The following is a 72,089-nucleotide window of genomic DNA, read 5'->3' as shown; positions in this document are numbered from 1 at the left end:
CTACTTTTACTGCTCTGTTAGCCTAAATGTAAGGGAGGTGGGTAGGGTCACTTACCAAAAGTCTGACAATAGTGAATCAGTAAAGTGGGTGACATGACCCACCTCAGAGGAAAATCAAGATAGAGGGGAGTGAAGAGGATGTCAATAATCACAGAAATTTACTGTTTTTCTTTTTTTTTTTAATGGAAGTGCCATTGTTTAGCTCTAAGTTCATCCCCTGTTTATCTTCAAAACCCACAATGTTTCTACCACATATGCCTTCTCTGAATAAAACCAGCACCAAAGCACTCCATGGTGGGGACCTTGAGAATCACCCTTCTTCAAGGTAAGAGCACTCCTCTCTTTCCACCGTAAGCATCAGCCAGAGTGCCATTGGCCACATTGGTGGTAAAGGCCTTCTGAGATAGAGGCTGTGCCCTTTTTCCAACCCAGAATGATAACTGTATATTACATATTTTTTCAGGCATTTTGAAGGTAATTAAAGAGACCAGCTCATCTTATCTTTGGATAACACTGACACACATGCACACAAAAACCCAAATTTTAGAAAACAGAATGTTGTTCATGGCTAACTGTTGCATTACAAATCTGCATATTTTAGAATTTGAGAATTGAACAGAGGAAGGAACACTGATACATCACATGCCAGAAGAGCCTTCTGGAAAAAAGCTAGAGGCCAGGAGCTGGTTGCCTTCAAACTGGAATATTTCTAAATTGCCTGTGTTTCAAGAGAATGGATAGCCATTTTTAGTGAAGCTTAGAATATGCTTAAGAAAGCTGGTATAACATGGTCACATAATAGAAGTTAAAAAAAAAAAACAAAACTCCCATATATTTGCTCAGTATAGCACACTTTCAGTCTCAACAAATCTCCTTGGTAAACATATGTTCATGAGTGAGTAATAGTAACAATATTCAGACACCAAGCATGGGCCCCGCCAGACCCTAAGTAAGTTCTTTACAAGGGAAGTCTCCTGTCCAGTCACTTCCTCTCAAGAGCCCCTGGCCCTATTCCACCTCTCCTGGTGGCCTATCTTCTTCTAACCTCATCCACACTTCCAGTTCCTATCTTTGAACTTGTGCCTTCTAACCCCAACCTACAATGCTTTCTTACACATATTTATTTACATTTTTGAATCCCTCTATTAGACTGAAAATCTTCTTAGAGCAAATAAGGCTTTGATTCAACTTTATAACCCCATTCACTAATATGTGTCTGATGAATAAATTAATGTTTTTTTTTTTTTTTTCAAATTAGTTTTGCTTTCTGTGAAAATTTGAGTTCTGTGAAAGGAAAGTCATTACAGGGATTTAGCAAGAACACCTAGCGCCCAGAAGGCTGTGTGAGATATGAAAGCTCACGTCTCCGTCTCCGAGGAGTTTCTGTGCCTACGTGTGATAGATCACTCATGGAGTCACACTGCAGGAAGTTTAATATGAGGGCTGGATAGAACAAGCATTCAAAGGATGAAAAATCTGGTTTATGATCAAAAAAAAAAAAAACTCCTAAGGGGTGTTCAAGGGGCTTGTTATAAAGAAAGAAAAGTTTAAAAGGCAGAGAAATAAATGAGGACATAGTATCTTAAGGGAGAGAGCAGAAACAGGTCTTTCTTTATACAAAAGGAGAACACCAGAGTCTTAGAAAATGCATAGTAATTCCATTGAAGATATTTAAGCTTCTACATTCCAAGATAAAATTTTTCAGATGAAAAGTGCCATAAAGGAACTAGGAAATAAAATCCCTGTGAGCAAAGTAATCTGTGAGCTTCATTTGTTTCCCCCGACCCTTTTTGATGTCTTACGGCACAGAGCACTTGATTATACAAAGTCTGGGCTCTGCTGCACCTGACAATGGAAAGAAGCAGTAGGAGTCTGGAGCCGGTGGGCACCGCAGCTACAAACCCCAGTGGGCATCCCCACTGGTAGGCACTGAAGGAGGTGCTGCAGGGTCTGTGTCTGGCTTGTGCTTGGATGCTTGTCATTACAGTGCAGCCTGAGATGAGTGACAGTTCACTGCTGCTCTGTGGAGAAAAACCTGGATGCTCTGCAGAGAATGCTCACGAGCAACTTCCCTGAACACATGGAAGGGCTATTGCAAGAGATTTTCTGTCTGGGGTGCATGTTAGTTTGCTAGGACCGCCGTGACAAAATATCACAGATTGGGTGCCTTAAACAACAGAAACTTGTTCTTTCACAGTTCTGGAAGCTAGAAATCCATGATCAACATATTGGAAGGGTTGGTGTTTCCAAAGCCTTTCTTCTTGACTTGCAGGTGGCTGAATTCTCTCTGTGTCCTCAGAGAGCTTTTCCCCTGTGCACACGTGTCTCTGTGTCCAAATCTCTGCTTGTAAGGACACTGGTTTTATTAGACAATTGACTGCATTTTAACTTAAGTTTAAAGGTCCTCTTTAAAGGTCCTATCTTTAATACAGTAACATTCTGAGGTACTAGAGGTTAAGAACTCAACACTGAATTTTGGGAGATCACAATTCAACCTAAAACATGGAAGAGTAGCTACCCCTCAACTGCCATCTGCAAAACGTATTCAGAAAGTCCCTTCTGTATTCTTCTCGGAGTACCTTCTTTCAATGATCCAATAATAGAAAACAAAGGCTAATATTTTTAGACAGCTTACTATTGCCAGGAATGACTGCAAGCACCCTGAAGGAGTTATTTCATAATTACAATAATCTTTTGAAGGGTGTGTGGTTATTGGTCTCATTTTACTTGGGGGGTTCCAAAGTAGATTTTTTTTAATATTGCCCACTTTTTAAAAAAGGTTTTGAAGTATAATTGATATAAACTGGTCCATGGTTAGAGTATATAATTTGATAGTTTTTGTGATATGTTCACACCTGTGAATTCATTATGCAGTGAAAAATTTCTTCTTGCCCTTTGTAATCCTCCCCCACTGCCTCTTTCCACAATCCAGACACCTCAACTCTAGGAAACCAGGGTTCACTTTCTATCACTATAGTGTTGCTTGCATTTCACAGCATTTTATAAGGATGGAATTTACAGTGTGTACTCTTTTCTATCTGACTTCTTTCTCTCAACATAACTGCTTATAGAGTCATCCATATTGTTGGGTATATCAATAGTGTATTCCTTTTATTGCTGAATCATTACAACCAGAATCACCATCTTGCTAATATAATACAACAGATTGGCCATGCTCTTGTCTTAATGTTGAGAAACCATTCTTTATTGTGTTTGGAATCTCTTCTATGTTATCTTCAAGTTTTATCTCATTGTTCCTTAGAAATTCTAAACAGCTAATCTTATTTCCAATAATATCACCACAAATCTAAAAGTGTTAGATCTACACCTATTAGTAAATATAGTAACCAGGAACCAAGAGTACTTATAATATTACTGGGAAAAAGTGTGCTTTCAGTTTTCAAATACCATGCATGAGCTATGGAGTTAAAGGATTTGGTGTAGGGTTTTTATATCTGTATGTTCTTATTAATGACATAAAATCCTCTTCCTCTTCCCCGACTCTGTTTAAAATCACTGTATTTTTCTTTTTCTGTCTGCAGTGTAATTTAACCTCCTACTTGAATACAGAACATAATTCAATTGAGAGATGTGTTTATATCACATGAAACACAATAAAGCATGATGAAGTATTTCTTAAATCGTTAGCAAATGAATGGCTGCAATATTCCCAGGGTGCTCTCTACTCTCCTGCAAACTCAAAGCAACTGTGGCTATTTATTAATATATGGATCCCCAATGCCTTTTTGAGACATTTAAAAGCTGGTTGATGTGAGAGGGATCTAATGGAAAATTCACAGAGAAAGATGGAATGGAAGATGTGTCCTGAGACTGGGAGAGAATTTTCTGATGGAGAATAACAGAGGCACAAACTATTATCTAATGCCATGATACAAGCTAGATAGCAGCCAGATAAAATAAGAAGAAATGACCCAGGAACCTCAGAGAGAGTCAATGTCATGGCCAAAGTCAGGGCCAAGATAATACCCAAGTCTCCTGACTCTTAAGTCTATGCTGCATGGAGAGTGGGACCAATAGAAAAATCAACTGAAGCTGGGCATCTGGTCTCTTGATTTTTTTTTTTTTTGGGGGGGGTGGTTTGTTATACATTGATATGAATCAGCCATAGAGTTACACGTATTCCCCATCCCGATCCCCCCTCCCACCTCCCTCTCCACCCGACTCCTCTGGGTCCTCCCAGTGCACCAGGCCCGAGCACTTGTCTCATGCATCCCACCTGGGCTGGTGATCTGTTTCACCCTAGATAATATACATGCTGTTCTTTCGAAACATCCCACCCTTACCTTCTCCCACAGAGTTCAAAAGTCTGTTCTGTACTTCTGTGTCTCTTTTTCTGTTTTGCATATAGGGTTATCGTTACCATCTTTCTAAATTCCATATATATGTCTTAGTATGCTGTAATGTTCTTTATCTTTCTGGCTTACTTCACTCTGTAAAATGAGCTCCAGTTTCATCCATCTCATTAGAACTGATTCAAATGAATTCTTTTTAATGGCTGAGTAATATTCCATGGTGTATATGTACCACAGCTTCCTTATCCATTCGTCTGCTGATGGGCATCTAGGTTGCTTCCATGTCCTGGCTATTATAAACAGTGCTGCGATGAACACTGGGGTGCACGTGTCTCTTGATTGAGCTACAATTAGGAACCAACCAGTCTTAGTTCCTTGTTATAAGAAACTATTGTTCTGCCACATTAACTCTCTCAGTACTTCAAGTATTGTATTTTTCCCTTAGAAACTGGTTTTTTAAATCAAAATACATTTTTCTGTTATTTCATTTTTCAATGCAAAGTTATTCATATTACTAATAATGGTAAAATATTGTTTCAAAACTTCCATATAAGTGACTCTTTAATAAATAATCTTAATTGCAGGAAAGGACTGAAAAGACAGTAAGAAACTATAAGGCCAAACTGTAGGAGAAACAGCAACCCTGAGTGGTAACAAAGAATTGCTGCTCTGGCCTCCACCAATCAACTACATAAACACCCTCCCATTTCACTAGCAAATTAAGGGTAAAGATAATTTTATAACCTCATGTGGCACAGGAAAAAGTATTTGACAAAATTCAGCATCCATTCATAATAAAAATAAAGTCTTTAAGCAAGCTAGGAAAGGAAGGGAACTTATAAATCTATTAATGTTGTTAGTCGCTCAGTTATGTCAGACTCTGTGCGGCACCATGGACTGTACCCCGCCAGGTTCCTCTGTCCATGGGATTCTCCAGGCAAGCATACTGGAGTGGGTTGCCATCCCCTTCTCCAGGGGATCTTCCCAACCCAGGGATCGAACCCCCATGGTCTCCTGCATTACAGGCAGATTCTTTACCATCCGAGCCACCTGGGAAGCCCTATTACCTGGAAATCTATCAAAAATAATGTCAATACACAAAAAACTTGCAGCAATATCAGAAACAAAACAAGGCTTTACTCTTTCCCACCTTCTATCCATATACAGGACAAGAAGTCAGGAAACAAAAAAGTAGAGGGTAAAAAAGGAAGAAACAAAATTATCTTAATTCGCAGATGGTTTGATCTTGTTAAATTTCCTGAGTTTATCAAGTTTTATATATATGAAATCAATATACAAAAATCATTTTTACTTCAGTGAACCAATAATAATTAAAAGTAATTAAAACAGTATATATAGTATTACTAAAAATGTAAAACAGAAAGTAATAATTACCTGACCAACATGCAATATTCCTACAAATCAAATAATAGAGTTTTACTACTACACCTTAATGAGAGTTAAATAAAGAAGATACATGTTGACAGGCAGGAAGATTCCATATTTAAAGCTGTCAGCTCTTTCCTAATAAATCAATCTATTAATAATAATATCATTTAAAATCCAGGAAGTCTGTCCAAGTATATAACTTGACAAGTCAGCTGAACAATTTCTATGAAAATGAAAAGAAACAGCCAAGATCTACTTAAAGAGGAACAAAGTGGGAAGACTTGCTTTCCAGATATCATGTCATATTATAAAGCTTTGATGATAAGAAAAGGCAAAAAGACAAAAGGCAAAGAACAGAGAACCTAGAAGGGGATCTATCCACACATGAACACTTGATTTATACAGGGTGAAATTGCAGAACTGCAGGTCAGGGACAGATTTTCAATAAGTGTTTCTGAGATAATTGAATAATCTATAAGGAAAATAAAATAAAATTAGAATCTGCTTCATATCATATAGAAGATATTAATTTCAGGTAGACCATAAACCTAAATAAATGGAAAAGGAAAAGCAGTATAATTTCTTGTCAATAGAGAAGAATATCTTTATAAATTTGGGTATAAATTGATTTCTTAAATAAAACAAAAATATATTAACTATAAATAATGACAAGTACCATTAAAATTAAAATGATCTGTTCCTTAAAAGATGCAATAAAAACAAGCCACAGACTATATTTTTCACGCATATAAACAAAGGACTGTTATTCAAAATACATAAAGATTTCCTACAAAGACAAGAAAAATAGGCAAGGGTTCTAAAAAGACATATTATTAAAGAGGAAAGTTAAATGGCCAATAAAGATATGAAAGTGTGTTCAGCCTTATTAATCACTAAAGAAATTAAAACTAAAATGTGGCGCCACTTTATAGACAGTAGGTCAGCTAAAATGTAAACTGCCGATAATACCAAGTATTGGTGATGATGGGAGCAAATGGAACCTGTACACAGCTGATGGGAATGTCAACTCTTTTAACCAGTTTGGAAAACTGACAGTATTTCTATGGTTAAGTCTGCACATCCCCTGAGATCCTGTAATTATATCCTTAAGTACATCACCAACAATCTTACATATACATGTTCCCCAAAGAACATAGACAACAATTTTACAGCAGAATTATGTGCCAGACCAATGACCAGAATACAAAAAGATCATAGGGTTTTCATTAAAAGAACACAAAATATGAATGAAAATGAAAGGATCATAGTTACACATAATCAGCATGGATAAATCTCATGAACATAACATTAAATGAAGGAATAAAGATAGAAAATAGCATGCACAGTATAATTGCACTTATATAAAACCAAAAAACAGACTATATTTTTTAGTGATACATGGGCAAGAAAATGCCATTCTTACTCTAAATGAGGGGGGAGGAGGAATACTGACTGTGAAGGGGCATGAGGGCTTGAGGGGAGCTGATCTTGTTCTATTTCTTGAAGACATAGTGCTCAAAAGTGAGTATACTCTGTGACTTGTTTGTATAATATTAAGCAACATTTTCAAGTTTAAGAAATCCTTTTAAATTCCAATCAACAACTACTTTTGACACTTACATATTGAATTTAACAGCCACACAACTTGTTTTGGGCTATCTACTTTGAAAAATCTGAGTCCTCTGACATTCTGCATGATGTGTCTTATAATTCATGTCGGTATGATATTTATTTCTGTGAGTTCTTGGGTGGAACTGCTAATTAAACTTCATGTTTCATTCATTCATGCAGTTAAATTCCACCCAATGGGATGCAAGTTTTTGTTTATATTACATGGAACATAGACTCTTTTGATCTGCATTCTCAAGTGGTTTATCTTACTTTTTAGCTCAGGAAATAATCTCTTTCTTAATCTTTTGATTTGTTCCAATTGTTTTGACTTCTTCCTTAGAAGAAATCATCATATTAATCTTAGGTCTGGGATCACTCCTTTCTCTTCTATCTTCTCTCATAGTATTATCCTTTATTTATAAATTTCTACCTAGTAGATCCATCTAATAGGGTTTCTCAAATATATACTGCACATTATTATATCTGTTTCCATAGTATCAGTTCTTTACTGCCTCTGTAGTGAATTTTGTTTCTATTTTCCTTCTAATTTTCTCATAATCATTCCTTACTCTCTCACCTGTTTTTTCTTCAAATCTCCTTTCTCATCATTTTCTGTCCATATGTTAACTCTTGACTGTTTTCAAATATAGGAGCACAAATGCCAGGTTTTGTTGCATTTGATTTAAATATTTTAAATGATTTCCTTCTGTATCTTCTAATTAACAATCTTTATAAGGACTTCTTTTCAATCTAAGGATGGTCTTTCCTTCCTGACTCTGTAGTCCATTGTCATAGACTTCATGCAGGTTTTCTTCTGTGCCCTCCTTGGGTGAAGAACTATCTTCCTAGGTTTAACATTCCCTAAAAATCATGATATGAGAAATTTCTCTCACTATTGAACGGCTGGATGTACAATTATATGAAAGTCTTATGTAAACATCTCAAGATTTTTCTTAATCCCACTGGTTTGGTATATTTATCAACATGTTGCTATGCTATATATTGATTCTATATGTAGTAAACTGAACTTCCCATGATGCACTGCCATCAATGTTTTCCTAACTCAATCCTGTAAATAGCACTTTTCTTGAAGGTTCATGACTCCCAAACTACAACATACTTTCCCTTCTTCACATACTTCATATTATACAGTTGTATTTTAAAAATTTCAGTGTTTTACTAGATGTTAAAAGTGAACAATACAGGTATGGGTTGGAGATAAAGTTGGGATATAAAGAGAAAGTGGGAAGAAAGAAGGAATAGCTTCTTACCTATCTCAACATACGCTACACACGCACATAGATATCATGCAGTGGAGAGAGATTTCCAGTCAGTAAAGAGCTTGTGCTTCTAATCAGGAGGACAGAGAATACAAGAAGGAGGGAGGGAATCGGAATGGGCAGATTTCTCATGAGCCTAGACAATGGACCATCGGTTACACTTTTTAATCCTGTTCAATCAACCTAATGGTAGAAATTCCTTCTAGACTTGGCAATAGACGTACTGTCAATCTTTATTTATCTTGTTGTGAGTTAGTAGCAATTCAAATAGAAACGAGAAGTCTCTTGCCTTAAATATTGTTTTTTGGGTTTTTTAAAAAATATTTATTTATTTGGCTGTGCCAGGTCTTAATTGTGGCACATGGGATTTTCAGTTGCAGCATGTGAACTCTTAACTGTGGCATGTTAAGATCTAGTTAATATGTGGGATCTAGTTCCCTGACCAGGGGTTGAACCCCAGCCCTCTGTATGGGGAGCATGGAGTCTTAGTCATTGGACCACCAGGGAAGTACCTTAAATATTGCTGTTTTTTTTTTTTTTTTTTAAGAAAACATTCATTTTCTTTAAAAATGTCAATTGAATTTATAGATTATGACATTCTAGGAACATGGTGGATTCAGTCAACAAAGCAAGAGTTCTGCTTACAGGAAAATGAAGGTCTGACTATATACATTGTATAACATAATATACACTTGAACTCAAAGGAAAGAAAAGGGAATTTCTAAGTATCATAAAAAAGAGGAAACTTAAAGAAAGAATAGTCATCAAGAAATCAAAACAACAGTGGCCCAACCGCATGGTATAATAGATTACTGGATTTAGGAGTTATAGGGCTGGGCAGCTCAGCTCATAATGGACTGCTGGATGTAGGAGTTACAGGGCTGGGCTTTAGAGCCCCTAAAGGTGGTATTTCACACATGTGAAGTAGGATGTTAAATCTAAGAAACCTCAGTGATAATGAAAGTAGAAGTACACCCACTAGCCTAGACACCAAAGAGAGAAAATGTGTCTTGGGAATGGTGTGTGAAAATATAAAGGATGGAAAAGACACACAAGCCAAGCAATAATTTTACAATATCATAATTAAAAGGTTGATTTTTGTTAAGCAACATAACCTGTGTGGGGTAAAGTTGTAAAGCTTACATTTTTTTTCTATCAATATAAAATTCATAGCTCAGAGTGATAAGTGAATCAAAAAATTGGTGTAGCCCTATAAAATTCCTGCATAACCTGGATATTAAAACAAAAATAAATAAACATAAAAACCCTTAAAGGCAATATGTCTATAACCAACAAGGGTTTATGGGACCAGATACCCTGAGAATAAAACAATGCATACGAACAGAAGAGTATAGCTACACACACACACACACACACACACACAAGGAAATGATCACAAGGGAAATACTGATAAACAGATATACTCAATCCCAAAGAATTATAGATAGTAGAAAAACTAGACTCTAAAATAATATGATCAAAGTAAACACAGAGACTAAAAGAAAAAAGGTATAAGGGAAAACTGTGTCTTATAGGACGTTATGGAAAAGAACTAGCAGCTTTGAAAGTAAAGGTTAAATATTACGTCTAGGAATTAAACACACAAACATATACACAATGTTTTTTCAAAGAAATTAAACATTCAGTAAGTAAGCAGAGCTGAAAACTGAATTAGGGAGCTAGAAGTTCCCCATGCTGATTAAAATATGGAAAATATTAAGTAAAGCTTAAGAAATACAGATAATAGAAGGAGACATCCAATTTATACCTAATGAATGCTCTACCAGGAGGTTAGACTGAACATTGAAAAGTCAGTATTTGTTAATAATATCCTAGGATTTTACAGAATTGCTGAAAGGTGGAAATCCACTGTACCCCAACACAGCATACTTTTTAAAAAACACACATGTGGATTTTTAGACACACAGCCACAAAATTGCAAAACCCCAAAGACAAGAAGAGAATCTTAGGAACAACCAAAGAAGAAAGGCAGACTATTTACAAAGAATTAACAATTAGATCTTTAATTAGCCAAAACAGAGATAAAAAGAAAATGAATTCACATTATCAAAATATGGGAAACTGATTAATAATAATAAATAATTATATTCCTGGATTATCATTCAAGAGAGAACATTAGAAGGAATTCCTTGATGGTCCAGTGGTTGGGACTCTGCGCTGTTAGTGCTGAGGGCCCAGGTTCAATGCCTGATCAGGAACTAAGACCCCGCAAGCTGTGCAGAGCAGCCAGAAAAGAAATAGAGAACAGAAGAGACATTTCAGACAAACTTACCAATTCACAGAACCTTACAGAAAGAAACAATAGAGGATGTACTTGAGTAAGAATGAAGTTTACGTCAGAAGGAAGAGTTTGATATATACATCCCTCTTTATTTTCTTTTCCATTCATATACTAACATATCTACTGGCATCAAATAATATATGCAGAGTATTTAATACGTAATAAGCATTCAACTAATGTGAGCTTTTAGGAGAAATATTTTTGAATTGTGTTTCTTAATCTTTAACTTCAGGACATATAAAAACACAGAAGGGTTGCATATTGACCTTGGTGCTGGCCATATGGTTAAAGTCTCTTATTATTTCTAATAATTTACCTGAATGATCCTGATAAACTTTTCTGAGTATGAAATGATATAACTTGAAAATTAAACCGTTTTGGTTACTAAAAGATGGACTTGTCTAGGATGATTTCAAGATTTCTGAATTGATTCAATAAATAGCAACTATGTCAAAGGTGGAAATGAAAGGGTAATTCTGAAAGGAGCTAACATTAAGGACACTTTTGCAAAATATTTCTTCTCTGTGTTTTAGTTTCCTCTTCTGAAATAGGGATATAATAATTTTGTCTACACAAGTATTTGCATTCTTTCTAGCCCTTTCATTGTCATCAGAGTACCTAAGATTTACATCTGTTGAGCATCATAAGTAGAACACCAGTTCCTTAACAGATTGTTTGAGGAGTGTCATCTCAGAAGTACACTGTATTTCAAGTGTCAACTATGAGACCCATGGTTTGAGTTCAGATTTAACCAGCACTTCTTAGAAATAGGTTAAAGTACTCCTCATTTGTTTACTATGCTCCTTTGCAGGATGCGCCTATAATCGCTATTAGCAAGCAACCCACAATTAGCAAGCAACACAGTTAGCCCTACATCAAAGATAGCAAAATATCCTCAAGATAAGACCATTAGAAAAGATCCTAAGAAGTCAATGTCATTTCTACCAGACTAACATTTCACCCTACACTTGTTTTATTTCAAACATGCAGCCTCTAAATAACTACAGATGGGCAGGTATAGCTGACCCAGCCATTTCTCTTTCTTTTTCTTCTAGATCAACTCCCAATTCATGCCCTGTAGGACAGAAGGCTGGGAACTGGTATAAAGTTCCAAAAGTATTCTATATTTCTTTATGAACTGAGATCTTTGTAGTTAATTAGTCACTCAGTCACGTCTGACTCTTTGTGACCCCAAGGACTATAACCCACCAGGCTCCTCTGTCCATGGGGTTTTCCAAACAAGAATACTGGAATGAACTGCCATTCCCTTCTCCAGGGAATCCTCCTGACCCAGGGATCGAACCCACATCTCCTGCTTGGCAGGCAGATTCTTTATTACTGGCCACCTGGGAAGCCTGAATTGAGATCTATCTACAGGATGGCTAAATAAGGTCAGTTAACTGCTCCCCACATAACCATTCCTCACACAGTGGTCCCAGGCCCCACATTTCCTTGCATAAAATCCTGAGGCCTATATATGGTGATCTCCACTGTTTCCCTCACACTTCTGGCTGTCTTTATGGCCAGACCTTTTCAGAAAACATAACTCTTAGGCCAGGTGTGAGCACCACAGAGACGCAATTTCTCCCACCTGTTTCCTACAGGATGAGAGCCCCAGCACAGGAGCGGGTCTCTGGGCCTTTATTATTTTGCAGCAGGAGGCTATGTGAGGTTTCTGGCCTGTGTTTTCCATTTTAGTGGTTTTAGCCACAGCAACCGAAAAGAGAAGAGGCTTGGGGAGAGTAGGTGCCCTAAGTGAAATATTTAACTCTCTGTGATAGAGACACTTCCAAACCGTCACCTGGGACATCTGTCCCAGAGGATGCTATGGGAAAAGAAGCGGCCGACTAGTCAGCCTCTGTCATGAAGGTGTTCCCTCTTGGATTCCCCATCCCCAAAATTCTCACCCGGGTTTTTAGACATCTTCTATCACTGTCTTTTATTATCTGAATTTCCTATAGACCCTGAAGCTGGTACTAACATCAGTTCAGTTCAGCTCAGTCTCTCAGTTGTGTCCAACTCTTTGCAACCCCATGGACTGCAGCACACCAGCCCTCCCTGTCCATCACCAACTCCCGGAGTTTACTCAAACTCATGTCCATTGAGTCAGTGATGTCATCCAACCATCTCATCCTCTGTTGTCCCCTTCTGCTCCCGCCTTCAATCTTTCCCAGCATCAGGGTCTTTTCCAATGAGTCAGTTCTTTGCGTCAAGTGGCCAAAACACTGGAGTTTCAGCTTCAGCATCAATCATTCCAATGAATATTCAGGACTGATCTCCTTTAGGACAGACTGGTTGGATCTCCTTGCTGTCCAAGGGACTCTCAAGAGTCTTCTCCAACACCATAGTTCAAAACCTTCAATTCTTTGGCGCTCAGCTTTCTTTGTAGTCCAACTCTCACATCCATACATGACTACTGGAAAAACCATAGCCTTGACCAGATGGACCATTGTTGGCAAAATAATGTCTCTGCTTTTTATTATGCTTTCTAGGTTGGTCATAGCTTTTCTTCCAAGGAGTAAGCGCCTTTTAGTTTCATGGCTGCAGTCACCATCTGGAGTGATTTTGGAGCCCCCTCAAAAAATAAAGTCTGTCACTATTTCCCCATCTCTTTCACATGAAGTGATGGGACCAGATGCCATGATCTTAGTTTTCTGAATGTTGAGTTTTAAGCCAGTTTTTTCATTCTCCTCTTTCACTTTCATCAAGAGGCTCTTTAGTTCTTCTTCACTTTCTGCCATAAGGGTGGTGTAATCTGCATATCTGAGGTTATTGATATTTCTCCCGGCAATCTTGATTCCAGCTTGTGCTTCTTCCAGCCTAGCATTTCTCATGATGTACTCTGCATATAAATTAAACAAGCAGGGTGACCATATACAGCCTTGATGTACTCCTTTCCCTGTTTGGAGCCAGTTGTTGTTTCATGTCCAGTTCTAACTATTGGTTTCTGACCTGCATACAGATTCCTCAAGATTATACAGTGGAAGTGATAAACAGATTCAAGAGATTAGATCTGATAGACAGAGTGCCTGATGAGCTATGGATGGAGGCTCGTGACACCCTACAGGAGACAGGGATCAAGACCATCCCCAAGAAAAAGAAAGGCATACAAGCAAATGGCTGTCTGAGGAGGCCTTACAAATAGCTCTGAAAAGAAGAGAAGCCAAAAGCAAAGGAGGAAAGGAAAGATACCCATTTGAATGCGGAGTTTCAAAGAATAGCAAGGAGACATAAGAAAACCTTCCTCAGTGATCAGTCAAAGAAATAGAGGAAAACAATAGAATGGGAAAGACTAGAGATCTCTTCAAGAAAATTAGACATACCAAGGGAGCATTTCATGCAAAGTTGGGCACAATAAAGGACAGAAATGGTATGGACCTAACAGAAGCAGAAGATATTAAGAAGAGGTAGCAAAAATACAAAGAAGGACTATACAAAAAAAGATCTTCAGAACCCAGATAATCACGATGGTATGATCACTCACCTAGAGCCAGACATCTGGAATGCAAAGTCAAGTGGGCCTTAGGAAGCATCACTATGAACAAAGCTAGTGGAGGTGACAGAATTCCAGTGGAGCTATTTCAAATCCTAAAAGATGATGCTGTGAAAGTACTGCACTCAATATGCCAGCAAATTTGGAAAACTCAGCAGTGGCCACAGGACTGGAAGAGGTCAGTTTTCATTCCAATCCCTAAGAAAAGCAATGCCAAAGAACGTTCTAACTACTGTACAATTGCATTCATTTCACACGCTAGTAAAGTAATGCTCAAAATTCTCTGAGCCAGGCTTTAATTGTACGTGAACAGTGAACTTCTAGATGTTCAAGATGGTTTGTAGAAAAGGCAGAGGAACCAGAGATCAAATTGTCAACATCTGTTGGAGTATCGAAAAAGCAAGAGAATTCTAGAAAAACATTTATTTCTGCTTTATTATGCCACAGTCTTTGACTGTGTGGATCACCGCAAACTGTGGAAAATTCTTAAAGAGATGGGAATATCACATCAGCTGATTGCCTCTTGAGGAATGTGTATGCATATCAGGAAGCAATAGTTAGAACTGGGTATGGAACAACAGACTGGTTCCAAATAGGAAAAGGAGTACGTCAAGGCTGTATATTGTCACCCTGCTTATTTAACTTATATGATGTTTACTTCAATACTATTCCAGGTAGGGTGTGGTCAGAACCATCTCAGCTTCCCTTTCTCCACATTGCCAAGTTGGTCTACTCACACTCCCCATTTACCTAATGATTTTCATCTCTGGAGAGTCCCATGGACAGAGACACCTGGCAGGGTACAGTCTATGGTGTCACCAAGTGTTGGACATGACTGAAGCTACTGAGCATGCATTGCATCTCTGGAAATCCCTTTCACCTCTGTTTTCATTCTCATAACAGGCATGCAAACCAAGTCACATTCTAATCTTAAAGAAGAGGACACTCAAACACAGAAATTTGGGTGGCCCACCCATACATCCTCTTCAAGTTAAATAGTAGGAGCACTAGACTCCCAACGCCCTTTTGTTCATTCAGTGATATTTTCACTGTAATATGCTGCCTTTCTGTTTACTGATTGATTTGGCTGACAAACCCCAGATCCTGGAAGAGCGATAAGGACCAAAAAGCAAATTATTGAGAGTCATGCATCTGGCCCTGACTAAGCCCAGCAGAGCAGATGCTGATTTGCTGGAGATAGTTAGAGTGTCATTAAGGAAACAAGATTTCACATCTGGAGCCACCAGAGAATCATATATAACCACAGACAATATAATTGTTCATTGTGGGGTACCAGCTATAGGGGCTGACAATGAAAGACAGTGACAGAAGACGTCTAGAAATGCTTCAGGTTGATGTTAACAGATGGGAAACACACAGAAATTCAGAGGTTACACAGGAGAGCAAGAGGACAACAAAATATGCAAAGGAAAAATTATCTTGTGACTAGAGATTCATCTTCCCTGCTCCTTCCCCCAGAGTGCTACCCTCAGGGCCTCCTGTGGGGCTGCAGGAAACAGCAGGAGATGGCCACTGCCCTCAAGGGGGCACACCCGCCACGCACCGCTCTATGCTGGGCACTCAGCCGGGAGAAGCAGAGCCCAAGGACGTCGTGAGGGCGCTAGGAGTCACAGGATGAAAACATCCAGCCTTGAGGCCTGTTAGCCTGTGTTCTACCCAGCACACCTCACAGTTTAAAATCGTTATTATCTCCTGCAAATATGTCACATAAATACTTCTACAGAAGCGAGTCTGCAGTTGAAAATCATCTTCTCATCTTGCAGCTTTGTGTTAAAATCATTACTTAGAACAATCATGAACTGAGGTCTCAAAATATCCATCTAAGTATCTTTATCTCTCCTCAAGGATGTCTCTACATAGATAGTTTGGAGAGGAGGATACCTCTCACCTGTCAACAGCCTGTTTAAACCTCCCTGCTCCTAAATATGTGCTGAATGGCTCAAACATGGCTATGGCAGAGAAGCAAATCTGAAGAACTGTACAGACTGAAATTGCAGGTAAAATTGACCCTTTCTAAGAGGTTTACTTCACTTCTTTGAGAGGTTATTATACCCCAGCTCTTCTCTGCCCCCTAGTGGTCATGTATTCTCTTGCCGTCTTCTCTTGCTCTTAACCCTTGGTTGGCCCTACACGGGTAACCAGCCTGGATAAAAACACATGCTATCCTACAGACCCTGCTGCTAAAATCCCCAGAAGATACAGACTAGACTCTTTCCAGACCCCAATTTGACACTGCACTGCTTTGAAACTTCTTACCCTTCTAAGTTATCTGCTAAAATGGTAGGTTTTTATAAGGCACCTTGAACAGTGTTGTATAAGGCACTCTGCAGAAGCTGCCATTGAAGTTAATTATTTGAGTTATCATTAAAAGGGATGCCTCTGAAACAAAAGTCATTTTCATCATCTCTTTTCTCCAGAGTAGCTTATCATCTGTGAGCTACATCTGCTTTAGAACTGGGGCCCTCCTGTAGCCAATGCCTCCTTCCTATAGCAAAGTGACTGTGTTTAGCACAGCATCTGATGTGCATTCTTGGCCCATTGAGATTTTTACATACATATGCTGTCCCAGATTTATATAGGAAGCCTGAAACTAGATTTAGTTGGGAATTTTTCTTCTAGACTCTGTTTTCTCTCGTTATTATGACAGCAAGGTGCACTGTGATTTAGGGGGTTGGATGGCTTCCAAATCTTTTATACCAACCAATTTCTGGGATTTTTTAGGAAGTTATTGTTTCATTTTGTGTCTCTTAATCACTCCTTTCAGTCCCTTTCAGAGGAAGCCCTAGGAACCAGGATGCCATGGAGCTGAAGAAGTACAGGGCAGGTTTCCAGTGAAGGATGGGGAATGGTGTGACAGAGCAGGCTTAGGTGCCAGGCAGTGGGGGTGGGAGAGAAATGACCAAGGACACTAAGTGAGGAGGAAAACTCAGGTAACCAAGACGAAATATTGACCTCAAGTCTTTGCATGCACTGAGCCAGTTCTGACACCTAAGTCTTTGATTAGTAGCTTAAAATTTGTTTTCTTCCAGCTCCGCCTTCTCAAGGAGCTTCAGTTCTCAGATTTATGTCTGACACTCAAAAGTGATGCTGCTTCCAGAACACATTGTGGCTTAATGGCTACTCTGTGTGACCTCAGACAACGCACTCAACCTTCTCAACTAGATGTTTCATTAAGTGTTGCTGAGACCACTTGCATCAGATCCTTGCTAAAATACAGATGTCTGGGCCCTGCCACAGACCTACTAAACCAGAGTCTTCAAAGGCAGCGCTCAAGGAATCTGCATTTGTTTTAAAACTCCCTAGGTAATTCTTAGAAACAATGAAACTGGCAAAAGGCCTGCCTAGCTTATAAGGACACTGCCACTAACAGCATCCAAATGATTTCGAAGCACAGGTTTCAACTGAGACATCAGAGGAAGCACCATTTTGCCATTTCACTAAAAGCCCTTCTTCGCAGGTGAACTTTGTCAGAACAACCTTGAAATGCCGACATGAAAAACGAAAATGCCATTAGGCCCCATTTAGTAGCTGCACAGTTCCCGGGTAGTTTTATAGGTTTTTTTCAAGCCATTGGGTACAAATTATATTTTCTACTGTGTCAGCATTTTTCTAATTCAAGTTTCTACTAGTAATCTGTTTTGCTGTGAATACTGGGTAAACTTCATGCCCAGCAGCTAAAATTTTTGGATGCAACAACTCATTTACTGAATTCTCATATATTCATCAAGGAATGAAAGCATGGTTTTGTAGAATTGAATTTTAGAGCTCTCATGCAACTGAAAATTATATGGACCAATTTCCTCATTTTAAATTAGAAACATTAACATGACTTTTCTCTTCCCTATCTCAGTCCCCAACTCATCACAGCTTGCCTAATTCTAAATATCCTTCAGCACCAATGCTACATTCTTAGTCTTGCTAGATCTGCTCTTTCCCTCTCCTGTGCTGCCTCAGCACTTTATCTCAACCTCTTTAAAGCATATAGCATGTCAGTCTGATACTAGCTTCATATATATATATACATACACACATATATATTTTTTATAGTGAATCCTTGAAAACAGAAACCATATCTTGTTCATCCCTACAACTTATAGGCAGTTCAGGGTCCTCAGTAAGTGTTTGATAAATTTGAGCTGGAAAAACTTAGCACAGGGCATGCTAGGTGGTAACAGAAGAAATGGTATTCTTATTACTACTATCAATTACAAACATGTATTTAGTCTTGCCATGCATGGTTCTACACCCTTTATGGAGGCATCAACAGACCAAACAACTTAGCCTCAATTATATTATCGGAAAGGGAAACAGCCATGATCTGAGCAGGGAAGTCTGATTCCAGAGATTCTTCTCTTGTTACCGTGCTGCTCATATTGGCAGAGGAAGGTTCTCCTTCCACAGCCATCTTCTCATGCTGTGCACACAATCATGGTGAAAGATAGGAAACTTGAGACCCAAAGGCTCAGTGGCCTAGGAATCACAATCTGTTACAGGTTAGAGTGCCTGAACTTCACAATGTGGCCACAGAATCGTGCAATGTCAAAACCAGAACCAGAATGGATGTAGTTTTAGCATCTTTATAGACTTCTTACGACATGAGCATATGAAGTTTGAGATATATGAAATCAGCCCATCAATACACGCTAAAGGTATGAAGAGTACAAAAGCACTCATTCTGGTACCACTCCAGCAACTAATCTGGAAGAAAAAGGATATGAGAGGACCATTGGGGAATACCAAAGTCTTTCTGGAGAAACGACAAAGCAAATGTGTATTGGGAGGACAGGCTACCAATGCAAAGGCAGGCATGTGTTCACATCTACATAAACCACTGGAGGTTCATGATTTAATCCCAGAACTGTTAGCTACTTTCCAGTAAGGATCACAGTTGTATTTATTAGGTTTTCAGATCTCAGTGGTCTCTTCCCTATCTCTGTCTGAGTTATCCAATTTTATTGCTTCTTGTTCTCCAATATATTAAATCCATCTCACCACCAAGTAAATGGTGGTTGGTAAATTAATCCGATTAATCAGAAAGCTGTGTTCACCTGCTTTCTCTGTGACCCTCTAAGATGCTAAATCATATTTACATCCACCTGCCGGCTTCTAGTACCCTCACCAGACAGATGCCACCATTTCAGGTTTCCTGACTCCAAGTCAACCCACAGCATTCCACCCAGGGCAGTAAATGTCAGCACCGTTCTTATCCAGTCCTTAGAGCAACACATACATGATCCCATAAATGCAACAGGCATCATTATCTAAACTCTCTCTTTTTCGTACTCCCTATTGTAGACCATGACAATATTGATGATGTTAACAACGGTATATGCTAACTATCGGACTATGTATCTGTCTTTCCCACTACAGTGTGAGGCCCTAGAAATCAGGAACAATATATTGTTTTTCAAACTGGGCTTCCCCACAGAATGTCAAACACAGTACCTTGCTTATAGAACCTATTTAATAAATGCATGCCTAATATAACTGAACAGACAATATAGAATAAAGAAGCTTGATGTGCATACTCATATCTACATCAGTACAACCTCGAGCAGCCTTATGGTTTTTAAAGGGTTTTACTATAGATTTTTTGTTTTAAAGCCTACGGTCCGTTATTGCTTCTTATTCCCATGCAATTTGTGATGTCCTATAATGTGCTCAATAACCTCAGATATGCAGATGACACTACTCTTATGGCAGAAAGTGAAGAAGAACTAAAGAGCCTCTTGATGAAAGTGAAAAAGTTGGCTTAAGGCTCAACATTCAGAAAACAAAGATCATGGCTTCTGGTCCCATCACGTCATGGAAAACAAAGGGGGAAACAATGGAAACAGTGACAGACTTTATTTTTGGGGGCTCCAAAATCACTGCAGATGGTGACTGCAGTCATGAAATTAAAAGATGCTTGCTCCTTGGGGGGGAAAAAAAAAAGTTATGACCAACCGAGACAACATATTAAAAAGCAGAGACACTTTTTAATATGTTATGTCAACAGAAGTCCATGTAGTCAAAGCTATGGTTTTTCCAGTAGTCATGTATAGATGTGAGATTTGGACCATAAAGAAAGCTGAGTACTGAAGAATTGACACTTTTAAATTATGGTGTTAGAGAAGACTCTTGAGAGTCCCTTGGACTGCAAGGATATCCAATCCAGTCCATCCTAAAGCAAATCAGTCCTGGATATTCATAGGAAGGACTGATGCTGAAGCTGAAACTCCAATACTTTGGCCACCTGATGCAAAGAAATGACTCCTTGGAAAAGACCCTAATGCTGGGAAACATTGAAGACAGCAGGTGAAGGGGAAGATAGAGGATGAGATGGTTGGATGGCATCACTGACTCGATGGACATAAGTTTGAGCACGCTCTAAGTGTTGGTGATGGACAGGAAGGCCTGGTGTGCTGCAGTCCACGGGGTTGCAAAGAGTCGGACACTACTGAATGACTGAACTGAACTGATAATGTGATGTTGCAGTTTCTTTCATCAAGAAAGGGAGTGTATTTCCCCTCTGCTTGATTCTGGGCTAGCTTTGTATTATAATTGCTTTGACAACAGAATTTAGTGGAAATGATGGTGTGCTAGTTCTGAACTAGCTCTCCTAAGGCCTTGTCTGCTCTGCTTGCTTTTTTGGAACCCTGGAAGCACCAGGAGGACAAGCCTGACTTAGGCTGCCGTAGGACTGGAGACATGTGTCCTAGTCATCCTGCCGCACCTGCCAACAGTCAACCAACTTCAGAAATATTGCTGCCTGGCTGACCTGAAGCTGACCTGGAGCATCTGAGAGGGCCAGGATGAAGCAGAGCTGACCAGCTCAATCCACTGGAATTATAAACTAAGTAAATGGCTGCTACTTAAAGCCGCTAAATTTGGAGTGAGCTGTTACACACTAGTGAGATAACTGATACAAGTTCTAAGTGTCGATATCCAGTGATGTCAACAGTAAACAAGAAACTACAGCTGAGTCCTCAGAGGCCCAAACTGCAGACTGGACCTTACCCTGGCTCTTTCTCAGCTCTGCTGTGGGGTGTCAGACAAATTACCCACGTTCCTCCCCACTTTGGCTTCTGCTGCTGCTCTCCAGGTTCGCTCAAACTTGAGAGTTTTAATCTCATGTTAATAAATATGTGTCTGTTCAGGCAATTTGTTTGGGTATAATTATGCCAGTCTCCTAGGAAATTACTGCCACCTAAGTTATTACAGATTCACCTTGGAGACACTGCATCTGGCTGCTTCTTGTTCAGTCAAGTGCTCCCTTGCCAGAGACCAACACATAATGCTCTCAAGCTCTCTGTTTAAAATCCTCTTCCTTTTTGGCATGACTCTTGCCAGCAACACCCAGCGTAAGTGCAGCTCTGGAGAATCAAAAGACGCTGATATGTCCAGAGGCACACTGCAGTAAGAGGCTCTCAAACTTAAAAAGACAATACTTGTTTGAATTCCAGTTTCTATTTTTCTTTTCTTCTTGTTGTCTTGAGAAAATGAGGCTATGTTTGCTTCTGTGGACTGGCTTGCATCATAGAAGGACTGACAGAATGTTCAATGTCCAAAAATTAGACATTTTGAATTCCCAGGGATTTTGTGGAATTCCTTCACTGGAAACTCTATTCCTATCGGGGCTTTTGAAGAGTAGTAATCTGTGACCATAATAAAGTGGATAACTCACAAATGAAGACCTTTGTGCCTTCAAGCAGTGGCATACCAAGGCCAGAGTATTGTTAGATAGCCACTCTAGATGCAAGCAATAAAAGGGAATATTTCAGGTAGAGAATTTAAAAACAATAATAAAGTAAACAAAATGTCAGTGTAATTTTGCTACTATCACAAGCTGGCACTTCTAAACAATGTGAGCGATAAGATACTGGATTCCAGTGGGAGTCCATCAATCCAATGATGCACCCCACTTCTCAATGTGTGTTCTCCTCTTCAAAGAAGCCCTTAAAGGAGGCTGCAGACCTAACCTCATGATTTGGCAAAATTAGACCGTTTCAGGAACCTCCCTACATGAGCTGTCTTAGTCATTCTTCTCAATTAACAGCCTCAATAGGAAGAAATATGTGTTCTTTGAAGTTGGAAACAACTGAAGCCAGACTATTCTTAGCTACCCCAGCATGTAGCCAGCAGGCATTATGATGGTTCTGGCTCTCCCAAGAGTAGAGAAACAAAGATGGGGAAATTAACCACCCAAAGTTCCATATCCCAAACCCAAAACTATATGTGTAATGACACAAGGAATGCCAGCAGAGAGACAGAAAATTCAAAAAGACAAAAGGAATTAAACAAGTAAACCGGATATGAAAATGTGCTTCCCTAGTAGCTCAGATGGTAAAGAATCCACCTGTAGTGTGGGAGACCTAGGTTCGATCCTTGGGTTGGGAAGATCCCCTGCAGGAGGGCATGGTAACACATTCCAATATTCTTGCCTGGAGAACCCCCACAGACAGAGGAGCCTGGAGGGCCACAGTCTGTGGGGTCACAAAGAGTCAGACACAACTGAGCAACTATGAACACACAGGATACGAAAAAATATACAGGATTAGAAATTAAGAATCCATTTGATGATATTAACAGTAAAATGATGCAATAGAACTAAAATACAAAGACTAGGGGGAAAAATTGAACAGAGTATCACAGGTCTGTAGACAATATCAAATAGCCTAACACATGTATAATTCAAGCTCTTGAAGGAGAGAGAGCATAGATCAGCAGAAATAAATGACGACAGACAGGCTAAAAATTTTCAAAAATTGTGGAATAATTTCAAGCCATAGATTAAAGAAGCTCATTGAAACTTAAGCAGGATAAATGAAAAGAAAGTCATAACAATGCATACCATAGTCACACTTCTAAAAACCAAAGATAAGGAGAAATTATTAAAAGCAGACAGTAAAAAAAAAAAAAAGATTATATACAAAGGAAAACTGGTATTAAAACAAACAACTAACTTGTCATCAAAAACAATGGAGGCCAGAAGTAAAGGAAAAAACATCTGCAAAAGGTTGAAAGAAAAATACCCTGTCAATCTAGAATCTTATACTTAAATAAAGGAGGCAAAATAATGACATTCTAAACAGAAAAACAAATGACATAATTTTCAATCTGATTTCAAAAGGTCTGTACTATTAGAATTAGTAGGAGAATTTTTTTCAGGCAGAAGGAAAATGATAATGGGTGGAAATATAAATGAACAAAAAGCATGATAAAGCTTGAACAAGATTTGTATATTAAATAAAAACATCGTATCTCTCTTTTTTTCAGTTGACATTGTACTGCAGCTTTGTAAGACTGACAATTGAGAAACTGGAGTGTATTATTATAGGTTTTGGTTTTCCCAGTAGTCATGTATGGATGTGAGAGCTGGACTATAAAGAAAGCTGAGCACCGAATAATTGATGCTTTTAAATTGTGGTGTTGGAGAAGACTCTTGAGAGTCCCTTGGACTGCAAGGAGATCCAACCAGTCCATCCTATAGGAGATCAGTCCTGAATATTCATTGGAAGGACTGATGCTAAAACTGAAGCTCCAATACTTTGGCCACCTGATATGAAGAGCTAACTCATTGAAAAAGACCCTGATGCTGGGAAAGATTGAAAATAGGAGAAGAAGGGGATGACAGAGGATGAGATGGTTGGAAGGCATCCCTGACATGATGGACGTGAGTTTGAGTAAGCTCTGGGAGTTGGTGATGAACAGGGAAGGGTTGCAGTCCATGGAGTCGCAGAGTCGTACATGACTGAGCGGGTGAACTGAACTGATAATTTTTTATAAGTTTGATAAAATTTTGAAATTAAAAAAAAGATTAAGAGAAGGAATAAAGTTGGCACCTTATTTCAAAACTTACTACAAAACTATTTTCAAAACTTAAAACTACAGTAATCTAACTCTGGCATTGATGTCTTATAGACAGATTATGCCTATAAATGATACAGATCAATAAAACAAAATACAGTCCAGAGAGAGGCACCCACATAAATGTTAGAGTAATTTATGTTCAAGGTATCAAGGTAATTAAACAAGAAAAGGATCATCTTTTCAATAAATGATATCAGAGCAATTGGACAGCTATATTAAAAAAATTAGCTAAATCCTTTCTCTCACACCATCCATAAAAGTCCATTTGAAATGGGTCATAAACCTAAATTTAAAAACAAAATCTATGAAACCTTCAGAAGGAAACAAAGGAGAATTTTGCAAACTCAATAAAAGGAAAAATTATTATATAGGATACCAAAAGTATAAATCTCAAAAGAAAATAATTGACAAACTGGATTTTACCAAAATAAAAACTATTGCTTTTTTAAAGGTAAGGAAAATTTAAAAGCAAACCCCAGACAGACTAATATATTATATGTAAAAATATTAAGTGTACCCAAAAAATTATTTCCATCACACATATATATATATAAAACATTGCTATAAATCAGCAATAAAATATAAACAATGTGATAAAAATTTAGGTAAAATACTTGAACATTCCATAAATGAAAGATGCAAAAATGTCCAATAAACACAAGCAGAGGTATTAAACAATACTAACATCAAGGAAATGCAAATTTTCAAAATCACTGCACAAACACTGAAATGGCTAAAAATATTTTTTTAAACATTGAAAATAACAAATATTGCTGAAGTTTTGGAGCAACTGGAGATCTCCTACTAGTGAGAATATAAAATCATTCACCATCTTTAAAGCACTGTTTGACCTCCATCTGCAAAAGTTAAGCCTACATGGACCCTACAACGTATAATTGTATCTCCAGGTTTTTACCTAGAAGAAATAAAACACATGTCCATAGAAGACCTATAATAGTCTTATTCATAAATAGTCAAAAACTACAACCAGGTCAAAAATTCCTCAATAAGAATATTGATAAATTCTGGTATATGCCTACAATGGAATAGCAACAAAAAGTACAAACTAATACATCAACATGGATGAATTTCAAAAACATTCTGTTGAGAGAGAGAAGTCAACCACAAAAGGTACATGCCTTATATACAGATGAGGCCAAAGAACAGGCAACAATAAAATGATGGAAATCAGGACACTGGGAGCTTCTGGATTGGAAAGGAGAAAAAGAGAGTTTTCTGAGGTGAAGATGATATTCTGTATCTTATTTTGGCTACTGGTTATATGGGTATCTACTTCTGCTTTATTGACTAAGCCAAAGCCTTTGACTGTGTGGATCACAACAAACTGTGAAAAACTCTTAAAGAGATGGGAATACCAGACCACCCGACTCGCCTCCTGAGGAATCTGTATGCAGGTCAAGAAGCAACAGTTAGAATTGGACGTGGAACAACAGACTGTTTCCAAATAGGAAAAGGAGTACGTCAAGGCTGTATATTGTCACCCTGCTTATTTAACTTATATGCAGAGTATATCATGAGAAATGCTGGACTGGAGGAAGCATAAGCTGGAATCAAGAATGCCAGGAGAAATATCAATAATCTCAGATATTCAGATGACACCACCCTTATGGCAGAAAATGAAGAAAAACTAAAGAGCCTCTTGATGAAAGTGAAAGAGGAGAGTGAAAAAGTTGGCTTAAAGGTCAACATTAAGAAAACTAAGATAATGGCATCTGGTCCCATCACTTCATAGCAAATAGATGGGAAATTGACAGACTTTATCTTTTTGGGCTCCAAAATCACTGCAGATGGTGACTGCAGCCATGAAATTAAAAGACACTTGCTCCTTGGAAGAAAAGTTATGACCAACCTAGATAGCATATTAAAAAGCAGAGATATTACTTTGCCAAAAAAAGGTCCATCTAGTCAAAGCTATGGTTTTTCCAGGAGTCATGTATGGTTGTGAGAGTTGGACAATAAAGAAAGCTGAGTGCTAAAGAACTGATGCTTTTGAACTGTGGTGTTGGAGAAGACTCTTGAGAGACCCTTGGACAGCAAGGAGATCCAACCAATCCATTCTAAAGGAAATCAGTCCTGAATATTCATAGGAAGGACTGATGCTGAAGCTGAAACTCCAATATTTTGGCCACCTGATGTGAAGCACTGACTCATATGAAAAGACCCTAATGCTGGGAAAGATTGAAAGCAGAAGGAGAAGGGGATGACAGAGGATGAGATGGTTGGGTGGCATCACTGACTCAATGGATATGAGTCTGAATAAACAAGGGGAATTGGTGATGGATAGGGAAGCCTGGCATGCTGCAGTCCATGGGGTTGTAAAGAGTTGAACACAATTGAGTGACTGAACTGAACTGAACTACATGGGTATATATGAATCCCAAAATTATTCAAAGTGAACACTTTAGGTCAGTGCATTTTATTTTATGCAAATCATATCTCCAAAATTGGAAGAGAAAGAGAAGAGAAGGAGGAAGTAGAGAGGAAGGCAGGGAGTGATGAAAGGAGAGATGGGGAGATGAAGGGATGGAGGAAGAGCTGAATGAAGGGAGGAAGAAAGGATGGGAGAACAGTGAAAACAGATCATATGCTAATATTTGAACACAAATGTGCCAAATCAATTAAGAACAGACTTTTCAAAAGTCACATATTTTGAAAAGTATTGGATTTTTTCAAGGAACAAACATTGTTACACATTTTTCAAGTATACTTACCACAACATTTCCAAGAAAATTAGCAAACCAGTTTTGAAATCTGCTCTCTTCACGTGTGGATAGAGCACAATCCATGGAAACTGAATTTTTTAAATATATATATTGAGGTCTTAAAATCAGATTGCTGGCTGAATTCTATGCCAAAATGATTGATTATTTCGAGGTTTGTGGTTCTACACAGCAGGGCCTGTGCCCTCTGTCTCAGGTACCCAGTAGACAACAGAGCTTCTCTCTAACCCCAACAGGATGTAGAAAGTTTCCTCAAGAACATGAATTCAAAAGTCCTGTTAAGAAGTTTCTGGAAACATCCTAGTCTACAAATTAAAATTTCAGCTTTGGCAGGCTCTCCTCTCTCATCCTTTCATCCCTTAAGAAAGAAACTCAACAGTGAGGACCCTGTGCTCTTGGAGAGGTTCTGTTTTTGAAAGTAAATACCAGGTTTAATTACTTGGAGGTCATTTATGTTAGCCTCATCATTCATCCTTTGGCAGATAATATAAGAAAATTAGGAGATTTGCTTGAAAAGAACACATGGATTAGTATATGAAAGCAAGGTGAAGGTGCTCTTCATTCTAACAGAAGTAGCCACTTATTTTTCTATGGTGGTTTTTGTTCTTGTTTTTTAATTTAAATTTCCAGGAAATGACCACTATCATTTAATCTGATAATTCGATCTGGAGATCCAAACCCTTCTGTTATTTTTCTCTAAATTTGTTTATTCCTTTTTCAATCTCCCAAGAAGATGGAACAACAAACTTTTTTGGGTAATGTTCAAGTTAATATGACACTGCACTGATTTATTTATTTTTGGTCTTTTTGGAGAGACAGTGTCAATTAAGAGTCCTGTCCCTCCTTACTTCTTCCCTGGGATGACAGCCAAATTCCAGGGGATTTCTCCAGTGCTTCTTCAGTGCCCAGAAATTATCAGGGAGATGAACTCTCACCCAAGTCCACCCCAGGAACCTGACTGGTGTTCCCTGAGATACAATTTGTCCCATCAATCTTTGGCTACAGACTGTATCTAGTTTTCAGAGAAGGCATGCCCTCAAATATGCTTTCTGAGCCAGACTCTTCCTGCCTTTGCACTCACTGTCCACGCTACCAGACTGTGACTTTGTCCCTCTCCCAGTTGCTAAACCCCTAGGCCATCAGATCTCTCCCTCAGCTAACTTCTGCCCCTGCTCAGAAGTGAACATAACTGGTTTGGTTGTGTTGCTTTTCTTTTTCCTTTTTCTTTGAGGATCTTCTTCACTGTGTAAGCCATGTACCCTGATGATGGGTAAAGTAATGTAGTGTAAAAATAGGATAGAGGTTTAAAGCCGGGCTCTCAGAGATACAGTCACTGTGATTACAGGATTTAGTAAGTGAAGATTATTGACTGAAACCAGAAGCACCAAATGTATGACCTTTCAAACTATTTATTCAGACATGTGTTAACCAGATGTGTACAATGTGACAGGCACTATTCTAGAAGCTGGGGCCACACAGCACAATGATAAGACAGATATAATCTCTGCCCTCTAGGAATTCACCAATTGGAAGGGGAGCCAAAGAGTGGACAGGTGATTCCAGGTTTTGCCTTGATTCGGCGAAGAGCAGATGATACGGACCTAACTCTTGGGGGAAAGGGGAATACTCAATATTGTTCTCTCCTCCTGGCTTTTTATTAATTAATGACAAAGTATTCTTTATACTCCATACAATGTGCCCAGAATTGCACTAGGCATTGAGATTCTTAGATTTGAAAACTCAGAAGTCCAAACTTAGGCTGTAGAAATGGTGATCCTAATTACAATATAAGTACCAATAAGACTTTAATTCAGACATTTGCTAATTGTTATCCCTGCTGCTCAAAAACAAATATAAATGTACTTTTCTCTCTGCTCAATTGCCCTCAGTTCCGCCTTTCCACTGAGATTTCTCAGCAGCATCTACCTGTGACACTCAGTCAATAAAGAGTTGACAGCAGTGAGAAGTTGGACTAAACTTCTAATCAGTTCGTAGCCAGGCACAGTCAGCCTTCTGGTTCAGACTTAACCAGTGCCCAGACAAGAGCGCGCTACAGATCAAAATGCAGCAACTCCAAAGGTACAGTGACCCCCCAACCCTTTGAGATGGTAGTCTGCTTCCTCGGCATAGGGTCAAGGTCATTTTCCCATAGTAAGACCAAGGCAACTCCTTTACGGTGCTCACGCTCTTCATAGCTGCTGCTGACATCCCATGGTGCCTGCTACAGAGGTCAGGCTGCAACTTTCGATTCACACCATTTGATTAAAAAAACCAGAGATGTGTTGCCCTTGGAAATAGGCTGCAGTAAAAATAGATCAAAATAGCCAGTGTCTCCAGGAAAGCTCAGGTTATTGTCTCTTTATCCAATTTCTTTAAATTTGTGAAGGCAGGAAGAGCTCTGGGTCTCAGAAGAAATTGTACAGCTAAGAGTAAATTTAATAATATAAACTTTTCTTCTGCACAATCATAGTGACTCACAAAAATCTGAACGCACTAAGCATTTAGGGTTGTGACATCCTGGGGAAAAGCAAGAAGTTGGAACTCATATTTATCTTTCCATAATTAGACTTTGCTCTAGCTGTCACAAGGAACAGCGCAGTGCTTTGAGACACCACCGGCATTCAAATTGGGAGCGATGCTAAAAATGAAGGCAGATTCCACTTTCAAGCAAGCGGATCAGTTTGGAGCAATATCCCCAAAGAAGGCATGTCATTCAGAGTGTTGTTTAAACTCAATGGTTTCTTTGGAGTTACTTCCACCTCTCAGGCAAACCCATCAACTTGAAAGAGACACGGGCTGCACATTAAATATCTCCAAAGACCTTTTTGGAAAGAGAGATTAATGTGAGTGGTCATTAAAAGCTGTGTCAGGGCCTGGTAAACACGGGCTCCGTGCAGAGTTTACCGAGCAATCCATCAATCAGCAACTATCCTGGAGGGCCTGTTCCAAAGGCAGTGGGAGCCACAGAAGGTCCTTGACCAGATGACTGGCATATGGAAAAGGCTGTCTGTCTTACGGAGATGATGAGTTGGCAATGAGGGCAGCTGGAGGGGAAAGCCAGTTGGAGGACAGTGTGATGGGTAGGAGTGTTCTGAGGCTAATCCAGGCAGGTGACAGTGGATGTGAACTGTATGACTATCAGAGGCTTTGAAAAGCAGAAAGAACAACCCGATTCATGTTAAATAAAATACAGGGGCCTGAAAAGGTGAAGGTAGGTCTGAATCCAGACCACCATGTCCTGGAAATAAAGGAGCCAGTGCAAGGCCCAGTGGTAGAAAAGTTGGGACTTAGATCATTCCCAGGCGAGGGGCGGTAGGGAGATGATGCAGACATTTGGGCAATGTCAGAGCAACCTGAAGAATGAGGAGTCTACAGGGGTCTTTGAGAATGAGCTACAGCTGCCTCTTTCTCAGTGATACAGAGACCACACTGTGACTGCTCCACTCCACTCCTGCATTCCACACCCCTCACCACCCACTGAACTGCTCTCCCCTTAGTAACCCCTGGTCTCAAGGCAGCTTCCGCAAGCCTCCTTCTAATTTTTGGCTGCAGGCTCCTGCGTTTCATCTAAGGCAGGGCAGAGGCAGTCAGCTGTGCACAGAGCCATTCCTATCTGCATATCCCAGGCGCTCCCAAGGGGGGACAAACACAAGGTGCTTGGGGAATGTAAACATGTTAACAGGACAGTCACCTGTCAAGGCCACAAGAAGTACTGTGGATCCATGAAGGCACGATTAGCGGCTGAGATGACTGCCCCAGCAGTGTAGCACAGAAACACAGGGACATGGGGACACACAGAAAATAAATCAGGGAGGCGAAGAGCAAACTTTAACCTTTCACTGCGGAGCTCTTTTCCTACAGAGTTAGGCAGAGCGGAATCAAAAGTGTGCTGCAGTTAATTTGGGGTTGCTGCTAGGATCCATCTTATCCTCTGCACTGTATAACATTATCTGTCATTATGCTTATTCTGTCCATGTCAAGTCATTACTGTTGTTTAATCTAAAAAATGTCTATCAAGTGCTCTGTTACATAGGACCCTGCGGGGTGATCAGTGGGGCCCAGTAAGAGTGGAGGATGGATGAAGGGAAGCGGGAAGGGGGGAGTAAAGGAGGAGGCAGGGTGCTAAGGAGGGAAGGTTGGTTCAAGGTTCCTGGCTGAGTCCTTAATGTCAGGGTTTGACAGAGTTCAATTCTCAAAGTCCGTCATGGCAATCAAATGGACAATCGAGAAACAGGTGATGATTGGAGATGGAAGAACAAGCTAGATGAAGTTCTGCTGGAAAATAGCGCAGAATCAAGCAGATCCTCGGAGATGAGAGAGTGGGGATCACAGGTAACAAAGCCCTCTCATGCAGGAAAGGGGAATGAACCAGGGCAGACAATAACCCTGGGCCTTCCCGTCAGCTCATAAAAGACCTCAACAAAGCCTCCAGGGCCTCAGTCTTCCCAAATGTCCAAGAAGCAGAGGCCAGCTGCACACTTCCTGTCACTCCAGGCTAGCCCTGCCTTTTATCACTCTGTTTTGCAAGAAAGCAGAGCTCCGTTCTTCCTGACACCATTCCTACTGACATTCATTCTCTGCTCCCAAAGGACACTTTTCATTTCATCTTTGCCATAAAGTTTTTTTTTTTTTTTCTGATACATGAAAATGTGATGATTCTCCATCTACTCCAAGTCCTACCTGATCTTGTCCATAAGTGAAATCATAAATTAAGTCCACCCTAGAACTCGCCTCCACTGCCCTTCAAAAAGAGATTCATTGCTAGAGCGAGTGGTCTGCAAGCATTCACCACTTCACAATGCAAACCTTCTCGGTGGTCCCTGGGGAAGGGGAGGCAGAGGACGCGCAGCAAGGGCCGATTCATCAGGTGAAAGCCAGAGCATCTTAAGTCAGATACGACCTCCCCTGACAACATGTCCTTCCTGAATTGGCTTGCACACATTAGGAGAGAGCACATCTTCCTTATGTTACTTCATCATGAGCCTGACAACAGAAACCTGAGAACCAAAACAATACAACTGAGTGATCAAGAGCCCTCTATCACTCTCTCGAGGCCCTTGGGTGGGGCTCAATCCTCCTCTAGTCCAGGGGCCCCCAACCTCCAGAATCCAATGTCTAATGATGTGAGATGGAGCTGATACAATAATAATTGAAATACAGTTCACAGTAAAGGTGATGTGTTTGAATCATCCCAAAACCACCCCCACAACCCAGTCTATGGAAAAACTGTCTTCTAGGAAACCAGTCCTTGGTGCCAAAAAGGTTGGGAACTGCTGCTCTCGGCTACCTTTAGGTACTTCTACCACTTAACCTTGTCAGTCAAATGCAGTTACTTCTCTGTGAAATATTCCAAGGACAAAGACCACGTCCAAATCTCCTCTGTACTGCCAGGGCCTAGCGCAGTATGTGGCACTGGGTAGGTACCCAATAAATACATGCATAGGCACCCAGTGAACAAGCAAATGAATAAACGCAGCAAGTGGGTAATGTCCTAGTTTAATAGATCACCAATGGCTACTTTAGAAATTCAACAACATGTGCTATTGGATTGTTCTCTGCCAAAGAACTCATCTGTGTGCTTCACAATTATTTCTAAATGGTGTATGTGTGATAGTGAGCCTCACAGCATGCCAGATTGTGGGCTGTCAACTCAGTTAATTCACACAACAACCCTGTAGACACTATCATTATCTTCTTTTTATAGAGGAGGTAACAGACACTAGGGGGAGGACTATAAACTGCTCACGGTTATGTCCTGAGGCTGATTTTGAAAATCCAGAGCCATCCAACTCCATCTTGTGTTCTACACACTATGATATAAGCCTCTCCAAAGGCAGTTTATAGAACAGGTCAATGTCCCAGCATGTGCTACCTCGCAGAGGACTTTATGTTGGTGAATCAGAGTCATCAATCAAAAGGTCACCAAGCCAGCATATTGTCCAAAGTCTTCCAATGACTTGCTAGGTGACCAGGATAAAATGCTTATTTTTTTGAACCTCAGGCTCTTTGTTGGCAAATAACAGGTATTAAACTCTGAAATCTCTTCCCAAAATATATTATGACTCTAATAGGTTATGTGTTTCAACACAATTTTTCCCCTCTATCAGCTTTTTCTCACCGTCCACATTTCCTGTCACCATTCCCTGCAAATGCAGACATGCTTTTCAGTTTCAAAAAAGAAGACAACAGTAAAAAACTTTGGGCTAAGTGGAGTATGAAAATGAACAGAAGAGGATTGTTAACTGAGTTTGACGTTGGAGGTGACATTGCTAATTTTCTACTGCCTCTTCTGTCTTTATGAAATGCACAGAATGACAGAATATCTGTCAAGGAGTGGCAGAATTCCCTGTCTTATCACAGATCTGTGCAAATTTAAAAGCTATGCAGAAGGTCAGTGAAAAAGAGGAAAAAGGAAGGGTAATGTATACTAGGTAATAATTGGAGCCAAAAAAGAAGTTTCAGTGAGTTTCTATGGTATAAAAGAAAGGAATCAGAAATATGAAATAAATATTCATTTAGAAAACAAGATGCCACCTGACCCTCTGGCTTATAGGATTTTGCAAAATAATAGTAAATCAGTGAATAACACTGGGATTTATTTATGCAATTCAGTTGATTGGCTACTACCATCAGTCTTTTCCTAAATGCAAAGTGCTGGGTGACTCTAGAAAGGATGTAGGAGAAGCATCAGCTGTATCTTGCCCTTTGGAAGCTCATAATCTCATTGGTAAAATTGCATGAAGACATGAAATAAACAAAAATTTCATAAAGTACACAATGCAGTATCCTGGACCCAGCACTGGACCCAACAAAACGTAAATATTCAAACAAGTGTTGAATGGCATTGAATCCAAATGGAAACGAGTGCAGTACCAGTCCCCAGTGGCGGAGATTAGAGGATAACCTGGGCCCAAAGGATTTCACAGAGACGATCGAGTCACCCAGGACTTTCAAGGGTGGTTAGGATTACAGATCAGGTGATCTTTAACATATTTAGACAAATATCTCTTAGGACTTTTGACTTTTTTTTAAAGCATAGTCAATAAAGTTTAGAAATGTCCATCTCTCACTTGACATCCAAACTGTACCTAATAGGACAGTTCAAATGCAAAATACTGAGAGCATCATTCATCTATGAGAGTTGGGTGGCAAGATACATAGGCAGATTTCCAAGTCATCTTTCAGTTAGAAAGCCTTTAATACAGATTCTTTGTAGATGCTCACTAAATAGTTGCTCCTGAATGAAGGAATGGATGAATTATTCCTTTCGAAACAGTATACTACAGAGAGTTACGCAGCAGCTGATAGACAAGGCGGGAGCCAGTATATATAGCTCCTTGGGATGACCCCTCCCACCTGTGACCTTCCACTACAGCACAGGTCAAGCCAGAACTCCCTGTTCAGCAGTGATGCCCACCCCTTCTAGGTGATGGAGCCCATTCCATGAAATACACAGATCAACCCTCAGCAGCAAGTCTGATTTCTTGCAGTTTTCAGTAGGGTGAGATCAGTAAGCCATTGACATTAACTGTGGAGTGGCCTCCTAAACATTCCCTTTATTCTATCTGCACAATACAGTTTTTCAATTTCACAATACAGTTACTGTATTTGTGAAATGGGAATAACAGAGCTGTTGGAAGAAACAATTATTAAAAGTGATTATGAAGAACTTTGCAATATAAAGTGCTTGTTAAAATTGAGAAGTACTCGATGTACCCTTCACAATTCCCCCCAGACTATGAAAACCCCATTTGTAGAAATATCAGAAGCTTGCCTAGACAGCAAGTATTTTGAAGCGTATGCTTCGCCATTTAAATCTGTCATCTTGCGAAGAAGCTCATTATTTCAGAAATATGAGCATTTTAAAGATGCTGGTGCAGTTCTCAATCACAAGTTTTCATTGCTTTTATTTAAAATAAGCCACCTTGAAATCTGTCTCCAAATCCACATCTTTGCATACAGGTCTTAACCAGCAGTTATGTGTGTGCACGTGTGTGTACATTTGAAATATGATGTCTAAGAGATGTCTCCTTTAATTATCCCTGTTAGAATGGTCCCTCTCTTTTAGAATTCCCATTTGGTTGAACAATAAGTGGGAGAATTCATTTTCTCTTGTACACCTCATTGAAATGAGCTTTAGTGAGAAGTTAACTTAGCTAATTTGTTTGCTTTGCATAATTATTATAATCACCTACTAAGTACTACCAGTGAATAAGCACTAATATCCTACAAGAACATCACATGCACTTTCCATAAATTATTTTAGTCCAAGGAATGTATTTTTGCTTTCTTCTCTATCACAGGGAAACAAAGAGATTGAGAGAAAGGGAAGTTCAGTTAAATCCCTGAGTATAAATAAACTCAAATTTCCCTGTGAGAGGGTGATAGGGAGTAGAAGGGTTAGAGATGGCAACCCAAAGGAAACTGTAATTCAAAAATATGCATGCAGTCCAATGTTCATCCACCTCTACTTGGAAGTAATCTAAGTGCCTATCAACAGATGAATGGATAAAGATATGGTGTGTATGTGTGTGTGTACACACACACAATGGAATATTACTCAGGCCTAAATTATGACATAATGCCATTGCAGAACAGGGATAGACCTAGAGATTATCATACTAACTAGGCCAGACAGAGAAAGACAAATATCATATGATATCTCTTATATATGGAATCTAAAACAAAGCTATGAATTTATTTATAAAATAGAGATTCATAGATGTAGAAAACAAATTTATAGTTACTGAAGAGGAAAAGGAGGGAGGTATAAATTAGGAGAATGTGACTAACAGATACCCACTACTATATATAAAATAGATAAACAACAAAGACCTACTGTATAGCATAGGGAACTATACTGAATATTTTATAATAATCTGTAAGTGAATAATATATTCAGCTATATCTATATGCAACTTAATCACTGAGCTGTATAACTGAAACTACCAAGATACTGTAAATCAACTATACTTCAATTTAAACAATGAATGAATGAATGAATGAATAAAAAGAGACTGAATATGGTAGAGAAGGCAGTGCTTATCCAACAGTTAACAGTTCAGGCTCTGGAATCAGATTTCCTGGATATGACACTTGACTTTAAAACTTATCTTTTTTTTTTTTTTTTGCAAAATAATTTATCTCAGCTTTTTATTTATTTTTTTTTCCATTTATTTTTATTAGTTGGAGGCTAATTACTTTACAATATTGTAGTGGTTTTTGTCATACATTGACAAGGAGATTTAGGAATGCTACTTACTTTCCCTGATTCCTAGTTTAGTTTGTACTCCAAATTCACACAGTATCAAAAGTGGTAATATGTATGGAGTACCTATAAAAGTATTTCTTGACTCAAAAATGGTTAGCCACTATGAATGGCACATATTTGGAGGGACTCCTGGAAACAGGCACAAAGACCCGTTCTCAGCAGGGAACAACAAAAAGAGCATTAAGCCATGCCCAGCCACCTGTGCCAAACTCTGTCGATCTTCACACTCCCATGAAAGGTAGGGAAGACCTCATAGTCAGTAAACCTGGTTTTCGTTTCCAGCTCTGCTACATGCACTATGTAGCTACTGAAGTACAGACACCATGCCAGTTGCCTTACACTGAGATTTAATCCTGTAAATGTAAAAAGGGAAAATAGTAACCCTTACCACAGATTTGTTGTAGGAAAATCAATGGCGAGAAGACATGTGAAAGTACTTTGCACTCCAAGAAAAACCAGTATCTGTAGACCTTGAGGTATTCATGCTAAATACAAATGGTTGTGTCTACTTTATTACATAATGGATCCACTTTCAGGCAGTCCACATCTGCACCTGACAACAAAGTACAAGTTTTTAAAATCAATGTTCCTAAGAGCATACAGTACAAGCCATTTTCTCCAAGGGCAGAGTGGACACATGGTGTGTGGACCCTTTCCCCCGCAAGCCCCTGCCTTCTGCTTCCCTGCCGAGGTCTGACGTGAGGAAGCGAGACCTCAGGAGACCCTGTCCTTGCTTGTGCCAGCACAACAGAAGGTGTCAGAATGACACACGAGCTGTGGCGGGGGGTGAAGATGGAATGTAAAAAGAGCAAAGGCATGGGCATTTCAGAATATTCATCCACAGTGGCACTCTTGTCGCCATTCACTGATCTCACGCAGTGTCCTCTCTAGTGGTTACCCCCGGCTCTCCCAGAGATGTGTGTTCAATACTATGCAGGAGGAAAGGGCCAGTCCACCATTCTATTCAAACAATATTTATGAAGTGTGTTCCATGTGCAAGGGACTACGCAAGACACCAGGGATAGGCCTATGAGCAAAACCAAAAGAGGTCTTGACTTTTACTCATTTATTTATTTAGCACAGATGTCCTGACAACCAACTCTGTGTTGGACGATGTTCTAGGTGTTCAGAGCAATAGCAGTGAAGAGAACACAGTCTCTGCTCCCAAGTTGGAGACTGCACTTCAGTGGGAGAAATAGATTGCAGACTGACTGCATCATTATTTCATTACAATTACACTACAAAAAAAAAAAACAACAGAGGACGCCATGAGAGAATTTTACAGGAGATCTGTCCTGGAATGAAAAGGTAGGGAAAGCTGCTTAGAGAAAATGAAGTTTCATCTGAGATCCGAAGTCTGAATAGTAGGCAGCTGGGCAAAAGAATGGTAGAGGAAGAAAACTTTCAGGAACTAAAAATACATGCAAAGTTCATCTGAATTTTCCAAGAACTGTAAGAAGGCCAGGGTGACAGACGTGTGGAGAATGAAGGGTAGAGAGATGAGGTGTAAAGCTGGAATTATAATGCAGGGCTTAATTATTCAGCCTATCTGAGGGATTTTGAAATTGATGCTATGGAAATTGGAAACATCTAAGGGTTTAATAAGGTAACCGATATAATAAAACTTGTGATTTAAAAGACTACTCCATATATACTATGTGGAATGGGTTGGTAGGTAAAATACCAGATGCGGGTGAGTACATGGAGAGTTATTACAATAGGCCCAGCTAGACACTATTGGATATGACAGGACAGTGACTGTCAGTATAGGGACAGGGGAGAAGTGGTGATGTCTGAGAGATGTTTAAGTGTTAGATTTTCTTGGCTTATTTTCTGAACTATTGCATTAAAAAGATAATGATGTCAAGGGAGACAACACATCTGGTTTGCACACCTTGGTGCATGGTGACATACCATTCACTGAAATAAGGAATTATGAAAGATATTTAGTGATTGGAAATGATGAGTGTACTGCTTTTGGCAGATGTTTAGGTATATCTGGACTTCCAAGTAGAGATGTACAAGAGGCGACCTGGAGCTCAGAAGTGAAGAAAGCAGGAAATTGGGACTTAGGGTTGTTACAGCTTGAATTGTGTCCTCCCAAAGGTACATTGAATCCTAACCCCCAGTGCCCCAAATCATGACAATATTTGGAAGGGGCATCATGGAAGACTCGACTCAGGGGTCATGCTGGAGTGGGTGACCTCCTAGTCTAATGTTGAGAGAGTCAATTCCTAGGTAGGTTGTTAAGAAGTCCAGGGTCCCTAAGGAAGAGAAAGGGGTCTGGGGCTCTCAAGGAAAAAAGTTCAAATTTTTTTCTACATTGCTTTGTCCTAGTCAATATAACAATGTATCTTGCTCAAGGACATGCTTCTCCTTAAAGAGGGTTTCCTGACTAATCTTGTTATGGGCCATAGCAGTGGTCACAGGATTGGAAAAGGTCAGTTTCATTCCAATCCCAAAGAAAAGCAATGCCAAACAATGCTCAAACTACCGAACAATTACACTCATCTCACACACTAGTAAAGTAACGCTCAAAATTCTCCAAACCAGGCTTCAACAGTACATGAACTGTGAACTTCCAGATGTTCCAGCTGGTTTTAGAAAAGGCAGAGGAACCAGAGATCACATTGCCAACATCCGATGGATCACTGAAAAAGCAAGAGAGTTCCAGAAAAACATCTACTTCTGCTTTACTGACTATGCCAAAGCCTTTGACTGTGTGGATAACAACAAACTGCAGAAAATTCTTCAAGAGATGGGAATATCAGACCACCTGACCTGCCTCTTGAGAAATCTGTATGCAGTTCAGGAAGCAACAGTTAGAACTGGACATGGAACAACAGACTGGTTCCAAATCAGGAAAGGAGTACATCAAGGCTATATATTGTCACCCTGTTTATTTAACTTATATGTAGAGTACATCATGAGAAATGCTGGGCTGGAGGAAGCACAAGCTGAAATCAAGCTTGCTGGTAGAAATATCAATAACCTCAGATATGCAGATAATACCACATTTGTGGCTGAAACCAAAGAAGAACTAAAGAGCCTCTTGATGAAACTGAAAGAGGAGAGTGAATAAGCTGGCTTAAAACTCAACATTCAAAAAACTAAGATCATGACATCTGGTCCCATCACTTCTTGGGAAATGGATGGGGAAACAATGGAAACAGTGACAGACTTTATTTTGGGGGGCTCCAAAATCACTGCAGATGGTGACTACAGCCATGAAATTAAAAGATGCTTGCTCCTTGGAAGAAAAGTTATGACCAACCTAGACAGCTTATTAAAAACCAGAGACATTACTTTGGCAACAAAGGTCCACCCAGTCAAAGCCATGGTTTTCCCAGTAGTCATGTATGGATGTGAGAGTTGGACTATAAAGAAAGCTGAGCACCAGAGAACTGATGCTTTTGAACTGTGGTGTTGAAGAAGACTCTTGAGAGTCCCTTGGACTGCAAGGAGATCCAACCAGTCCATCCTAAAGGAGATCAGTCCTGAATACTCATTGGAAGGACTGAAGCTGAAACTGAAACTTCAACACTTTGGCTACCTGATCCGCAGAACTGACTCATTTGAAAAGATCCTGATACTGGGAAAGATTGAAGGTGGGAGGAGAAGGGGATGACAGAGGATGAGATGGTTGAATGGCATCACCAACTAGATGGACATGAGTTTTAGTAAATTCCAGGAGTTTGTGATGGACAGGGAGGTCTGGCGTGCTTCTGTCTATGGGGTCACAAGGAGTCGGACACAACTGAGCGATTGAACTGAACTGAAATGAACTGGTAAGATGTTTCTATTTTTAGTTCTAATCTTACTAATTTAAGATGTATGTTGTGGGAGTGGGTCTGGTAAAAATATATAATGTCTTGATAAGACTAGTGAGTGGGGGCACTCTCCACCCCCCTTCTGATGTCTGTGTCAGAAGATTTCTCTGTCCCTTTTTCACTTTAATAAAACTCTGCTACACAAAAGCTCTTGAGTGATCAAGGCTGGTCCCTGATCCTGAAGCTAAATCTTCTTCATAGATCACTAATTCAACATCGTTCACCATAAGCTATCAATGTGACCATGTCCTTATAAAAAGAGGAAAAAGACAGACACACCCAGGATGTGATGGTGGAGCAGACATGAAAGTGCTCCAACTGCAAAGATGGAAATGTAGTCCTGAAAGGCCTAAGGGGCCATGACAAAGAGCTTGGCTTTTATTTTCTAGCCCTGTGCTCTTAAAATTTGAGTGCTTATTCAGGTTAGTCTACCAAAACAAAATACCACAGAGTGGGTGCTTAAATGACAGGAATTTATTCTTCATGGTTCTGGAGACTGGGGCGTCTGACAATAAGGTGTCAACTGCTATGGTTCCCCAATGAGGGCTCTCTTGCTGACTTGCAGATGACAATCTTCTCACTGTGTCTTCACATGGTGGAGAGAGAGAGAGAGGTCTGAGCAACCTTCCTCTTCTTATAAGGACACTAACCCTATTGTGGGGGCCTTACCTTCACAATCTCATCTAAATCTACTTGTCTCCCCAAAGGCTGCACTTCCAAATACCATAGCATTGAGGGTTAGGACTTCATTTAACATATGAATTTGGAGGGAACACAAGCATGCAGTCCATAACAAGTGCATATACAAATCACCCGGGAATCTTATTGAAACATACATTCTGATCCAGTAGGTCTAGGGTAAGGCCCAAGACTCTACATTTAAGCTCCTAGGAGACATCAAAGCTGCTGGTCCAAGGACAATTCTCTGAATCAAAAAATTCAGGACTATGGCTGCGAGGAGATGGTACCAGCAGATTCAGATGCCCTCTTTTTTTTTTTTTAAACCTTCTCTAAGGAAAAATTTTAAGCACACAGAAACCCAGAGAGGATAATGTAATTGAAAAGCTCATAATTTAAATCTTGCCATGTTTACTTCATCTGTATGTTTGCTGTAATACTTTATAGACATCATGATATTTTAGCACTAAATACTCAGCATGTATCTTCTAAAATAAGGACATTTCCTACAGAACCACAGTATCATTGTCACCGCTAACAAAATTAACAATAATTGCTAAATACCATCAAATAGCACGGTTGGATTTGTGCTTTAGGAAGGAAATTCTGGTGACTGTGTGGAAAGTGATATTTCCCCCCTATTTTTAATGAGAAGTATGGAAGAGTGTAAATATGAATGTGTAGGAAAGTGTGTATATGCACCCATCTATACATATGTTCACACATGCACAGATGTGTTATCTGTGCCAGCGAGCGTTTTCGCTTGCACCCGCTTAAGCACACAGAGAAGACCTCCTCACACCAGTGACTTGCCCGCCTGCCCGGCTCTCAGGAGGCAGCTGCTCACTCAGTGGAGTCAGCTGCTCAGGATGAGCTGGCTGCTGCTCTTTGGCATGGCGGGGGGCTAAGTCATGTCTGTAACCCCAGCGGTCCTCCGCCAGATGTCACAACTTCTGTGCGCCCAGCGCATCCTAACCTCAGCAGGAAAGGAAATATGACAAGAGATACAAATGTACCAAATACACGTGGATCTGAAAATCAAGGAAACATCTGGAACCCAGCGAGTTCATGCTGAGCAGGCCATTTTCTTGAGACTCAGGTGTTGGAGGGGCTTCTGCAGGTGAGTGACGTGGGTGAGACTGGTCTCAGGCTGCCCTCCTTCCTCACAAGCTCTGTGAAAGCCCCAGGGTCCACAGACAGAAGACCTCTCAGTGAGGGGCTCTGTGTGCCTCTATCCAGAGACCCCTTGAAGGGGGAGACTGGTGTACCTTTCTTCTTTCCATGTCTCCCGCAGGCTGCTTAACAGAGTCACAGCCAATAGGACTGAGAAGCTGCCGAGAAGAGAAATTCACTGGAAATGATCAGCAGTTGAAAATGAATAGATCGAGCACATCCAACAAGTACTGGCTTTTCCCACGAGTGCCCAAAAGATAACTTCTTGTCTTCTCAGAAATTGTCAGAAGTGGCCACAGTTCCAGAGAACCAATCCAGGAATGACTTACTGCTTTAATATATTAGAATGAGACTATTTCTGACCAGGTGGAGGCTATGGCTAAAAGCCAATCAGCAGCATGTTTTGGGCAGTGTTGTGGGTGGGGGGGCCCAGAGCTATGCTGACCTCTCTCTCCCTTCTCTTAACTGCTCACTACCAGCAAAACCAATTCCATGTAGCATTTAGTGTATCCCCACACACTGGCAAGGCAGAATGTGGGATTAAATACAGGCTTGCAAACCAAACAGACGCAGGCTGAAGCCTCAGCTCTCTCACTTCCAGGTGAGGGGCTTCAGCAAACCACTTCTCCCTCCAAACCTCCTTTGGAACGACAATGTTGATGGAAAAAGTAATTGAGCTAGAACTTATTCTTTGTGGCTTGCATGTTCGTACTCAGTCTTGTCCCATTCTTTGTGACTCTATGGTAGTCCCCCCAGGCTCCTCTGACCATGGGATTATCTAGGCAAGAATACTGGAGTGGATTGCCATTTCTTATGTCACTTATTCTTTGGGTTATAGCAATGACTATTTCTAACTGAACTAAAATTCATGAAGGACACTGCCTGAATCTAATACTCTTCTGTGTATCCACAAAACAGTAATAAACTCAATAAGAGTTTAACAAATGCTTGCTGGTGTATAGATATGTTTTAAAAAGCCTACAACAATTTATTAAAAGTTCACTAATTCATGGAACAAGTGATGTTATGTGTTACCATGTATTAATATGAACACACTGGGGAGGGAACCCAAGGGAAAGCCTGATGCGGAACTCCCACTCTTTGACTCTTTCAACCAGAGTGTTTCTTCCTTCACCTGTCTCATCATATATTGGAGGTAGCATGTATATTGTGTTTGAAAAATAATGTTCCTAAGACATGAGCTCAGGGATGCGGACAGAGGTGGCATCTGGATGACCTGACTAGTGCCATTGCTTTGTGTAGTTCCAGGTCATCCCACAGTCACACAAGGCTTAGCTCCCAGCTGTTATGCAGGTCACTAAGGTGTTCCAGTTTAGCCCTGTGTTTAATGGGCTATGGTGCAGTGGCGGAGAGTCCCCCTGCCAGTGCAGGAGACACAGAAGACTCAGGTTCTACCCCTGGGTCAGGAAGATCCCCTGAAGTAGGAAATAGCAACCTACTCCAGTAACCTTAACTAAAAAATCCCATGGACAGAGGAGTTACAGTCCATGGGATTGCAAAGAGTCAGACATGACTGAGGAACTGAGCATACACGCTTGAAATCTTGAGCACTTTTTAATCAGAATACTGCCCCTGCCCCAGACAGCTGCCCTAGATTCAGTGAACTGTCACAGGTCCCATATTCCTCCCTTCCAAAGGGCTGTCCCTCTGAGCTCTGGGCAGCAATGTGACTATAAGGCAAGGGTGTTAAGCGGCCAGCACCCCCATAGGAAGGCCTGTAGATAATGGTCCCAGGGAAGAGCAAAAAAGAGACAGGTGTGACCCCAGCACTTAATAACCACACAGCTCAGCTCTGTGCAACCTAGACGATAGAGGGGCCACAAAGGGGCCTGATTTGATCCTTAAACACAAAGCATTTCACCAGCTCCATGTGATTTGTTTTTCCCTTGCGGGCCATGGTTTTTTTGTTTCTTTTTTTATAAACCTCTACTCCCTCTCTTCAGTGCCTGCCCCCAGGAGGTGGAAGGAAGGAGGTCACTTTAGCACATCTTCTTAGTTTTAATTTATTAATAAGAATCATGCAGGACACACCGGCCTAGATGAGATTTTCTCCCAGAGCTACTATTGATCAGCTTATTTGGCACAAAATGTGGACATTATTAAAAGGGCTACATGAGAAATAATTGCATCCAGGGGGGATTGCACATACTTTCAATTTAGCCATGACCTAATACAGAAATTGGCCTGTTTTATCACTATAATAGCCAACAATCTTGGCTCCTTTCTGAAACTGCATTTCAAATCTGCACACATGGTTATACCTTTTTTAAAGTTTTACTCTTACAAAGTAGAAAAGAATCTCAAGATAGTATAAAAAAAATTATGTATGTAACCCTTGACATTATCCATGGGAAGACCCTGCTGTGATGCGGGCAGGGAGGATAAAGTGGCAATGTACAGGGGAAGGCTGTTCTCTCAGAAACTCCAAGGTGGATCACCTCCCATTCACAGTGCAATGCCCAAACCTGGGCCCTAAAATGTTTTAATCCCCTTCCCTGGTGGCTCAGATGGTAATCTGCCTGCAATGCGGGAGACCCAGGTTTGATCCCTGGGTCAGGAAAATCCCCTAGAGAAGGCAATGGCAATCCACTCCAGTATTCTTGCCTGGAGAATTCCATGGACAGAGGAGCCTGGCAGGGTATAGTCCATTGGGTCGCAAAGAGTCAGACACAACTGAGTGACTAACATGGAATAAAGATTGCTGGGTTAGCTTTTATATATAGTTGCATTTGCTGCAAGGTAACCGCTGAAGTCAGAGCAAGAACATTATAAGAAAGCAAGCAAATATGACCCAAAAAATGTATATATAAGCCATTTAGAATTTGGTGAGCATGTCATATTAGAATGGCTCTTTTTGGGAAAACCCACTTGCCTCCAGGTAAAGAGACTTTGACTTTATTTCCAAACCTCACTTGTAACTTTGGGTAAGACATTAACAGTGTAAATAAATAGACACTTCTTAAGACACTGAATATATATATTTATATATATATAAAATTAGTGGGACCTCTAAAAGCCATCATTAATGCCAGAGACAGTACAAGAATATCCACTATTTCCATATTTATCATTAAACAAGGACAAGTCAATGCAATAAGGACAGCAAGAGACAGCAATAAAGATGCAAGACTTAAAACAATGAATGTTTCTCTTATTTTGTGGATGACAGAAAATTGTTATTTTTCAAAACTCAAGACAGTCCAAAAAGACATGTTCACAAATTTATAAAACTAATATTTTTTAAAAGTTTTCTTATAGATAAAGCAAATATCAGAAGATATAATGAAAGAAAAGACCCAATTCATGATGCTACTCTCCAAAGTAAATAGCTTAAAATTAGCTTGGAGAAATTCATATAATCCATAATAAGCAAAATGTAAAACTACTGAGTAACATGAACTAAGATTTAATTGCATGTCATGTTCTAACATGATACAAAGACTTGCTATTGAAAAAAAAAATGTAAATTTCCCTCAAAACTTACATAGAGTTTTCACATGGTCCAAATTAAAATACTAATGGGAGTTTTTTATTTTTACTAATGTGAAAAATAACACCAAAGATTTTCTGGAAGAATATATATAAAACATTATCCCAAGATAATTCTGAGAAATATAGTAATAAAAGGATATAAGTCCAATGATGATTAAAACATATTACAAAATTGTCATGATTAAAACAGCTTGGTACTATTTTTCACTGGAGTTAATTTATGAGAAATTAGATTGAAGCAACTAGATAATGCTTTGGAAAAAAAAGAAAAAGAAAAAAGCTTCATAGCCTGTAATTCCTCATATCAATCAATAAATACTCTAATACAACTCTAGAAGAAAGTATATATATTATTATCATAACCCTAGAGTCAAATGTGGCACAATGGTAAAAAGAATGCCTGCCAATGCAGGAGACACATGAGATATGGGTTCTATCCTTGGGTCAGGAAGATTCCCTGGAGCAGGAAATGACTACCTGCTTCAGTATTTTTGCCTGGAAAATTCCATGACAGAGGAGCCTGGCAGGCTACAGCCTATGGGTTCACAAAGAGTCAGACACGACTGAGTGACTGAGCATACAAACAGAGTCAAAAAATATAAAAATAATTGCAAGTCATGGGAGAAAATATTGGCAAACATTAATACTTTTAAAAATGAAGAATTCTCTATAGCAAAAAAAAAAAAAAAGAGTCAAAAAATTAACTGAACAATTTCATGGACACCATGAAGCTGAGAATTCCTTTAACATGTAAAGAGTTTCATAGCAAGCAATGAACATGGTAATACAATAGAAAAATAGGGAAAGTTATACATATTCATGGGCTTCCCTAGTGGTTCAGACAGTAAAGACTCTGCCTTTATGGCAATGCAGTAGACCAGGGCTTGAAACCTGGGTTGGGAAGATCCCCTAGAGAAGGAAATAGCACCCCACTCCAGTATTCTTGCCAAGAGAATTCCATGGACACAGGAGCCTGGAAGGCTACTGTCCATGGGTCTCAAAGAGACAGAGCTGAGCAACTATCACTTTCACCACTTTTCAATTATGCATATTCATAAGAAGAGAAATGATGTAGATGAACTCACAAAACAGAAAGATACTCACAGACTTAGGGAACTTATGGTTTCCTTGGGGGAAGGATGGGGTGAAGGGATTGTCAGGGAGTTTGGGATGGATGTACACACAGCTATATTTAAAATGTATAATCAACAAGGACCTACCATATAGCACATGGAACTCTGCTCAATGTTACCTGGCAGCCTGGTTGGGAGAGGAGTTTGGGGAAGAATGGATACATGTATATGGATGGCTAAGCCCCTTTGCTGTCCCCCTGAAATTATCACAACAGTGTTAACTGTTATATAATAACAATTATTATACTCCAATATAAAAGAGAAAGTTAAAAATATAAATAAAAAAACAAACTCATATCCACTCACAATTACAGCAATACATATCAAAACAAGATAGTATTTCTCACTGATTTAATAAAAGTGTATTATTTAAAATTACAATCACTACTGGCAAAGATATACAGACCTTTTCATATATAGTTTCTGTGTACATTGTTTTATCTTTAAAAAAATTTTTTGAACATTTCAGCAACATGCATATCAATTTCAGAAGATGTGATATCTTCATTGTCTCAGAAATTTTGCCTTCTGAGATTGACTATAAACATATTTTAAAATAAAAATATCTCCAAGAAATCTAAATGCTGGTTAATTATGTACTGTTTAAATTGTATACATGTATAATAGAAGGATATGTAGTAATAAGGAAGGAAATAACCATACATGCTAAAATGGGAAAAGCTCCACCAAGATGTATTTAGTAAAAATGGTGAGGTAAAGAGCAGTGGTTGTGACTCCTGCATGTGTGAATTTTGTAGGGGGAGTGGCTGTGTCTCTGTGGGTACAAATGTACGTGTAAAATTTTGTACAACTACACAAGGAAGGCAGTCAGGTATTTATTTTTTATCTTGTACCATTCTATTTCTGTAATGTTATTTCCTTTTAAACAAAGTAAAGGAGGTGGCCCTAAAATTAGGGATCAATCTACCCTCTTTTTATAGAAATAGATTTGTTTTATTACTATTATGAAGTTAAAACATAATATTCTAGTATTTATCAAAAACACACAGAAAAAGTTAATATAAAATAAAGGCAGAAGATATTCTCTTAACACTTAGCTGCTGCTGCTGCTAAGTCGCTTCAGTTGTGCCCGACTCTGTGCAACCCCACAGACGGCAGCCCACCAGGTTCTGCCGTCCCTGGGATTCTCCAGGCAAGAACACTGGAGTGGGTTGCCATTTCCTTCTCCAATGCATGAAAGTGAAAAGTCAAAGTGAAGTCGCTCAGTCGTGCCCGACTCCTAGCGACCCCATGGACTGCAGCCTACCAGGCTCCTCCGTCCATGGGGCTGTCCAGGCAAGAGTACTGGAGTGGGGTGCCAGTGCCTTCTCTGTAACACTTAGAGAGGCCCCTCTGCAAAGGTCAGAGCACAACTTGCTTACTCTGCTAAGTGCATGGAGCTATATTATTTGTCAATGGGGTCCTATCATACTTGCTGCTCAGTATGCTTTTTATATCTGATTTATCATAAGCCTATATCTGTTTTCAACATGGAGTCATGTTACCACTTTTGGTGCCGACACAGGATTACAGTGTGATAGACAGTCCATAATTTACTCAGTTATGGGACCCACCCTGTTAGGATTCTCCAGAGAAACAGAACCAACGGATTACCACATCCCCAAACAGACATGATGCTCTCAGTCTGTTCTGAAACCAGGAAATTCCATGAAGCCATGTCTTTATTTGGTATTCCTTTCATGGTGTTCACCTGAAACACAACGTTCTCTCACAGTTTTAAGCTCCAGGTCTTGTTCATGCCATTGTCTTCAATCCTACTTTCACTTTGTCTCTGTTCTCATTCATACTCCCTGAGAAGAACTGTCTATTTGCTTTCATCTGCGTCTTTTTCTTCCCCAAATGAGGGGAGACTTCCCCACGTTTGCTCCTCTAATTCACCAGCTTGGACCGATACAATGTCCAATTTGTTGTTCATTTGTTCCACTGAGGTTTTAATTTACAAGTTTGACTCTCATTTCCATACAGTCCCCCACGGTCCTCATGGCTTTTGCCTTCAACGTCATCATGCTTGTGGCGAACTTTTGATCTTGTGGAGAACATGCATTTTCTATTTCTTGCAGTAATATATTTTGGCTGGAGGCTGTTGTTCTCATTTTCAAGAGGGACCTGTTTTTGTTTTGTTTCATTTTTAAACCTGTAATATTTGCTGCCAGGCCTTGTTAATTTCCCGAGTGTTCTGTTCTTTAGAAAGAGAGAATCTACCGTATCTATTACTAGTTTTTTGGCAAGTAGGAAATGGGTTGCCTTCTGTTGGAAATTTGTGTTTACTGCTCTAGAAAAATGAGAGGAAAATAATATATAAGATCATAATCTTCCAGTGCAGCTCGGGCAGGCTCCACTGAGCAGCAGGGACAGAGCTGGGCCGGAGGAGTTCTGACTCCCTGTGAAGTGTGGCGTCTCTGTATTGAGGAAGGCCACCCCAGGCACGGACTCCAGCATTACTAGGACTCTACAACTTTTGGACATCAATGCTAGAGACAAAACCTGGAGCCATCCCTTTGCCACTAACTCCAAATGGCCTGGAAGTCAGCAGATGTGAGAGGTGATTGTGCAGCCTTGTCTTCTAGCTGTCACCAACCTCAAATAAAGTATGAGGTAGTTTCTGCTCCCATCACCTCTGCTTTCTTGCAAGATAAGCTCTTGTTCCCAAAGAGGAGCCACATGCTTGCTCATCCTCTAAACTTCTTTAGTAGGGCACCATGTTCACTCTAGTTAGCAGAAATTCCTTGAAATCCTTGCCATGTAGTTGATACCTCTTCCTTGTTGTCACAGCTGGTGAAAGATTTTTCACAATTTGTATTTTCTATTGGTTATTTCAAAAGGAGAACGGGTGATGTGCGATCATGTCTTGAACATGAATGATTCCTTTCTATTAATTCTCAATTTTCTCATCTCTTTCATTGCCATCAGGAATAGAACTGCTAAAATTATCTTCATCCCCTCCCTCTGCCCTTCATTTATTGGCATCACTTGAAAAATCTCTTATCTCGGTAGAAGAATTATCATTTTTTACCTTCAGTGAAAACACCCTGGGGATTTTCCTCAAATAATTGATTAAACTGTACTTAAAATAAGTTACCATTTATTTCTTACTGTTTTGATGCACCTAAATTACCTCTTAGTTCAAATTTATCTTTACTATTTTAGTATCTTTTAGTAATTGCATCTACATTTGAGGAAATGTGGAAGAAGCTTATATTTATTGGGTTGTAAATTATTACACAGTGTGCAACTCTGATTAGCAAAGTGCACCATAGTGCTTTTATGGATTAATAAGGGGGAAAATGTATGGTATTACCCAAGAGAGATGAGATGAAAATTTTAGTTCACAAAAATAATGGAAACAAATGGCATGATTGTCAATATGTTAAACTGCAAAAAGAATTATTGCTAACATCTCTCTATCACCTGGCTCTTGAGACTACTTGAATGGTACTTTAGTATTTTTCTCCAAGAATATGCAATTTATAGCTAATAAACCACTGGTACCCTTTTTCAGTAAGCTTCAGGCAATGCATATTTATTCAAATACAGTTTATATGTATTTGGCTATGAATATAAATATATACATAAAAGAATATATAAAACTAACGTTCCTAAGCATGACTCAATATGATCTGGGCTTGGTGAGTTGGAAATGGAGTTAGGGATATTGCTATGAGTTCACCAGGACAATAACTGAGTTATAAGATAATTATTCCTCTTCAATGGCTCTCACCATGACAACTCAGTTCTGAAATTCAACTATTATTCAGCTCAAATTATTGTCAAAGTTTAAAGCCTGAATTTTATTGACCTCCTTCTGATGTCTATGACATCTAATCATCTGGGTATATGAAACCAGATTGTTAACAGCAAGAGCAGCTCAAAAGATTCTTTACTATACACACCTGGACAGTCCCTTTGTTAAACCCAAGTGCTGATTCAGTCTCGGGGGTCTGTTATACATGCATAACCACCTTGGGGCAGAAACTGAACATGGCATTCCTGATTCCTTTGCTATCAAGCTGCAAATCTTTCACAGCCCAAACATCCCAGATTGTTTGACAGTCAAATATAGGTTATCTTATGACTCAAATTGCAAACCTCTGCTCAAATCTAACCAAAAAAAAAAAAAGAAAGAAAGAAAGAAAAATACAAAGAAAAAAACAAGAAGAAGAAATATATAGAAAGAGTCATTGAATTTTAGTGCCAATGACTTTGAAAAATTCCCTTCTGGCTTAAGACTATGTGGGCAAGTATCCTCCCAGATTAACCCACTATCTGATTTTGACGCATCTCTGGAATTAAAAGAAAGAAGCAATTTGAATTGCTTCCAAATGTCAAACCCAAAGAAGCATTGTTACTCAACCCCAAATTTGGTCCGTAAGAGTTAGATAGTATCTTGGTTTTTCAGGTGCTGTCATAACATACTACAGACTGGGTGGCTTCAACAACAACAAAAAAAATTATTTTCTCACAGTTTTGGAGGCTAGAAGTTCAGGATCAAGTTATTGGGAGGTCTGCTTTCTTCTCTCCTTGGTTCCCAGATGGTCTCCTCCTTGATGTGTACTCACATGGTTGTCCCCTCAATCTGTGTGTTGTTTCTGTCTTAATCTCTTCTTACAAAGACACCAGTCATATTGTATTGGAGCCCACCCATACAAGTTCATTTTATCCTCATCACTATTTTAAAAGACCTGATTTCAAATATGGTCATATTCTGAGATAGTGATAATCAGGACACGAATTTTGGCAGGACACAATTCATTTCATAACACCTAGAAAAGGAACCAGAAATAATTCTAGGACATATGTTTTATAACTACTACTACAAGCAAATACTATTGACCATATAAAAAGTACATAGACTGCATTTGTAGGTGAGCTCAGACCTACACATGAGAAGGATTAACAATCAAACAGTATTTAAATGTGTGGTGAGCACTATGGGATTACTTAGATTCTCCCAGGTTAAGATAATATCCTATCTCTGTCCATTGAAAACTTATTATCTAGAAAGGCAGAAGACAGACATAGACACCTCATTATAACAAAGCCTTCCAATGATTCTCAGTGTTTGAGGAAAATGCTATGGAAACTCAGAGATGGTAACTCTTTCTTCTGAGTTGTTAAGGGGGTAAGGACAGGTTAGGAAAGTTTTGCTGAAGAGGTGATGAGATGAGTGACCATTAGCCAAGAGAAAGTCAAATCATGCTACTCCCCACTTGGGAAGTAGTAGGGGACAATGATTTGGGGCATGCTGAGGGTGTGATCATGAGTAGAGTTGCTAGTGTTTAGGTTGTTGGGAAGGTAAGTCAACATATCAGAAGAGTGCTTCCTGGCATTAAAAAGAAAAAAAACATTTGACCATGGAAACACAAGCATAGGGCTTGATACAGGTGCAGTGGAAGCTATGGGCAAGAATGAAGCAAGTGCCGAAGGTATAGATAGCATTGAGACTGAAATTTTGGAAAACATGCATGTTTAGGAGTCAAGCAGAGGAAGAGAAGCCAGTGAAAGGGACTCATCACAGGGAAGGAGCAGAGACAGGGGTGCAGAGCCTAGCAGATGTAAAAGGAAGCTAAAGGCCAAGAGAGCAATCACATGAGAAACAGGTGGATGGTTGACTGTGAGCAACTGTAGCTGTGTGTTGTTTAGGTGTCCAGGGCTTCAGGAAGATCAAAAAGTTCCAGATCAGGTAAAGATAAGAGCTTTGGGAGCTCAGAGGTTTAGGTGATCACGCAAGTTGGGTTTCAAGGAACAACCAGGCTAGAGGCCAGACAAGAGAGGGTTAAGGAGCAAGTGGTCTCAGAAGACATGGAGGTGGCAGGGCCGAGTCTAGTAAAAACAGCAGCACTGAAAGGAAAGGTGTGGATGTCCAGTCAGTGGTGGAGCACAGCAGAGCAAGAAGACAGGAAGAAGAGGCAGGACCTGGTGATCTCCTTAGAGCGAGGTTCTGGGCAAGAAGTGTTAATTACGTCCCCTCTTTCAGTCCTCTCAACAGTACCCTATTAATCATGAGGAATCCAACGTTTAGAGTGACATCCAAGTTTGAATAATTAGTGAACAGACAAGTTGAGGCTCAGTTCCAAGCTGAACTTGCCAATGTTTTGCTTTTGTCTGTATTAGTGGAATTTCTGGTATTGGGAAGAAATGGATAATTAAAATATGGGGATCAGGACCTTCTCATCTCACAGAATAGCCATGGAGGGAGCTTAGAAACAGGAAATGTCCTGACACATGAAAGAAATTACTCTATCAAATTCAGTGTGTGAAGTTTTGAGAGTGAAAGTCTCCAGGAGTATGAAGTTACAACCTCCTAAACAATGTGATACATGGTACCCAAGACAGGCCCATCATCAAAGCTAGAGAGGGGCCTCTGGGCTCCAGTGGTTGTACTCTGCTGGTCTCAGTCATCTGTTGGGGTTGTACACCCACTCAAGTAGAGAGGGTCTATTCTGGTGACTTCAGATAAAATCGAGCATCAGGAAGCCCTAGAATTCTGGAGAAAAGATGCCTTAAGCCTCACCTTGGCCAACCATCACATTTTACAGGTAAATCATATGAAAACATCAGTGACCCATAGACTTAAGTCACCAAAATGCATTTTGGTCTAATTCAAACATATGCATTAGTTTAATCACCATTTTATCACCTGCCGCCAGTTTTAACTTGGCAAGAAAGCATAATTAAACCTCCTGAAGGGTTCTAAAGAACAGTCTTTAGACTCTGGCTCTCAGGCTTTTGGCCTGTGGAGGTAGCAGGACGGGGACTGATTCTTGATAGCCAAGCCTAATGTCTCATTCTAGTCCTCAGACCATGAGTGATTCAGAGTGATGGGCAGACAGCTCAACAGGGCACTGCAGTTGAGAGCAGGGTAAAGCAAGGGGCACAACATTTGGCTGTAGAGTTTAAACAATGAAGAGTGAGTTCTTAGTACAGTTCAGTTCAGTTGCTCAGTCGTGTCCGACTCTTTGCGACCCCATGAATCACAGCACGCCAGGCCTCCCTGTCCATCACCAACTCCCGGAGTTTACTCAAACTCATGTCCATCGAGTCGGTGATGCCATCCAGCCATCTCATCCTCTGCCGTCCCCTTCTCCTCCTGCCCCCAATCCCTCCCAGCATCAGGGTCTTTTCCAATGAGTCAACTCTTCACATCAGGTGGCCAAAGTATTGGAGTTTCAGCTTCAGCATCAGTCCTTCCAGTGAACACCCAGGACTGATCTCCTTTAGGATGACTGGTTGCATCTCCTTGCAGTCCAAGGAAATCTCAAGAGTCTTCTCCGATACCACAGTTCAAAAGCATCAATTTTTTGGTGCTCAGCTTTCTTCACAGTCCAACTCTCACATCCATACATGACCACTGGAAACACCATAGCCTTGACTAGATGGACCTTTGTTGGCAAAGTAATGTTTCTGCTTTTTAATGTGCTATCTAAGTTGGTCATAACTTTCCTTCCAAGGAGTAAGCGTCTTTTAATTTCATGGCTGCAGTCACCATCTGCAGTGATTTGGGAGACCCCAAAAATAAAGTCTGACACTGTTTCCACTGTTTCCCCATCTATTTTCCATGAGGTGATGTGACCAGATGCCATGATCTTAGTTTTCTGAATGTTGAGCTTTCTAACTACACACAAAAACAGAAATAAAAGTTCTAGTTTCTAAACTTGATTTTGAACATGGGATTCATTTCTGGGCCAGCTGCTGCATGAGCTGTTGGCATGGCTTAGCAACAGGAAGTGGTAAGGCAACACACGCCTCTCAGTCTTCTGCCCTGGGAAGGAGCACACTTGTCTCTCTTTAGACATCTGACCCATAGCGAAGTGCAAATTCAGCAGGGTTAATTTGCTGAGACTGTAGAGAAGATGACCAAGCCACTCATCAGGGTCTCTTGCCGGTCACAGTAATGGGGAAACTGAGGCATACAGAGATCAGCTGTGTCACACCCTTCCTTATAATCCCCACTGCCTCCTGGTGACTACAGGATAAAGTAAAAATCTCCTGCAAGGGTTACAAGCTGTAGCCTTCTCAAATGTTTGCTCAACTTTCTTTCTCACATTTCCTCTGTGTACCTTCCTCTCCACTATCCTAAATGTAATACCAGTCCTGAACCTCAACTCAACAGAACTTTCAACTTACCTGGGCATGCACCCATGGTGACATGGTGACACAGCATCCCAGAATGTCCTCCAAGGATCAGGACCCCCCTCCTTTCCTCATCTATTTCATATACACCCATGCATCCTTCACAAACCAGCTCAAATGTCACCTCCCCTGAAGCCTCCAAGGCAGTCGATGCCCATCTCATGTTTCCAAAGAACAGGGAATACACAATTTTCCCCCCTTTGTAAGCCCAGTTCTCAAGCCAGGGTAGGTAGGTTCCCAATCCATCTTTACCGTATGGATAAATGAGTAGTGAAAACTAACGTCCAGTGACCACCGACTACAGCGACACACTGTGCCAAGTACCGCACCCGAGTTCCCTCCATTGCCACATGGATGCTCTATCTCGGTCATCCTGAGTGAGGAGGCAGCCCTGAGCCAGCAAACCCGCTCTGCTCTTCTGTTGTTGCTTTCCCAGGAGCACTCAAGAATGAGGAAGATGGGGTCACATCACTGCCCAGTTATGAGAGCTCACAAGATCTCCCTGAGGATCCAAGTGCATATATTAGACTGCCGGGACCTCCTCCAGTCCCCTCACTTCCCGAGGTGTGTCTTTTATCAGTGAAAATGCTTCCTGACACCACCAGAGCCAGCGACCCAGAGCTCCTGCCCCCTCCCCGCCCTCCACAGAGGCCCTTTGTTGGTTCAGGGCTGCCGCCCTCTGCTGGCTGCAACCTGACTCCCGCCCTCACAGGCGTGTGCGTGGGCATTTCACATCCTCATGGTTCTCCAGACTCTGCCATGATCTTTCACCCCCAGTTGCCTGGCTCTCCTTGCCCTCCTTAAGGCTTTGCATTTGTCTCTGTTCAATTTGTCTCCTGCTTCCACTACCAACTTAAGTCAAAAGTTCATGATTTCATTTATTGGGTGAATAAATAACCCAAATGGAGGCACACTTAAAACATTCTAAAATACCCAAATAAGATGCCCGGCAAACACAACACCTGGGAGACATTATCTAGAACGTTCTCACCTTCCTGAAGGCTGAAGAAAAGCAAAGCCTAGCCAGCAACTAGAGTGAGGTGGGAAAGTTCTAATCTTACCTAACTCATGACTCCAGGTGCCTATTCTTATGCACATTTGAGAAATTCAAAGACCCTCAAAATCGCTGTTCTAAAATATCCATCATCATTTTAAGCAGGAGATTAAGAGATTTCATGTTGTTAAAACACTTTAATGGAAGGAATGAATGACACTTTTTAAATCAGCAGGAAACTGCCTTGATTTCCATTTCCAACAGCCACGGGCTTGCGGAAGGATGCAGAGACAGGCAGCCAAGGTCCCTCAGAGCTGACTGACAACTGTGGCTGTATCTAAGGACAGTCAGGCACTGCAGGCAGACACAGGGTGCACGACCTCATTGATTTTTGTAATAGGCCACTCCCACCCAAGCTCATTGTTCTTTCGCGTATGAACATATTGGCCCAGGGGCAAAGGGGGGCTGCATCATGTTTCAATAAGCACCACCTGAATCCATATAAGCATATGATTCTATCTAAAACTCAATAATTCACTGAACTGGCATCCTTTTAGCATCTCTGCAGTCAATGCCTCTCAGAGACCAGCGCTACAATTGAACTAGAAAATTAGAGCTTTTAGCTGGACTCCCTGGAGGTGAATATGTAAAACAGAATAATAAATGATTGTCATTTCTGTTCAGAACATAGAATTAATCAAGGCAGAAGAGGGAGTCTGAAGTCCTGTGGGAAGGGCCACCATGGGTCACTGGTCTCCATCATTTGCTGGGAAAGAGGTGAGCAATAAAAGAGTCTGTCTCCTTTGTTACCTGGACTGCTTGGTGTATCTGTGGTTGCATGTAACCTTTACAGAACCTACCAACAGGAAAATTATTTCCCAGGGCAGTTTTTCTTCCTGCTGAAAAATTCAAAAGCCCAGCCTCAGGCAATAGAAACACAGTCAGGCCACAAACATGATGAACACACTTGTCGCTCCTTCCAGGCAGGGAGGTAGGGGGTGTTCCAGGGCCCTCAGGGAGGAACAATGGGCAAGGCAGAGGCTGTGAGAGTGTCCAGAAGCCTCTCTTTGACCAGATCAATTAGGTCACCAAAAAAGCATCAATGCTGACTCTTTCAGACAGAGAAAACTTAACAGCCAGCAACAACAGGAATGGTGATGCACAGTGACAGCGAGTTGTATGTGTCTGTGGGCATGTCAGCTTAGGGACTTGGGGCCTCTGGTGCAAAAGCATTTATTGGGAGAATAAATAACCCAAAACACAGGTACATTTAAACATTCTAAAATATCCAAATAAGATGCCCGGCACACACAACACACGAAAGACTTTATCTAGAACGTGTTTCCATCTTCCTGAAGGCTGAAGTAAAGCAAAGCCTAGCCAGCAACTGGAATGAGGTGTGGTCCTTGGCACCTGCGTGAGCTGAAAGAAAGACAGGCTCCAGCTGAGACCTACTGCATCAGAATCTTTATTTTAACAAGATCACTGGGTAATTCCTATACATAGTGAATGGTGGTTTAGCACTCATTTTGAGCAGTGTTTCCTGGTCTTTGAGAGACATTTTATAGCTCTCCTCATTTTGGGTTGGCCAGAAAGTTCATTTGGGCTTTTTTGTAGGACCTTATAGAAATACCCTAATGAACTTTTGGGCCAACCGAGTATTTTCCTATGAGTCCTTATCAAGGCAGGAAAAGGCGTGCTTTTGCACTACAAGCAATATGTATCTGTTGCAAAGAAGCCTCTGTTCTCCTGGGCTTTCTGACTGGCCATGAACCCATGTAAACACAGTACTGTGGCATAGAGGTCAGTGTCACAGGGAAGAGGTGACCCTACTCCCTAGTCCATCAAGAATAATGTCCTAGAAAAGGAACCTGACTTTTCTTAACTGAGAATAAGAGGCAGAGGGGGAACCGACTTTAGAGGGAGGCTCCTAGAGGGGAATTTTCAGAGCATCTGATGGAAGGGGGTTGTGTCTGCAGGAAGGACCCTGCAGTGGATGGTAGGTGGAAAGTTCTCTCAGGGGAGCAGCAGGAGGAAGAAAGCAAAAACAAAAACACCTGTACTTCTAACCTTGGGTCCCTGCCTTTCCCCTGCTCTCAAACTCTTGTTCTGTACCCAGCCCAGCCCTGTCGCCACCCCATCCCACTCTCATTCCCAGGCCCCTCCCCCGGACTCTGAGCCTTCTCATAGACCACAGCTCCCACCAGTCCCACAGTGTCTGCTGCCCCACCTAGGCTCTAAAACCCACTTCCTTTCTCAAAGCCCATCACAACCTCCACCCCCTCTCCTGAGGGACAGCACTCCTAAATCAAGGAAAAGGTATGAGGAAGGCATATTTATTACTTATTTTTATTTTTACCTGGGGTTTTTCATTTTTTTTTAAACTTTTCATTTTGTACTGGGGTACAGCCAATTAACAACGTTGTGGTAGTTTCAGGTGAGCAGCTAAGGGACTCGGCATACATATACACGCATCCATTCTCCCCCAAACCCTCCCCTCCCATCAAGGCTGCCATGTAACATTGAGCAGAGTTCCATGTGCTATACAGTAGGTCCTTGTTGGTTATCCAATTTAAATATAGCAGTGTGTACATGTCCATCCCAGCCTCTCTATCAGGGAAGGCCTGTTGAAAATCAAAGAACACCCAAAGACACTTCCCAAGTCTGCCCTCCCTTCCCCACTTCACTACCACCCCATCCTCCCCTGGCCTTAAGCTTGTAAGCGCTACCAAAGTGGAACTGAAGGGCATGGGCATGGAAAGAAGGTGGAAGAGCCACAGCTGGCTCTGCAGGCCCAGACCCCAAGTGAAGAAGGTCCCTGGGAAGAAGAGAGTGCCCCTGCCCAGTAAGCTGACTTTCTCTGGGATTCACCCACAAGTGGCTTCTAGACTCTTTACTTAAATATTTGTGTTATTACATGCTCAGGTCTGGCAGGAACAAGGGCTGTCGGGTTATCATTATAGACTTATATAAACCAAATATGCTCCCACTCTTCCAAAGCCTTGCTGCTCTGAACAGCATTTGGGATCAGATACACTGTGGTTTGAGTCCCAGCTTCACCCTTGATGAGTTTTGAGACTTCAAGCAAGTTGCTGAACTTCACTATGCCCTTAATTTCTCTTCTGTGAAATGGGGACTAATAATAATTATCTTATTTGGTTCCATTTTAATGAACAAAATAACAATATACATTCTCTAGCATATGGGAAGTCAGTAAGATTATTTTATTCCATTAATTATATCAAAAGAACAACATCTGTGAACACATTTCCTGTACACTGGAAGTTGTTTCCTAACCTCAAATGGTTTTCAAGTAACTAAAGGCTAAAATTTGACCTTGAAAATTTATTGGTTGAATGGTAATACATTAAGAATTTATTGGTTGAATGGTTGACAATGACTTCAGACTTTGGAGACCATGTTTTTGTCAATATAAACTTTGATAACAGTAGAAACATCAAAGAATAAACTGGTTGAAGTGGGAGAGGAGATAGAAGCAGAAGCTTTTGTGACATTGTTTTACATGAAATGCTTCCAGCACAATGAGAACCAAAGGCAATCTAATACTAACATCATGAAATTGCAATAGCATCATACATCTTCCTCTCTTTGCATGTCTAGGCATCTTTCTTATAAGGCAATAACTCATTAAAGCATTTGCTGATTTCAACTCCTTAGTACTAAATGCAGTTTTTAGGTAATGCAAACATAACTTTTGAAATGCAAACATATGTTCATTTACTAGTAATCCTGAATGCATTAAAATGGAATCTATGTGCTTTTATTAGCACCTTTGGGAATCAAATTCTATTCTTAACATTTAGATAAATCATCTGCCAGCTACAGTATTTATCAGTACTTAAACTTCAGTCATGATCAATACATAGGCTAGAATACTCACAAATAAATGTATGCTTTACAATAAATGATAGCCACATTTAAAAATAAACCATTATATTTGTGCATTCTCAAAATGAATAAAATGTGACAACTGAAAAGTATATTCTGAAAACCATATATCTCAAAAACAACTCAAGTTTCAAACATCATTCTTTACTACATTCAGTTCAATATCAAGAAAAGTCATGCCAAGAGAGTCTAATTTTGGAGAGCTTTCACCTGAGGGGTAACAAGGTTGGCCTGAAAAGAGCTCAGATGCATTTTCCACTATAGTGTTCACTGTTGCCAATGTGACAGCAACATGTTAGAATTTAAGAAGAGGAATTACACAGAAAGAGAACATGAGAACAAATGAATCTAAGGGTTTCTTCAAACCAACACTATGTCACCAGCAGCTGTTCTCTCCAGGGACACAGGAGATAGACAGATGTTCTCAACCTGGTTACTAAAAGGGAAGCACTAACAACGGAGCTTGCTGTCTTAAACTCTTGTGTTCACACCTGCCTATATCCAGGGACTGAGTAACTCCTGAGGGAGGGACCCTTCCTCTTCTTAAGAGCTCTGTTTTGTGTATGAAAATCAACATCTTCCAAAGGAGCTCTCATCTGTACTGTGTGTGCCTTGTGATGCCTTGGGCTGGAGTGCTCACTACTAGATGGGAGAAAAAGATACTCAAGAGTACCTCTGGAAGATTTTTGGCAACCCATTTAGAATCTGCCAACCACAAATATTCATTAAATACCTAGTGTCTAAAATGAAGCTCAGAGCTGTGGGGAGACAAAGAATTAGAGCTCACTCACTGCCCAGGGTGAATGCATAAACCAGGAACTGATGGATTCTCCCTCTTTAAATTTGTATGATCAAAGAGAATTTCTAAGTATTTCTCCAAGTGGGCTGAGTAACTGTGTCCTTGTTCAAATGTGACAGAGACCATTCCATTAGCCACCTTGGCAACAAAAATACTGCTTAATAGTCACCATTAATTAAGCCTCTGCCATCTTAGTTCCTTCCTGGAAGAGAATACCATGACATCATACAAATATAATTCTGCTACTTCTTCAGATGTGGGGGTGGGGGGTGGGCAGTGGTACGTGAGGTTTATGTTGGTTAGAGTTTAGGCAACATGAACTGAATGGGAAAACCTAAATGAAGCTCCTTATTTCCACCAAGGACAAAGCAAAAGGTCCAGACTGGCTTCAGCCAGCCCTGAGCAAAGCAGAGGCAATATCACCAATGGCTCTCCATCAGCAAGGCTTTTGGACACACTCTCTGAGCTCCCTGTCCTCTGACTGATCTGAAGGCTTCTGACCACTTCACATAATTGCTCCCTGTGATTATGTTCTGAAATCCATGTGCTATTGTTGGACCAGGAGGGGCTTCATAGATTATCTGTGGTCAGCATCCTTCCAGGGACAGCTAATGATGAAGGCCTCAGCAGTCACTATGAACTAAAGATTCATTTCATTCAGAATCCTACTGCCTTGTATGCAGGTCTGAGCATGGGCTATCTCTGAGTAGTAAGCAGCTCTTGTTCTATGTTTGCAGGTTCACCATATGGATCCCCTAGAGGACGTGTGCAGCACTGAAAGGAGATTCCTTGGATGCACAGCCAGTGAGCGGAACATTCTAGAGGCCTGGCTGTGCTTCGGGGCCTTGGACTCAACAATCCTTTCCTCCAGTTCTCAGTCTGAAACTCACCTAATCCACCACTGATATATTTGACTGGAAAGCCTAGGGAATCGAGTTTTGCCTCTGTATTAAACTGCTCTAACATAGTCTCTGGTAGGATTTAGTAGACATGCAAAACATTTAGGATGTCACATTCTATACCACTTAGATGGATCTGTGTTTTAAATTTGAAAGAAACTTTCAAAAGCAATTAGTTTAACCTCTCATTTTATTTATGGGAAATGGAGGCCTAGAAACAGGAAGTGACTTAGTAACATAGTTGTCAGATCACCCAAAACTCTGAATCCTAGTCTAGGGCCCTTTCCACCATCCAATTACTAAGAAGCCAGTGATCCATAAAGACCTGGCAGAAACAATAATATGAGCAGGGCGCCATGAGGACAACAGTAGCTAGAAGCCACTCTGTTTCTAATATGAATGCTTTAATTTGGAAATTGGAGACTCACAGAGAGACCCGTGCAACCGCCCACTACGTCGCCTGGAGAAAATTGGCCTCTCCTTCTCTGCCATTTCCCAAATGTCATGTGAATGTCACTCCTTGGCAAACTCTTCCCCAAAATCCTAGGAGCAAGAGAAAACTATGTAGTGCGGCTCAGCTACTTTGGAAGAAAGTAGCAATGTATTGATAACAGACAACTTCATATTTCTGGATCTACTGGTGTTAAAAATTATGTGATTGGGCAGGAAGGCTATGACTATATGAGCATTGGGGACTGCTGAGCTATTAACCAGTTAAGCAGAGAAGTGACCGATTAGAATGAGTCTTTTCTGAGTCATCTCTCTCTCTCTTTTTTTCCAAATAACTGCTTCTACCCAAATTACTTGGGAAGTGTTATCTCACCCAGTATAGATCATGTTCAAGGGTGGGGGGGGAGTGTCATTTCAGAAGTTAGAGGCTACAGCAGGTGCTTGTGCTCTGACAGGTACCCTCCTATGGGAAAAAAGGGCTGGGATACCGGGTAGGGGATGATGAGTGGAAGGGAACACAATGGGAGAGCTAGGAGAAAAGCAGGAGGGGCCCAGGGCTCGGACACAAATTGATTCCAAACTCACCCAGACTCAACAGCTAACATCTGCTAATCAGTTCAGTGATGTGACATGTTGTGCCTTGTTCTCATGAAAAACAAAACCAAATAAGGACAGATTTTTTATCTTACAAATTTGCCAGATGTCAGGTTTTATGTGTATCTTATAATAACTCATTTAATCTCTATCTATTGAGCACCTGCTACACTCTAATTCCTGCACTATTTAGTAGAAAATGAACTGATAAGTGAGACAAAATCTCTGCTTTCCAGGAGCTAGTAATCTAACTTGGAGACACACTTAACAGACAAGCCACTGCTATAACGCACACTAGGTGCTATAGTCAAGGAGAAGAGGACAGTGGTAAACAGGAAAGAGTAAGTGTACAGCTCCCTCTCAGAGCGACGAGCTTTGCAGAGGCAGAAGTGTTTGAATAATCTTGCAAAATGAATAGGCACTTAACAGGCACTGGAGTGTGTGTTGCATATGAGGGTTCAGGGGTTCTAGACAATGGGAAGTCTTAGTCAGTCGTGTCTGACTCTGTGACACCATGGACTATAGCCTGCCAGACTCCTCTGTCCATGGGGATTCTCCAGGCAAGAATACTGGAGTTGGTTGCCATTTCCTTCTCCAGACAATGGGAGGATATGTGCAAAAGCAGACAGATATCATGTAATGGCTAAAATTAACGAGTCAATTAAGCCAGACTATAGTATATCACCTACTAGTCTAGATGTGGTGGTGAAAATAGTTTGCAAATGTGTTTAACATCACAATCAGCTGAATTTACATAAGAGCGGGTTCTTCCCATTCTGTAGGTGGGCCTCATTCAATCAACTGAAGGCTTTAAGAACAAAATCTGCAGTTTCTGGAGAGAAACTGCAGTTTCAGCCTTAAAACCGTAACAGAAATTTTACCTGAGTCTCCAACCTGCCCTATAAGATCTCAGACTTGCTAGCACCCAGAATCACATGAGCATATTCCTTCAAATAAATCTATGAACATATATCCCATTGGTTTTATTTCTCTGGAGAACCCTGATGGAAACACATAGATGCATAAGGTGCCCAGGCAAGAAGAGGAAAGCCACTGTGGCAGGTGTTCAGACAGTGGTGGGATATGGAGCCATAAGGAGGCTGTCACAGTTATGAAGAACCTTGTATGCTAAACTCAGGAATTGGGATTTTATCCTAAAAGTGAACAGAGGCCATTGAAGGATTTTAGGCAAGGACCACCAAGTCTATTTAGAAAAACTCTCTGGGACCCTCCAAATAGAGGATGGATGGGTTGGGGCAGAGTTAGTGGCTACAGAAGAATGGCCTTGTGGACACTACATCCTTGTCAGTCTGGGCCCAAGGATTAAGTCCCTACTATCACTCGCTTGTGTCTATCTAACTAGGTCTCTGTAGCCTCTTCACTGCGTTTCGCAGGGTGTGCTAGGTGAGGTATCTGAGAAAGTCAGACTGTGCTGGTCACCAGAATTTCAAGTCATCCGCCCCTATAAAGGGCCTCAGTGAAAAATCCATGAACACAGATACTCTGCCCATCACCTGCTCCCAGACCCATCAGCATTGCAATTGTCACCACCCTGAGTGACACCCTTGGAAATTCATCACCATGTCACATTTGGCAGTTGAATCAACGGGCACCTTTTATTTATTTATGAGCTGAGCACTGGGGAGCAGTGAAGCTCCATCCCCAGATCTATAGGGCTGTTGATTTTGAGAGAGAGGCATATTTATTCAAAACCATCCTCAGCTGCGTGAGACCTTTACATATTTGTAAGTAAATAGACTTGGATTATGCATGCTTCCTGTGCAGACCCCCATTCACTGCCTTCCCTAAAGGCTGTGGGCAGCTCCATGGAGGAGAAGGTTCCAGCCAGTCAGAAGAGCAGCATTCATCACCAGGTGATTTGTTTACTGCCTTTCACCTGAAGGACTCTCAGCTGCATTATAAAAGAATCGCTAATCTGTCAGAAAAAAATGTGGCCACCTTCCTGCTTCTGCTCAGGAGACAATTCCCTAGGATTTGGGCAGGGAGGGAATTCAGTACCTACCCCTGAAACAGCATCACAGAGGACCAGCCAGGCCTGACTTGACCATCAACCCAGCTTCCTCAGTGCTGTGTGCTCCCAACTCAGAGGAGACCCCAAATCTAAAGTGTTTCCTCTTGATTCCCCAAAGCATAACAGGATGTCTTTCTTCACTCTGGGGCTCTTAAAAGGGGTGGGGACAAGTTAACGAGATTTGGGTGCCTGAAATACTATGAAAGATGCTTAAAATCAGATTCTGAAGCTTGAGAACATTCAAAGTGCTTTTGGCCTATGCTTTTCTTCACTTGATCTCTTTAGGGAGGGCCTTTATGGTTCTCTTAAGGATTAAGTAAACTAGTTAAAATCTGAACCATTTTTTCAAACAAATCAAAGCTGCAGGATTGTTTGAAAAAGTCTGCCTGACTGGTAGAGAAGGGGAAAGCATGACAGGGTGACAAAGTTGCCCCCAAAGATTTGAGTGCCTGGTTTCACCACAGATGTTTACAGGCCTACCTCCATCAGCCCTTCTAATCACTAGGAAGAGAGGTGGGGAATCTAGGACACAAGGTGGGCTTTAAATAGGAGTCATTTTTGCAGAGATCTAGTCTCTGGTGAACAATTTGAAGCTTTGCTATTGTCCAGCAAACAGCAACACCATGACTCATTAAAACAGAGTATAAGGTGGAGGTAGGCTGCCCAGAATCCTGGGTGACCCTGAGCACGCTGGAAAACTACATTGAGGCCCAATATTTTTCAAAGAGAAGAGAAATGCAGGGCGGGATAGAGACCTGTAAACTATGCCTCTTGCTCTTCAAAGCCCAAGATTTACAGCCCGAGTTTCAGTCGGAGACTTACTGGTAGGAAAGGTGTTGGCTGTTGGGTGTAGTTGTTCTGTTGTAATAACCTTTTCTACACTGTTAGTGTGAACTAAAAGCAGCACATGAGTGATGCTGGGTGATGCTTGACAAGCGTGATGCAGGTTTCTAGTACTTTGTCTTAGAGATGTCATTTTCTCCTCTGCTCTAACCTCCACTGCTCCACTATTGATCCTTTCCCAGGCACAATCTCTGCTTGGACCATAAGCCCAGAGAATACAAAAGCATAATTGATACATATACCCGCTCTGCCAGGGAAGAAGATGGAGCCCCTATCCTTCCTCACCACTTGCACCTCTGCTCAATAAGCTACTTATGTGGCACTTAGTTATAAGTGTCTGTGGTCAGAGGCTGTCACATAAATTTAAGTGTACAGATGTCACAGTCTGCATTTTCACAGGACCATTTTAAAATGGCGCAAAAATCTGCAAAAGCAAAATATTTTGAAGATGGGTCACAAATAATGCAAATGCTAAGGCACTTTTTGTAAATATAATTAACTCGAGGACCCTCTATAAAGTGCATGCGAGACATAGACATTTGAGGGATTTTTCCTCTTATTTTTTTGTAACAGAAAGAAATGCAAACTAATTATCATGAGGTTTCCACACTGTGACATTCCCAGAGAATAGTTAACATTACTTAAAGTTGCTTATGACCCCTACAAAGGCAAGGTCAAAAGAGTTGATTCAATAAGAAAAGAGTTTCAGAAAGAGTAAGTTGCCACTCCATCTTAGGATTGTTGCTCTACCTAAAAATAAGTAAGAGATGGTGTGATTTAGAGGACAAAGCACTCTGAGTTGAGGCACTTTCGTCCTCACTAAACTCTGAATCCACTTGACCCCGGCCACTGGCTATAGTTTATTCATCCAATATTGAGGAATTGGTGTCAGAATATTATTTGAAGAGCAGAGCATTAGAAAAAGAGATTTTTAAGAAAGTAAACTCTAAGGAATGAGCAGCAGTGGTTGGAGGAGACGCCTGCGTGAGACCCATTTCTTGGCAGTTGTTGCTAAAAACTAGAAAACTCTGACTTGACTTTAGTTGGTAAAAATGGGCATACTGTGAGCAGTGCTCCAGAGCAACAAGGGTTAGAAGTCTGAATATGGCTAGAGATGGCCAAGACACAGAGAAGCTCTGGCCAGCAACAGCAGATGGGTCTTATCACCTGCTTGGTAATCACTGCTACTGCTATGAGTTGCTCTGGGAGGATGGCTAAAATGCAAGCAAAAGGGACAACTTAGTGGCTGTTTCACTGAATATTTGCCAAGCATCTGTGGCATCTTCTAAGGAGGATATTGAGATAAATAAGTTACTGCCCTACCCTTGAGTTGGCCCCAATCTACAAAGGCAGACATACATGTAAGCAATTACACAGAGACAATAAAGCATGACAGTGTCTCCGCATATAACTTACAAGTGATGGAAAATCATCACCCTATGTGGAAAGAGTTTGAAGATAGACGACATTGGTATGGGTTGATGAGTCAGACTTTGATTTTGTGTAAAGGAGGGAAACACAGAATATTAGAGCTCTGCATTTATATACAATTGCTCTAGCAGTGTCTGCAATGGTTTGATACAAGGAATGGGTATTCGACAGAGGCAGGACTGGTAGGAGGCTATGGATAAAACAGCAGACAAGGAAAGAGCAGTGGAAAGTATGGTGACAGGAAGGAATAAAGAGGCGCCAGAATCTTTAAGAAAAAAGGTAATTCTGCAAGAACTTGGTGAGTTCTATAGCTGATCTTTAAGGAAAACTTCAATAACATGTGTTGTCAGCACAGACTGGGGATACGCAAGGAGAGGTATCCAATAGGAAACTGGATCAAGGGGATAAAACTCAGGAAGAAGGCCTGTCTTGAAGATGAGGATTTTGGAGCCCTCAGTCCACAGGCATTGTTTTGAAACTCTGGAAGATCAAACAACACGCCTTGCTCATGGCAAGTCCTAAAGCCCAGCACTGGAACAGCAGCTCCAGGAGTCCAAGTCCCTGCTCTTCCTTCTCCCTGTAACATGCAAATTAAAACTCTGGGCCCCATGGGTAGACAGAACCATATTCCCCTCAAAGCTACCCACATCCTAGTCCCCAGAACCTGTGTTAGATTATGTGCAAAGGGCATATATACGGAATTTAGAAAGATGGTAACGATGGCCCTATATGCAGGGCAGAAGAAGAGACACAGAAGTACAGAACAGACTTTTGAACTCTGTGGGAGAAGGTGAGGGTGGGATGTTTCGAAAGAACAGCATGTATATTATCTGTGGTGAAACAGACCACCAGCCCAGGTGGGATGCATGAGTCAAGTGCTCGGGCCTGGTGGGCTGGGAAGACCCAGAGGAATCGGGTGGAGAGGGAGGTGGGATGGGGGACCGGGATGGGGAATACGTGTAACTCTATGGCTGATTCATATCAATGTATTACAAAACCCACTGAAAAAAAAAGAAAAAAAAAAAAAAGATTATGTGCAAAGGGTAATTAAGGTTGCTAATCAGCTGACCTTAAAATAGAGAGATTATCCTGAATTAGTCGGGTGAGACTAATATAATCCCAAGGATCTTTATAAGTGGAAGAAAGAAACAGATCAGGTCAGAACCAGAGAGATGCCACTGTAAAGACTTAGCCCAAACTCAGTGACTTTGAAGAGGGAGGAGGGGACCAGAAGCCAAGAAATGCAAGTGGCCTCTAGAAGCTAGAAAAGGCAAAACAAAAAAATTCTCCCCAACTCAACCCCACCAACATCATAGCTCAGTGAGATCCAGTCAGGACTGCCAAACTCTAGAACTCTAACTCTTTCTCACCTTTTTTCCCTAGGCCTTACTGCCTTTCCACACCTCTTTCTTTACATTTTTAAACAATTTTTATTTGGGTACAGTTGATTTACAATGTCATGTTAGTTTCAGGCATACAGCAAAGTAAATCAGTTATACCTATGTATACATCCACTCTTTCACATTACCCCCACCATCAAGGCTGCTCTCATTCCCCTCCATCCCTACTTTTACCTCCAAGGCCCAACATAGACACCACCCACTGGACCCCCTCCTGAGTCTCAGGGGCTCTTCCACTTCACCAGACCCCTCATGGACACTGCATTCCCCTCATTTGGGACTTAGTGTGACTGACTGCTAATGCAATTTGCTGACCAGGATCCTTTGCCCAACTGCACCAGTTCAGAATGCCCTAAAGGATTTCCTTTGCTTCTTCGACCCTGATCCTCTCTCAATCTTCATATGCTCAACCATCAACCCCTCATCCCCAAACACACACACACAAGGCAATGTATCTGCCAGGCCACACAGCCTAAGACTAGCCACACCAATGTAAGTTTCTTATACATTTGATTGATACATATGAAAGAGAAGTGGTAGTGGTAGTGAGTTCAATTCGGTCACTCAGTTGTGTCTGACTTTTTGCGACCTCATGGACTGCAGCATCCCAGGCTTCCCTGTCCATCACCAACTCCCAGAGCTTGCTCAAATTCTCACCCATCCAGTCGGTGATGCCATTCAAGCATCTCATCCTCTGTCATCCCCTTCTTCTCCTGCCTTCAATCTTTCCCAGCATCAGGATCTTTTCCAATGATTCAGTTGTTCACATCAGGTGGCCAAAGTATTAGAGTTTCAGCTTCAGCATCAGTCCCTCCAATGAATATTCAGGACTGATTTCCTTTAGGATGGACTGGTCAGATCTCCTTTCTGTCCAAGGGACTCTCAAGAGTCTTCTCCAACACCACAGTTCAAAAGCATCAATTCTTCGGTGCTCAGCTTTCTTTATAGTCCAACTCTCACATCCATACATGACTACTGAAAAAACCATAGGTTTGACTAGATAGTGGTAGTACACTTAATCCCAAAACAAGGGGAAGGAGCTGGGGTTGCAGTATACATATTTCTGTAATATGTGATAAAATTCTCCTGCTTCTAACACCTGGACTGTAAGAAAGCTACTGCTGCTCCTGCCCTACACAGAAATCTCTCTCAGGTTTTGCTGCAGAATGATCATATGAGCAGCAAACTCTAAAACTCATCTAGCACCAGAGCCAGAGCAGTTAACACACGGGGGGCTCTCGAGTCTGCCCCCTCTCCACTTCTCAGCCACAGTCCTGGTCCTTCCAGCTAAACTGCCTCTCAATAATATGTAACATAAACTTTCAGGTCCTTGGTTCCCTGTTTAACAAACAAACAAATAATGGTCTTAATTGCTCATAAAAGACCTAGAAGATTTTGGAAGGAAAAGCTAAAGAAATAGGAACAGTCAAGCTACTCTGGCTTTCCCTGTCAGGAAAAAGAGCCACACTGGCTCATCGCAAGTGACCCCTGATTTTTCCTTTATCTTTCTTACCTTTTCATTTTGCTGGTTATAGCTGCAGGGGTGACAGAACAGAGAATACCACTTAGTGAGCTGTTATTGGCCTGAAACTGTCTTATTGCTTTGTGGAAAGAAATTGAAGGAAGAATTTTTAGATATTGATATCTGTTTGTCAGAGAAAGTACAGTCATCCATAGAGGGTTTCTGACAGGCCAATTTTGCAGAGAGATTCACCCACCTGGAATCTTCACTTTCTTATTTTCAAACGTCTGGCTTCACCCAGATTCACAAGAAGGGCCTGGAATCTTTGACCATCTTCTCCTGCAGACCTGCCCTACCCCAAATTTGGGGACACTATGGCCATTGGTTCTAGGTTCGTGTAGTCACTCATTCTCCCATTTATCTCATTTGTAAATGGGAACTTGGCTGATTTTATTATTCTGCATTATTAAGCATCATGTTTCCAGATGGTCCACAGAGCAGGTCTGAGCTGGGAGTGTGTGTCGCCGGGCCTCGGCTAATCTATCACTGGGGGCACATGTTCTGCAGGCATCACTTTCAATAACTGGTCTGTGTTTTTCCAAATGGATTTACATTTTTATGTGCGACTGATGACTTCTCTGGAGACACATACTACGAATGTCTGGCTCACTATTATTACATGTACAAGTCATAAAGCTATGTAATAAGACTCATAAAAACATGCAAATAGTCCTTTTCCAGGGAGAAAAGGAACATGATCAGCCCTAAAATCAGAAGCTTTGCAAAGCTGATTGCTCTGCTGGGAAATGACAGGAAGGAAGACGAAACTTCCTCTGGGATGTCCATTCCTAAATAGTAGATAGATAAGATAGGCAGATGGATAGATAGATAGATTACATTAGATAGATAGGCAGATAGACAGACAGACAAGACAGATAAAGCTCAACAACTCCAGAATTTTGCGAGGCCAGGAAATCATCTTCAGCTGTCCGGAGAAAAGGGGGGAGGATCCTGTATTGTCCTGCTCCAAGCTGAAATGGCCCCTTGCCCTCCATCATGGAGCCCTCTGGGAACCCCACCGTTCACACCCTCCACCTCAGGAATTCAATCTGGAGGCTCAGGTCTCCACTGACAATTCTTTCTTTCAGTCCCCCAGCCCACAGTGGCCCTGCTCCACTACAGACTTCTGACTTATCACACTCAGCCCTTGATTTTATACTCAGCCTGTGTTCTTCCTGGGGAGGTCCCATGACTATTTCCTCAAACAGATTTCAAGCTCTTCAAGAACACACACTTCTTCCTCACCACCTCCTGCCCCCCACCACCATCACACATCCTGCATCCTCCAGCATTCATCCAAGAGTTGCTACCATCAGCAGACAGTAAGAGCAGCACGCTTTAGGTGTTCAGAGGATGTTCACAATGGAGTCTCCGTAGCACTTCATGCCACCTTCAATCCATTCTTCACACTGTAGATACGGTGAATTTTTAAATGCAAATCTGATCACATCACCCCCCAGTCTAATAGCTTTGCCTGACAAAGCTCTCCTAAGTCCTGCTGAGCCTAGCTCCTGCTCCTCCCGGCTCACTTTTTAGATCTCTCTGGCTCAGCTCTCCCTGCTCCATACACACAGAGCTGTTTGACTTCCCCACACGCCAGGATTCCTCCTGCTTCAGACAGGGTGGTCAAGCTATTCCTTCTGTCCCTCTTCTTTGAAGAGTTAGCATCTACCAAGTGATCTACCCCTACCCATCATTCCATTCTCAATTATCAAATACCCCTTCTGTCTGGAGTTCTTCCCTGATCCTCTATATCACTTTAAACCCTTCTATTTTGCATTTACAGAGCACCTGCTCTTTCTCCTTTGTAGTCTTTTCCACAGTTATTAATTTATATAGCTATTTAAGTAATTTCTATTGGCCTTTGGAAACTGTCCCATAATGACAGGGAGTCTAGCTCATTTAGCACAGCAGCCTAGAGCTTAATATAGATTCTGAAATTCAATAAGATCTCTATGAACATTTTCAAAGTAAGAAAGAGAAAGGGAGAAAGGACAGAAAGGGAAAGAGAAAAAGGAAGAAAGAAAACATGGCATACATTTGAAGGAAGGAAGGAAGAAATGGAGGGAGGGAGGGAGGGAAAAAGGAACACAGCATGTGATACATTTTAATTTGTCCCTTCTTCTCTCCTCATCTGGCCCAGGCATCTTGAATCTTTTGTAAAATGCTGGCCATACCTACTTCAAAACAACATCACACCTGTACCACCAGGCTCCACAATCACCCCAGGGATGTCTAGATCACTCTCAGCATCTGATCTTTGTAACCTGCCTCAACCTCGTAACCGAGCAACAACAAGGAAGCTTGAAGAGCCTAAGACAGCAGAGCCGTGCCTGGGGCTGAGACACTGCAGAGAGCTGCTCTTCCTGAAATTCCTGCTCCCTTGGCAGTGCTATTGCCACACTTCCTCGGACTTCCTGCTCTCCTTCTGACCTCTCCAGCCACCTTCACGGGCTCAGGGACCT

Source organism: Muntiacus reevesi, chromosome 3, assembly GCF_963930625.1.
Source record: "Muntiacus reevesi chromosome 3, mMunRee1.1, whole genome shotgun sequence".
NCBI classification, from domain to species: Eukaryota; Metazoa; Chordata; class Mammalia; order Artiodactyla; family Cervidae; genus Muntiacus; species Muntiacus reevesi.
This window is presented reverse-complemented; position numbering follows the sequence as displayed.